Below are 72,089 nucleotides of genomic sequence, written 5' to 3' on the forward strand. Positions count from 1 at the left end.
TTGAAGTAAGTCCTACATTGTATAGGAGCATCATAGGAAGTTTGCTCTACCTTACAGCCAGTAGACCTGACATTGCTTTCAGTGTGGGCGTATGTGCCAGGTACCAAGCTAATCCGAAAGAATCTCATCTGACTGCTGCCAAGAGAATCATTCGATATGTGAATGGTACTGCAAACTATGGTCTGTGGTATTCAAAAGACTCAAATGATTGTCTTGCTGGGTATTCAGATGCTGATTGGGCTGGCAGTGTAGACGATCGGAAAAGCACTTCAGGCGGCTGTTTTTATCTTGGTAACAACCTTGTCTCGTGGATGAGCAAGAAGCAGAATTCAGTGTCTCTATCTACTGCAGAAGCAGAATACATGGCTGCTGGAAGTTGCTGCACTCAGCTTCTTTGGATGAAGAAATTACTTCATGACTATGGAATTCCTCAAGAAACGATGTGTGTCTTCTGTGACAACACCAGTGCCATCAATCTTTCCAAGAATCCTGTCCAGCATTCAAAGTCTAAACACATAGAGATACGCTATCATTTCATTCGGGATTTGGTAGAGGAAAGAGTTGTGTGTCTTGAGTTCATACACACCGACAATCAAAAGGTGGACATCTTCACCAAGCCTCTCAATGGTCCACGGTTTGAATCACTCCGTAAGACCATTGGTGTCGGTACAATTCCTTGATCCTCTTGTGTGTTGTGTGCTTCACATATTTATAATTTGATATGTTTGCTTGTGATGTGGCACACACTTCTTTGTTAGCCCTTTGTGCAACATGTTTATTGTTTGTTTGTCCTTCTGTTAATTTTGTTGGTTCTTTCTTTGATTGTTAAATCATTTTTCTTCTTTTATGTCAAAAATCCAAAAATCACATAAAAATAGAAAATCAAAAAGCTTGATTGACTTTGTTGAGCTTTTGTCTCAAAACTTGTTTTGCCTTGTACCTTTGTGCTAATGGCTTTGTGCATTTTCGAGCATTGCTTGTCTTTATGCACTTATATCACTGTGGGAAAAATCTTGAATTCTTTGTGATTGTTGTAAATAGATCTTCAAACTTGTCATGAATGATTAGTGAATGGTTTTGTTGATCTTGAGACTTGCATAGACTTGTGTCTATATATCTTCCCACTCTTTATTTTTTTTGTTTTGCCAAAAAGAGCTCACTACATGTAAATCTCCAAATGAAAAGAGATATTGAGCTGCAAAAGCCTGTCGCACATTCTAGTATTTGACTAGGAAAAAGGGTAAGCGACCTTATATTGAAGTGAATGTTTATTCAAAAAGCCAAAGGCTTATTCCTTAAAAGTGAAATATCATATATCACTCTCACAATGAGAGGTGATTGTCTCAAAAAGATCAAAAAGATCAATTGTTATGATTGAAAGTGGAGTCAAATGTAAAGCTCCAAATCACGTTATCAAGTTTATGTGGGAGGTCATATATACATATTTCTATAATTGTGATGGGTCACATGATCTAGTGCTAATTGTGTATGCCTTGGTTGAATTGATCATTGAAGCTTCACATTAGACGAAGGACTATCTCATTGTTGATATCCACACACAACACACAAGTTTATGTTCAATAAATGCCATATTCATTTGTGTGATTGTACTTGATGAAATGTGTTTTCACATGCTCAATCTTTGTTAATTCAAGCACAAAAAGATTTTTGAGTGTTTTAGGTGTTTTTGGAAAGTATTTTGCTTGAAAAATCTGAAAATTTCAAAAATCCAGTTTTGCCCTATTTTGGCGGCTCAGTCGCGGGTATGTCAAGTCGCGAGATCCAGTCGCACCTTCGCTGGTCATTTTTGGCGACTTGTTCGCGAGTGGAAGGTCCAGTCGCAAGGTTCACTCAGAGATTTTCGCGGCTCAGCTCGCGACTTACTCGCGGGTAGACCTTCCAGTCGTGAAAAACACTTAGAAAATTTTTTCAAAATTTTGTTCTTGAGTGCTTTGGCGGCTTGAGCTGGCGACTGTATGGCGACTTAATCCAGTCGCGAAAATCGCGTGTTTGGCAGAAACAGGAGCAGTTTTTAAACCTTTTTGTTTTTCCCTCGATCTTTTTGTGACTCTTCATTGTCTTCCTCATTTGCTCTTTCCCTTTCTCATCGTGCCTCCATTTTCGATCTCCATTGTTTGCCTCTTCTCAGCTCACAATCGTCGACTATCAGGTATGGTTTTTCTGTCTTGAACTCTATTTTACTTGTTGTTATGGTTTTCCCTCTGGATTGTTCTCATTTGATTGTGATTTTGTGATGAGTTTTGTGCTCAACTATTACTTTGTGTCCATGTCTAGCCTTTGGAAGCTTGTGTTTCTGTTTTTGAGCTAGTTTATTTTGGGTGTTTTTGTTCTTCATCATGTGCTTAGCTAGGATTGGCTAATTTTTGTCTGATCTGCTGTTGATGTCGTGTTTCACTATGATCCTGTGTGATATCCTGTTGATGTGTTGATTGAATGTGGGTCCTTTTACAGCTGATTATGTGGTTCCATTTGGACTCCCTCTTCTGTGTAGTTCAATTTGAGACATTTGTGTCCCTCATTGCTATTTTCTGACCATTTTCATCCAGCTATTAGGGTTTCTTCATTGTCCCTATATTTCCACTAACCCACTGCTAATAACGTTTGTTGGATCGTGTCCTGTCATTTCCCTTATTCATAATGCAGACTAGACATGTCACCATTCAAAAAGGCTGCTGTAAAAGGAGGTAGTTCCAAAGGGAAGGAACCAGTAATAGATGTTGATGATTTCTCACCTCCACCAAAAGGGACTCGCTCTTCATCAAAGAGATTCGATCCCGACAAGTTCAGATCATATGCAGCCTATCAGTCTTATGAGAATTTCTTTCTTCATGCCAAACCATTACTAGAGAGAGCTTTGGATCAGCCATCACTTCATGACACTGACATTCCAAAATGGTTTGCTCACAAGGATTGGAATTACCTTCTCTCTGATCCGGATGACGCATATGAAGAGTTGGTAAAAGAATTTTATGCCAACGCAATTGTGGAAGGAGATGAACTTAAGTGCTGGGTTCGGAAAAAGAGCTTTTCTGTCTCTCCTGCATATCTGGCAGAAATTCTTCACATCAACAGACCTATTTTCCGACATTCGCCGGTTTACGATGATCTCTGTCCTGATGAGGAGCTTCTTAAAGAAAGTCTTGGTCAAGATTTGGAGTTCTCGCCCAATGGTAAATCCATCAGTGTTTCATCTCTCTCTCCAAAGCTGAGAGTGCTTACAATTGTAATGTTTCACAATTTGTACCCTTTGTCAAGCACTGGGTATATGAACCTTGGACGGGTTTTGTTTCTTCATGATCTGATCTCTGATGTGGAAATAGACATCTGTGCTCATATCTTTCATGTTCTGCGCAAAACGGTTCTTCGACATGAGTCTCGGATATGCGTTCCTTTTTGCAGTCTCATTTCCCGGATCTTGAAGCTCAAGGGAATTTATCCAATGGCTGATGAATCCCCTATGTCCAAACCAAGTACAATCAACATGCGTACATTCAATGCAAGCATTGGACATAGTCGGAAGAGAGCCAAACCAGAAACTTCTGCATCTCACAATGACTCTCAGTTTAGCACTCTCTCCCTGGATGAGAAACTTGATCGCATTGTCTCCTCTGTCCACGAGTTGAATACAAAGATGTCTGGACTCACAGCTTCTCTACACCATCAAAACACTCGGTGGGATATGAAGTTTACTTCTCTTCAAACTCAACTGGATCAAATTCAGAGAAAGCTGGAAGAGGATGACTAGCCTATTCCATGACAAAAAGGGGGAGAGATAGGCATGATCAAAGGGGGAGTGTCTTTATCTAAGGGGGAGTGTCTTTACATTCTTCTTCTCTTTAAGTTGATATATTGTGTTTTGTAAACTGTTATTCAGGATGTTTTGTGTTTTGTACCCATGTGCTTATGTAAGCTTTTAGGGTTTATGTCTTTTGCATAGTTTGTAGGCTTTATGGTTTGTACCTTACCTAGTGCAGCCTTTATGCTATGTTGAAATCAGTACTTTAATCTAAATGTTATGCATTTTGGTTTATGTACTGTCACTCTTGTGCCCTTGTAGGATTGTTCCTAGATGCATATGCCTTGTGTGATATGCATTGGTTGAGTGTTGTGCATACAAGTGTCTTGCCTTGTGCTTGTTAACTTGTATGTTCTCGTGTTCATTCCAAGTGTGAATGAGCACTGTGATCACTACCTTGTGGTGTTCACTTGGTTGATCAAGCCATGGTTTGTTTCATAACTCCATCTTTGCTTGATCACTTATTGCCTGTTTCATATGCATTGTATAATTTTCTGCTTACAATGATCATGGTGTATTGTTGTGTTTCAGGAGTATTATGTTCATATGATTCAAGTGCTTCACAGCTTCTAGAGTTAGGTGTGAGTGAGTTTTTGTTCAACTGTTCCCAACTCACATGTTAAGTCTAGAGTCTGTTTTAGGGTTTTGTCACGGAATAGCCAAAGGGGGAGATTGTAAGGTTGAATTTATTCAACCATCTTATTGGCTTTATTCCGTGCCAAATTTGCTTGTAATTCAGCATTTAGTAACCCTGTATTTAGATGGGTTTGATGTAAGGGTAGTGAGTGAGATAGTGTGAAATTTGCTCAAGAGTGTGCAAGAAAACAGAGTGTCGCGGCTGGGTCTCGCGGGTGACTCGCGGCTTCAAGCCGCTAGAAGCAACCTCACGTGCCAAGCATGCTGGAAGGTGAATAGTCTGCTAGCTGGAGCACTACAGGACAAAACAGGACAACTGGCCATACGGTTATCTCGCGACTGGATCTCGCGACTTAGTCAAGCCGCGAGGTCAAGCCGCGAGCCACCCCTGTTTTGTAGAATTCTGACGTTTCACATTCCTCTCCACTCCAGTATAAATACCCCTATTACCCACGATTGAAAGAGAGCTTCCAGAGAGAATTTTGAGAGAGAAACCCTAAAGAAAAACCAGATTGTTTCACCCATAATCTCTACCTTAGAATCTCTTCAAATTCCTCAACTCTCTTCCTCTCCATTGTTAAATCCTTGAGAGGCATTATACCAAACCAGGTTCTCACCATCATCATCATTGTGAGTCTGTTGTTTGGATTTCTGGGAAGCAGTTAGGAAGGAACCAATCTTCATTGGTTGATGCTACGGTCTAGTAGCGGAATCCGGAAAGCTAGAAAAGAAAAAGGTTCGGCGCAACCTCTTTGGAGCAAGAAGCTTGGAGGGCTTAGGTGCACTGGGTAGATTAGGCTTGGAGGGTCTATTGCTGTCCTTGTATCCCAACTATATTTTCTAGTGGATTGATTACCGCTTGGAGGGCGGCGGAGAGGTTTTTTGCCGAGGACTTCGGTTTCCTCTTCGATAACACATCGCGTGTTGTCTTTGTGTTTGCATCTTCCTTCCTCTATCTTTGCCTTTAAATTATCTGCTGTGGATTTTATTTTGTTATGGCTTAGATAGTATTTAATCAATTTCGTATGATAGCTTATGTTAAGTTTCCGCACACTAGTTGTTTGACATATTGCTTGAATTGATTAAGTTGTTATTTGGGGGTCTAAACGTTCAAAGGTGTTTTTACACGTTATTGGACTTTCAAAAAGAGTTTGTAAGTTTTTCACTTTGTCAGTCTTGTAAATGTCTCAAATATACTACAATTGTATATGGATAGGCCATGTCATTAGTTATAGGCTCTGGGTGTTACCCTGTTGTTATGTCAAATTTGGACAATCAGTGAGTACAAATATGGAGTTTGAGCACTTGCTAATTTGATACTACTGTCCTCAGATTCAGTTGTGGTGAATGAAACTTCTCTAGGCATATTTTGTGTTTCACTTGATCACAATTTTTTTTAACGTTCATATTTGAATGGTATCTTGCATAAATGCTATATATACTCATATTTGAATGGTATCATTAATGTTTTCTCCTATTTATAAACATTTCATGCATTCATGAAAATATCCCAACCTAACTATAATGAAATGAATATTTGAAATAAATTTTCTAACTACCACAATTGGGAAGAAAAAAATTTGTGTATGACAAAAACAAAAAGATATTCACAAGTAAGTTTTGATTTATCTGTTTTTATCAACATAAATTAATTTGATTTGGATATATTTTTCCAATAATTTAATTTCCACCTAGTTTTTAATAGATGAAGATGAAGCTCACACAATCATTGCTTTCAAAGTGTAATTATTGTGATCTCTTCGCATTAAGCCTTAAGTCAAAAGTCATTGGCTGCATATGTGACTTACCAATACAAAGATTACTTTTATTTTTATTTTATTTTTTGGTTTTCTTCTCCTACTGTCTTTTCTCATTTTCAATTTTCTAAACTCATTTGCATCATAACTATAGGTGCTATGGTTAATAATCAGTTTCAGTTGGCTGCTTCAGTGTAGACATCTGCGAAGATAAATTTTCAGCACATTTCTGGTGCTGTTATGATATACTAAAGGTTTGCTTCTGCCCATATTTTATTTTATTTGTAATTCTTCGTTGAATTTTGATAGCTTTTGGACATATAATTTGGGTAATATCTACGTAGATGGAGTTGATCTTTGGTAGTGATGTATCTAAAATTAAAGACGTTCATTGTTTGACCTTTTCTGATTCTTTTGAGTACAAATATATAGATAATAATAATCATGGCAGGACTTAACCATTGAAATTCTGAAATATGCAAGGAAGCGTCTGAATAACTGATTTTATAAATTTAGAGGCTTTTCTGTAGCACAAAATCATGGAGTCATGCAAATAGTATATCTCAGCAGATGTTGATGCTGCTGAAATTTATAAGAACTCTAACTGGCTAGCCATACATTAAAAATCATTAATTTTTGGTTTGTTAATATCACCTTTTGGTTTAGCCAGGAAATTTAAAAATTCTTGCAACAGTGGTTTTTTTGGCAGAGTAAGGAGAAAATGCTTTGACATGATTCATAGTGGCATATGCATATAAGTTTCTAACATAGGCAAAACAAGTTACAGTTATATAAGTCTCATTATATATGCCATAGTTACAACTTATTATATAAAACTTTTCATGTTCTTTAATATGAATTATTTCTTAATTTCAGGTGCAAACAGTAAACAAGCCGTGTGAAAATTTCATTCAGACTGGGCATCAAAAACTGACATTCGCTACCACATTGAAGCTGAACCATAATTTACTCTTATTTCCCATACAAAGAGAAATATTTTGCAACTTCATGTCACTAACTAGTATGCTGATGGAATGATTTTTATTTTGTTTGGGAGGTCTGAATTTTCTCTGGATATTTAGTTGTCTTTTGTTGTTAAAGTACATGATTTTATGTCAAGGATGGACCTAGTAGGGGGATCGGACCCTCCCCCGGCCCAAACTTTTTTTTGTTTTCGTAGGTATATTTTATGTTATTAATAGTTGGGCCCCTCCCTTCCACAACCTTGGCCCCTGTTAGCCAGCCCTGCCCAGACAACCTATAGGACCCTTTTCAACTTTTTAACGCAAGGGAGAGCAAGGTGATCAAAGAGAGGAGATTGGAGAGGGAAGAGAGTAGAGAGTAGAGACATGAAGCAGAGGGAAGAGAGAGAGTGTGTGAGGGAATATAAATCAATATATAAAAAAATAGAGGGTCCACCTAGGTGAATAAAAAAATAATAAAAATTTTTCCAACACGCCACAATGCGGTTTTATTTATAGAACCACACTGTTGTGTGTTGGAAAAAAATTTGAGATTTGAAACACCCATGGAACAATGATTTTGGTGTTTGTTTCCCAAATACTAAAAATTTGGCATTTGGCATTTGCCATTCTTTTCTAGAGCATTCACAATTGGCCATGCAAATGGCATATGTAAGCAAATTTTAGCATTAAAGTACTAAAAAGGCCCCAGCATTTGGCCTTGTATTGGTCTAGTATCCTAAAAAAATAATAATATTTTTTTATGTTGGGATGGGGGAGAAAGGAGAGAGAGAGATTGAATTATATTATTTTATTAGGTAGTATATATTATTTTAATGAGTGGAATAGGAAAATAAAAATTGAGATGTTGAGGGTGTTGTAAGATAGTATGATGTAATTAATAAAGTAGCTTTTTGAAATGGTAAAATAGAATAAAATAGGAATTCAAGATGTGAATGCCCTAATAGGAACAATTGATACTTGAGCTCTTTTCTTTTGAATATTAACCAAGTCTAGCAATAAATTATCATCATCAGCCAACAATTCTTTTGGACCCGAGTTCCACTATCGAAATCAACAACTTCTACACTTGTTTTAGCACTCTCACAGACTAGTTGCCCTATCTTTAACGCACAAATCTACTAGATCATCCCAATTTGCAATTACTTTCCAATGAAAACTTCTAGCTTTTTCATGGGACTATCAAGCATGAAAACAAAAGACTATGATAGTTCTTTTTTTTTTTTTTTTGGGGGGGGGGGGGTATTAGGGATCATATATAAGCGAACTAACTAGTAGCACTCAAAGCTGCAACATTACAAAGTCTTACAAAGTTTTGTACAAATTTGACGAAGGCAAATCCAGGAATGCCATTTTATTATTAAACATAATGCAATTACATAATAATATAAACATTGTTTAATGCCCACAAATTAATACAAAAGCAATATGAAAATCCACTTTCTACTTTAGCATGAGTTTGAAATTATTCCCCTGAGTTTGCTCTAATTTATGCAGTAACTTGAGTATTGGTGTATCGTTTTTGTTTTAACATAAGTCTGTAATTGTTATGTACTATTTATTTTCATGAGCATCCATCACATCTAATAGAGGCAGCTAATTTAAGGGATCTTGCCCCTTTTAGCTGCTTCAGCCTCTCCTCTTTCTTTTATATATACATCTTCTGCATTGTAGGTACACTGAGAAAAATTTGAGAGACCGAGAGCAAATAGAAATAGAAATGGATAAGAAATTAGATGTTCACAATATCGCAAAAATACTTATCATAAATATGATTAAAAAACTTAAGTACTAAATTACAACCTCTACAATATATATATATATATATACACATATATAAGACTATCTTTAATCATTTAATGTTCAAAACATTATAACAGATAACGCTGCAAAAATTTGGGATTGATTCACCTATCAAGAAAATTTCAAGATAGTTTTAAATTAAAATTCTATTTGAGCACACCACTGGAAATATAGTTTGACCATACTTGCTACTCTAAATAATTCAAGTCAAGACGTTTGATTTTCCCCCATCATCACCCAAGTAGATTAACTACGATTTTAAGAATATAATTACATACAAAACCTAGAAAAGCCCAAAATTGAAAAGGATGAAATCAATCTAAAAGCATTAGCACTATCATGCAATATCCAAGACAACCACTTGTAATAAGCACTATGAGAAGCAAATATACAACAAAAGATCATTAAATAGAACAACTCATCATCATCAAGAATATACCTTCTTTTCTTGTTACAAAAGACACATGGAAACTGAAAATTTAAACATTTTATACTAAGACAATACAAAAACAATAATAATAATAATAATAATAATTACTTGCAAGAAAAAAAAAAAAAAAAAAACCTAAAATCATGGAGTCTTTCATAGAAATTTCAAAATCTAATCTTGAAATTTTTTGCTCATTCAACAAAATTTTATATAGACCATTTAGAAAAAAGATTTAAAAAAAAAAACTTGTATTTCTTTACCAACCATGCACTCAAGTAGAAAAAAAGTGTTTTTTTTTTTTTTTTACTCCAAGAATTTATTATTCAAAACATGTTTTAACTGTCCAAAAGAATAACAAAATAAAATTATGGCAGACCAAGAGAGATTATAGGCGTCTTTGTTTTTCGTAGAAGCAAATATAGGCGACTTCGACAAAAAAATAATTAATAATTATAATATTATGATATTCAAATCTTGTAGTATTAATCCATTAAATGCATCAAGCTACAATAGTAAATAGTCTCACAAAATTCTACACCAAAGTAAAATGCAGAGCAACAAACAAAGAAAAACAAGATAAAGAATACGTGAGTTTTGTCTAAATTGTTCAATATCCATTTACATTCCAAATATTATACCTAAATGCAAACCATTAATTTGAGGTATCATAATTTGTGCGAGGGTATGAAGGAACATATTAAAGTTGAAATCAAGAAGATCTTTCTTAATGTTTGTGATTAAGCCCAAGTTATTACCCCTTAAGCCCCCATCTGCTTTTCTATGACAGAAAGCATTAGCAAACTAAAGTCCACAACATTCTAATAAACTAATGGTAATTTCACGACAGATGGGACCCCCCTTTTTCTGGTATTACAGTAAGTATTAGAAAACTATAGGCCACAACATTCGAATAACCTAAACATAATTTTACAATAGATGATTAAAAATGAAATGCATAGATACTCCTTATATTGGCTAATTGCAAACAAATCCAGGATTGTATGATGAATTAAAACAAATATATGATAATGATTACAAAAACATAATGAACACAAAATGATCATGATGTATCGACTTTCATACTCAAGGAATCGCCCAACAGTAAAAATTTAATTCATGTAAAATTAAGTCTTAACAGTTGCAAGTTTGCAATCATTATTAATGCAAACAAAACCCACTATCATAGAGGGTCCCATATGCTAAATTGCTACACATGGAAAAACTAATGTAATTTTTTTTCTAAAAACAATAAAAAATAAAAATAAAAACCTCAACAAAACAACTATAAACTTGAATCACACCAGATCTTAAACCTATCTGACAAATGTTTTGAATTCACTTTTGACCAATGACCCAAGTAATTGAGCATCATGGTATTATAGACTTAATAATTATTAAGTTTTTAATAATTATTACAATTACATGAATTTGGTATTTGTTTTCATATTTTGTAAACACTTATGCTTAACTACTTTTACAACTTATCACATTGAGTTAGTCTAGGACAAGTGTTATATGTTCTAAGAAAATAGCCGCATACTTGGGTATGTCTATTCTTAACAAATGACAAATGAATGTAATTATAATAATTAGTATCTTTGTAGTAACAAATCTTGGTGTAGGTAAAATTCCGTAAATATTGTATCGCAATGGACAAAAGTTGGATGGAGAAGCGGAGGGGTACAAGGGAATATTTTGAAGGTGTAAACCAATTCGTGGAATTTGCTGCTCCATCCGCGCGCAATGGGAAGATCTTATGTCCTTGTGTGAAATGTGTGAATTTGCTTATACAACCATTAAATGTGGCACGTGAGCATTTTTGGGCTTCGGGGACGCTTAAAAATTACAAAGTTTGGAAATTTCATGGTGAATCGGTGGCTACTACGCCAGCTACAGAATGTGGGAGCTCTCATGTGCAAGAAACCCAAAATCCATATGGTGATTTCCATGGGATGTTGCACGATTTGTGCCCCTCGTATGAAATTCCACCCGAACCAATGGAAGAAGGTCCAACTACGCAACGTCCAGGTGAAGGTCCGAATGATGACGCCAAGAAGTTTTACAAGATGGTAGATGATGTAGACAAACCTTTATATGAAGGTTGTACAAAATTTAGCATTTTCTCAGCCATTGTCGTGTTGTTCTAGTTGAAGACTCTGTGTGGTTGGACAAATAAGTCATTTACTCTGTTGCTTCAAGTCCTGATGGATATGCTTCCTTCAGATGTTAAGTTGCCAAAGGACCATTATGAGGCTAAGAAGATAGTTCGAGATTTGGGTTTGGGTTATGAGAAGATTCATGCTTGTCCCAATGATTGTATGCTGTTTTGGAAGCAAAATGTTAACCTCGAGGCGTGTCCTTGTTGTAAAGCTTCAAGGTGGAAAACAAATGAGGCATCTGTTGCTAGTAAGCATGCTTCATCCAATAAGGGGAAGAAGAAAGCTGCGAAGATCCTACGGTGGTTCCCCTTAAAGCCAAGATTGTAGCGACTATTTCTTTCACTCGATCTGGCTAGTTCTATGAAATGGCATGTTAATGGTCGTACTGATGATGGGGTAATGTGGCATCCTACTGACTCAGATGCATGGAAAATGTTTAACAGTAAGCATTTACACTTCTCATCTGACCCTCGTAATGTCAGACTTGGATTAGCTGCAGATGGGTTCAACCCCTTCGGAATTATGAGTACTAGTCACAGTACATGGCCTGTCATGTTGGTACCGTACAATCTACCACCTTGGTTGTGCATGAAACGGTCATCTTTGATTCTATCATTAGTTATTCCTGTTCCTACCTCACTAGGGATTGCTATAGATGTGTACTTGGAACCGTTAGTAGAAGAACTAAGGGAGTTATGGGATGTTGGAGTACAAGCATACGATGCATCTTCAAAAGAAGAATTCCAATTGCGTGCAGCATTGATGTGGACCATAAATGATTTTCCTGCATACGCAGATTTGTCGGGTTGGAGTACCAAAGGTGAGTTAGCGTATCCTTCTTGTGTCGTGAAAACCGAGTCTCGATATTTGAGAAATGGTCACAAATTCTGTTACATAGGACATCGACGATGGTTGGATGTTGACCATGATTTCTACAAAGATGGTATGTCATTTGATGGATCTAATGATACTCGATTGGCTCCTGAACCAACAGTCACATCTGACATTATTGTGGAAACTGAACATTTACTTAGACGTTGTCTGGGTAGGAAATGTTAACTTGGTTACAAAAAAAGGAAGAGAAGGGAGGCAGACCAGAGTGGTTGGAAGAAAAGGAGTATATTTTTTACCTTACCTTATTGGCAGGATCACAAGTTGCGACACAATCTTGATGTGATGCATACAGAGAAGAATGTGATGGACAATATACTAAGCACACTGTTGAACTTGAAGGATAAAACAAAGGATAATTACAAGGCACGCCTTGACTTGGCGGACATGGGGATAAGGAGTGAACTGCACCTACAACGAAAAAGTGATGATCAGTATACCATACTGGCCGCATGTTTTCATATGACTTCATTGGAGATAGATGGTTTCTTGCAAGTTTTGAAGGACGTAACAGTGCCCGATGTGTACGCTTCCAATATCTCACGCCGTGTGAATATGAAAGAACGCAAGATTTCTGGTTTGAAGAGTCATGATAATCACATATTGATGCAGCAACTTTTTCCCATAGCATTACGTGGGTCTTTGCCATCTCATGTTACTAGGCCTTTGATAAAGTTAGCTTGCTTCTTTAGAGAAATTTGTTCCAAAACCCTTATGGTTTCAGATATTGTGTCTAGTGAGGCAGAGATTGCAGTGACATTGTGTGAATTGGAAAAGATATTTCCTCCATCCTTCTTTACAATGATGGTACATTTGGTCATGCACTTAGCTGCTGAAGCTAAGATTGGTGGTCCAGTGCACTACCGTTGGATGTATCCCATTGAGAGGTAAGATGTGTGTAATATTATTGATCAACTTCCAGTTTCATGTGCGTGTTCGAATTACCATTGCCAATCATTAATCTTATCATTCCTTTATAGGTACCTCTCACGTCTTAAGTCTTACGTACGAAATAGAGCTGCATCGGAAGGGTCTATTGCTGAAGGATACATAGTAGAGGAGTGCTTAACATTTTGTTCATGGTATATGGAAGAAGTTGAAACTATATTCAATCGACCCTCCAGGATGATTGAGGAGGCAACGGGGGTGGTTTCGATCATGACAATAAATAATAAAGAGTGGACCCAAGCCCATCGCTACGTTTTATTCAATTCCGAAAACATCAACCGCTTTCGTGAGTAAGTATTACATATACAAATATAATTGCACGTCAATCCAATGTACATAAGGTCTATTAACCCTAATACAATTGCCTGCACAGGATGCACAAAAGATTGATAGAGGATGAACTTCGAAAAGGCCACAATTGTAACGTTTCTGATGCCATTATATATAAACACCACATGGAGAAGTTTTGTACTTGGTTTAGGGGTCACATACGTATGACATTTTCAACTTATTAAACTTGTAACACTGTCTCAACTATGATTAATTGTACTGATATGAATTATTTTATTTTGGCCAACTGATGTTAGGTGATGTCACTCATTGGTGCTGATAAGGAAAGGGAGGGAGTTAGTGATACCTTTGTTGCATTGTCCAAATGGCCGTATATTTATGAAAAGCGGTTCAAGCATTATGTAATAAATGGCTTAAAATTTAGGAGTGTAAATGATGAGGCAAACAGGAAAACGCAGAATAGTGGAGTTAGTGTCGCTATTGATGGGGGCAATACTTACTATGGTATTTTAAGTGATATAATCGAGTTGAATTATTCTGACAATATCAAACATATGTTATTTAAGTGTAAATGGGTTCATGACCAACATAGGAGAGGATATAGGACCGATGAATTTGGGTTTCCTATGGTAAACTTTACACACTTCATACATGGTGGGGATAAAATGATGGATGAACCATATGTCTTGGCATCTCAAGCTCCACAAGTTTTTTATGTGGAAGATAAAAGGCACAAGGATTGGTATGCTGTTGTCAAAACTAAAGCTAGGGACATGTTTGATGCTGGTGTTGGTCCCCAACGTGAGGAGGATGACACATATAGTTTTTCTGAAAATGTTCTCTACAATATAAGTACTAATGAGGTTGTGAGTGACCATCGTCGTTGGGCTCGAGATGATCTAAAGGGAATGACAATTGATGCCTCCATCATTGCTGAAAGAGATCTTCATGGAGTAAACAATGAAGATGAGTTTATTGACGATGAGTCTGACAATGAAGATGACAACAAGGATGAGTACACCGAGGATGAGTAGTGTAATAGTTTAGTGGTGTATTATGTGTTTGGATGTTACAGTTGTTAATGAAAACATATTCATTCATGAATTAGTTGGAATGCCTCTGTGTAGTATTTGTTGAATTTGTTAATTCCTCTTAATATTGTTAATTCCTTTAATTTTTACTTATTATGTATCCAATTCCTTCCCCTCTTCGCTATTGGATTTGAAATTCATTTCTTATGAACCTGGATATATATGATCGTGTGGTGTTAGAGTTTCATTTCGTTGTGGTTGTAGTGTTTGCCAAAGAGAAGCTCTTAAACTTGGATATATGTCTGTATATATTGTTAGATATTAAAATGAGTTATTTTACCCAGTCTGTTTCACTTACATTTTATGCAATTGATTGTTGTCTATAATTAACAGTTTTTTTGTTTTGTAAAGTTGTTGGACGCAAGAATGGGTAAGAAACGCAGATTGCCATTTGTAGAAGTCGGCGAAGGACCCTCAAGTTCACGACAGAGGGGGGAGGAGCTGCAAGCCGCCCATACTAGTGATGCTGGGTCACAACCCCCAGGTAGTTTACATATCTTGAAATGTAACATTTGATATTTATGTTCTGTTGTAACTAATTTTTCAATCGTTTGCTGCAGGAATGGAAAAGGACCATCCATTGACAGTTGTGCAAGTTGGCCAAGTTTCATCACGCTCACGATACATCATGCAGGAGGAGTTAAGGGCCGCCTATGATGCTGAGCACGCAAGATGGGAGGAAGGAGATGATGATGATGATGAGACACAGCCGCCTTCTGCAGGTAGTTATTCGTACAGTGTAGATTATTCTTAGGGTAACACTTTTATGTTTGCTGTTAATGACTAAACACTCTAACCACCTATATCTTTATTTTTATGGTTATATGGTTTCAATTTTTTAGCAGTTTTGACTTGATACATACTTTAATTATTCAAGTAAAATGAAATTTACTAATTGAATTAATTAAAATTCACACAATGATCCAAAAATTTAAAATGTATAAATAAGATTACAAATTTTCTCTCTCTTTTGGTTCACTAAAGTTCCTTTTTTTTTTTTTAATAAAAAATAATTCAATAGTTGGGGCATGAGAGGGAGGATTTGAACCTTAAATGTTGCCATTGGAAACATAAAGAAGTGCCAACTAGTTAAATCATTAAATTATTGTCACGATTCACAATGTCTTAAAAAAAAATATTTGGGCTTGTAACATTAATTTAGGCCAAGAGAGAATTAACATTGAAAATTAAACCAAATATATCTCAAGTTATCGAGGAAGAATCTATAAAAACTTGATATATATATTACATGTTGATCTACATCTTAGATGTAGAGTGAAGAACATCATGACTGATATTGAACTCAACTAAAAAAAAAAAAAAAAAAACTAATACTACTGGATATTATTATTTTCTGCTATTATATAATCTAAATATAGAGCATACCAAGTAATGGAGCAAGAACCATAATGGACGCGACGCAAAAGCATTTATCACAGTATCACATGCCATGCCTCATAGCATAGTCCTTTGATAAAAGGTTCTCATATTGGTCAAATATGGCTGTTTTAGCCCTTAAATATGTCTTCTTTAAGTTGTATGCCTTTTGATTTTATTTAATCACAGCGCACTCTTCATGTTTTCTCTTGATATCGTTCTCCCAAAAAGATTTTTGATTCATCAAGTCTTTCATATACTGATCTTTTTTATTTTGTGCTTTCTTTATAGCTTCTCAATTCTTATTTTTTCTCTCTTCAATTTTTGCAAATGTTGCAGACATGCTCTCCATAATGATGGCAACTGAAATTACCAATTTACAACGTAACATAAATCTTATTTTAGTAAACATACAATAACAACAATAACAATTAAGTTAATGAATCATATAGAAGGAAAAGAAAGAATCAAATTACACATATGTACCTTGAAATTAATGACTCAAGTCAATAAAAACCATAAAGTAAATAAATAAATAAAATTAGAACTATAATTGGTCATCCCTAATGTGAATTTACACATTAGGGATAGATTGAGAATTATTTTGAATTGATTGAAAATCATGAATTTTGTAAGATCAAGTCTAATATGTTGTCTGTTTCATTCTTAATTTGTGGCCTACTTGTTGGACTACATAAAAACACATTAGGGATGACCAATAATAGTTCTAATTTGTTTTTAATATCAATAATAGCAATAATACTAGAAGTTCAAACCATAAGCATAAAATACTACAAAATATCTCATTATTACTAGACTATCACTTTAACCTCCGGTATCTTAGCACTTCAATGTAATGAATTTTTTACCGCACTAATACATAGTGTAAGTAATGAAGTTAACTAGAAGGAGTGTAATTGCACTAAATAAATCAGAACAAAACTCCATATTTGAATAAAACTTAAGAGACCAATGTAATTTTTAATTTTTTGTGTTCCTTTTGGTTTCAAATGACACCATAATAGATTAGCACTACAAGAGGATCGTTAGTTACTATAAGCAGCCTGTGTCTTTTTATTTTTTTTTCAATTTTTTTTTTTATAGGCATATAAGCAACCATGCTTGAGGTGAAAAAGGTCTATCTAATTCTTAATCCACCAAAAACAAATTAAGCAAACTACAATACTAAATCCTTCAATCTGGCAAGAATGTTACAAAGGAGACAATGCATCAGTATCTTAACCATTGAAACTGAGCCAGAAAACATTGACTCAATCACTTGCATTTGCAAATTTCACATGTGCTAATGGATCAAAAATTAGAACTGCTTATCAAATGACTAATAAGGTCTAAATAGATATTTGAATTGCTGCACATTTTCTTTGCACAAAGCCACAAACCATCAACCATCATTGGATAGTGAGAAAATTAAACAAAGCATCTACTTTCTTTAATTAATAGACCTAATAATGTCAAAAACATGAAAATGTATGTATACATGCGTTTGACCGTTTTCTCAATTGAAATATAAACAACAATTGAGAAAACTAATAATTTTATTTTTCATTTTATCATAAAAAATTTCTGAAAATATATTTTAAACTACTGCTCTTACTGCATTTTAATTAACTTTTCCCTTCTGTTTCTAAGAAAAAAAAAAAAAAAAACTTTTCCCTTGTAAAAATGTGTAGTTCGCACAGTATAGAAATCAGTTTTTAATTTTATGATGGATATATTTAGATCTAAACAAAAGAACACGATTAATGTTGGGGAGACATTACCTTATGTAATGGTAAAGTCACGGGGTGGTCACAGGGGCGACACCAAGTGAAGATTAGGGGGTTGAAAACTTTAAATAAACCATCTGAGCTGGCCAAAAAAGAAAAAGAAAAAAAGAATAAGAGCTAAATAAAAAAAAAAAAAATTATGTATAATATTTTTAAAATATTTTTTTGACCCTTTAAAATAAAATTTTGAACTCCTGATCCCAAATTTTTTTAAGTCCAATAGATAAAATGAGCTTAAATATGATTATCTAGACAATATCTTAGCATTTTTAAACATTAAAAAGAAAAAGCCCAACAAAAACCAATTTGATCTAAAATCTAGGGAAAAAAAATAGTAAGCCCAACATCAAAAGTAGAAAATTTGTTGACCTTAAACTTCAAGAAATTTTTCTGTATGGTTCTCTGCTTTTGAATTTCTTCTTTCCTTCTTTGTATTCTGCTTTCATGTCTTGGTATTTAGCTTATGCTTCTGCTCCTTTTATCTTTCATTTTTTTTTATGCTCTGTTGATGCTGTTTTCAAATGGGTTTTCTGGTTGGTTTGTATGAAGGGATTTTTCTTGGTATCTGATGGAGTTTTCAGTGTTGGGTTTACAGTGACTATTTTTGGGTCTTCCTGAGAATTGTTAAGGGTTTGACAGTGGGGTTTTGGCTGTAGTTCTAGTGGGATTTTTCTTGGCTTATTCTAGGATATTTGCAGTGAGAGTTTTGGAGGATTTGCTAGGTTATTTTCAGTGGGGCTTGAGAGTGTCAATTTTGGGGTTGATTTTATGGGTTAAAACAGGGATATTTATGGTTCTATTTGGGTTTGCAAGGGCATTGTTTTTGGGTATTTTTGGTGGTGTTCTTGGCTAGGAATTTGGGTGTTTCTCTATAAAGTTTGTAGGGGTTTAGAGTTGGGTTTTTGGTTGGATTTCTATATGATTGAGGGACTCTTGCAGGTTTTGTTTGTGAGAAGTTTTTTTTGTGTATTTTCTGGGTTTCGATAGTTTTTGTAGTGTGTCTAGGAGTTTGGGTGTTTCTCTGTGGAGAGGGTAGAGACGTGTGTGAAAAATATTGAGGAAACTTGATTTGCATGGGAGGCCTTATTTTATAGTAAAAGATGGTGAGGTCGCGTGGGATGGGAGATCGCTTTTTCTTTGGCATTTGGCCAGCTTGCAATTTGTTGAGGGTATGGAAAATATTTGGTTGTGCATGGAACCAAATTGGCTGTGCAAACTTGGGGGTAAGGAAAAAAATTTGTTAAATCTTCTCCTAGATGGGTTCTAGAAGAAGTAAGATTTAGGGAAATGATCCAATTAAGTACGACCACTTGGCATAATTAGGGACCAAATCGATTTCAAATGTGCATTCTTTAAGCAATTAATAAAAAGCAAAGCCTAAAATGGTGATGACCCGAATTTTTTTTTTTTTTTTTTTTGAGAAACGGTGATGACCCGATTTAATAGAATTGGACTTGTTTCTTGGAAAAGTAAATGAATTTCTAAGGAACACAAACTCCAATAAAATTGGACTCAATAAATATAGTGGCACACATTTCATGCAAAATCAAGTAATACTAAGAAGGGAAATGGTAACGAGTGTCCTTAAGTAAATTTTACTAAACTTCTTTGGAGTTTGGGTTAATATCAACTAAGTTCAACACTTTTAAAAACAACTAATTCGGTCCCTAAAGGATATTTTTATTCCTAACTCTATTTAGCACAGTTACTTTTATCTCATATTCTATTCACTCTTCTCTTTCTCAATTTAGACCCTTTCTTCACTCTTTTTTCTCATATTTTCTTTTCTCCAGTAAATATTTATTACATACTAAGATATTTAAGTTCTATTCACTGTGGATATGTAACGTCCTTGTAAGGTTGAATTTATTCAACCATCTAATTGGCTTTATTCCGTACCAAATTTGCTTGTAATTCAGCATTTAGTAACCCTGTATTTAGGTGGGTTTGATGTAAGGGTAGTGAGTGAGATAGAGTGAAGTTTGCTCAAGAGTGTGCAAGAAAACAGAGACTCGCGGCTTGGCCTCGCTGGTGACTCGCGGCTGCAAGCCGCCAAACGCAGCACATGTGCCAAGCATGCCAGAAGGTGAACAGTCATGCTAGTTGGAGCACTACATGACAAAACAGGACAACTGGCTATATGGTTATCTCGCGACTGGATCTCGTGACTTAGTCAAGCCGCGAGCCACCCCTGTTTTGTAAAACCTGACGTTTCACATTCCTCTCCCACTCCAGTATAAATACCCCTTTTACCCATGATTGTAAGAGAGCTTCCAGAGAGAATTTTGAGAGAGAAAACCTAAAGAAAAACAAGATTGATTCACCAATAATTTATACATTAGAGTCTCTTCAAATTCCTCAACTCTCTTCCTCTCCATTGTCAAATCCTTGAGAGGCATCTTACCAAACCTGGTTCTCACCATTATCATTACTGTGAGAGAGCTGTTTGGATTTCTAGGAAGCAGTTAGGAAGGAACCAATATTCATTGGTTGATGCTAGAAAAGAAAAAGGTTCGGGGCAACCTCGTTGGAGCAAGAAGCTTGGAGGGCTTAGGTGCACTGGGTAGATTAGGCTTGGAGGGTCTATTGCTGTCCATGTATCCCAACTATATTTTCTAGCGGATTGTTTACCGCTTGGAGGGCGGCGGAGAGGTTTTACGCTGAGGGCTTCGGTTTCCTCTTCGATAACACATCGCGTGTTGTCTTTGTGTTTGCATCCTCCTTCCTCTCTATCTTTGCCTTTTCATTATCTGCTGTGGATTGTGATTTTAATTTGGCTTATATAGTTTTACCAATTTCATATTATAGCTTATGTTAAGTTTTCGCACACTTGTTGTTTGACATAATGCTTGAATTGGTTAAGTTGTAATTTGGGGGTCTAAACGTTCAAGGGTGTGTATACACATATTTGAACTTTCATTTGGTATTAGAGCGGGTACACTGTTATTGGTTTCATTACCATTGTGTGATCCTTGACTCCCTTTTGAGATGGATCGGTCTCAATCCCTAAATGCACCTCCATATTTTGATGGTAGTAATTATGCTTTTTGGAAGGTTCGCATGAAAGCTTTTCTGTGTTCCATTGATGAATCTGTTTGGGATACTGTTGAGATTGGTTGGACCAGACCTGAGGCAGCCAAATCCACATGGGATAAGGCAGCACTTGCTGCATCTAATGCTAACAGTAAAGCACTTAATGCTATTTTCTGTGGTGTGTCTCCAGATGAATTTCACAGGATTTCTCATATTACCATTGCCAAAGAAGCATGGGAGATATTGGAAACCACTTATGAAGGCACGAAGAAAGTGAAAGACACCAAGTTGCAAATGTTGACCCCTCGGTTTGAGGAGCTCAAAATGAGTGAGGATGAGTCCTTTGACTCTTTCTATGGAAAGCTATATGAGGTGGTTGTCAGCAAGTTCAACTTGGGGGAGAAAATGGAGGATTCTAAAATTGTAAGGAAGATCCTTCGATCTTTGCCGGAGAGTTTTCGTGCTAAAGTAACAGCGATTGAAGAGAGCAAGGACCTTGATGACATCAAAGTCCAGGAGCTGGTTGGTTCTCTTCAGACTTATGAGATGTCGCTGCCCAATCAACGGAAGAGTAAATCTCTTGCTCTTAAGACCATTAATGAGAAGGTGGAAGATCAAGACTCATCGGGAGAAGATGTAGTTGACAAAGATGTTGCATACCTTGTCAAAAATTTCAAAAAGTTCTTGAAATTCAAAAATAATGGCAAATTTGATGATAAAAGAAAATTCCAAAGTTCTGGAAGGGAGAAAAGGGAATTCAAAAAGAAAGATGGAAAAGAATCCCAACCTACACAAGGTGTCACTTGTTTCGAATGTAACGGGCATGGACACTTTAAAAAGGAATGTCCGAATTATTTGAAATCGAAAGGCAAAGTGTATGCCACGACATTGAGTGACTCAGATTCATCTGACTCAGAATCCGAAGAAAGTTGTGATGGAGAGGGGAACTATTCAGCTTTTATGACAATTGCTCATGTTGAGTCTTCAGATGAGTTGAATCTGCTTGTACGAGACCTTGGAGAACATAGTGATGATGAATCACTGGGAATTGTTGAAGAATCAGATGCTGAAGAAGATAAAAGCACAGCAAATCTTCAAGAAAATTATAACTCACTCCTGGAGAAGTCGGGTGAGTACACAAGGGTGGCCAAGGCTGCTGTGAGAAAAATGAAGAAGGCAGAGGAGGATTACAAAAGTCTCCTAATCCGATATAAGGAGGCCAAATGTGAGATAGAAATACTGAATGGAGAGCTATCCGAACCTTACACAAAAGTAAGATTTCTTGAGTAAGAGGTTGTGCAAGCAAATGCTAAAATAGAGAGGGTCACCACCAAGAAGCTAGATGATGTTATTTCATCTCAAAAGAGCTTTTCAGACAAATCTGGATTGGGATATACCGGAGGAAGTAGCTCATCTGGAAATGTCACTAAAGAAGTGAAGTTTGTAAAGGCCAAAGATCCTGTTGTAGTTGACCTTACTGATGAGAAGCTCAAGATGGAGGAGAAGAAGAATGTGGTGAACCAACGGTTGTTGAATCCCCGTAATCAATCTGTGGGCAGGTCTGAATCTCATGCCAAGTCACGCCCACGACCACAAAGAGGTCCTAGAGCAACTTATGTGTGTCATTATTACGAACTTCAAGGGCATACTCGACCAAATTGCCAAAAGCTGAGAGCAAAGAATAGTGCAACTCCTCAAAGGTCAGGAGGACCTAGAAATGATAGAAGAAATTGGGCAGGTGATCAATCTAGAGATCAGAATGGTGATCCCGGAATGATGAACGTGATGAAGATGATTGGTGCATTCACCAACTGCTTGGAAAGCTTCTCACGAAGGTTTGAAAGCCCTAACTCTCGTACCCAATCCTATAAGGAAATCACCCCAAACGCAAGTGACGTGTGGGTGAAAAAGGGTACTCATGCATAAGCATTACAACATGTCCATGCATTAATACTTCCTATGCTTTGTGACGATGTTTGTTTGTTTGCTTGGTGTTTTTGCTGTTGGTTGTTTGTTTGTCTACTTGTGCATACGTTTAATTTATTTCGTTTTTGATCAATCTTTTTTCTTCTAGTATCAAAAATCCAAAAATCACATAAAAATTAAAAAATCAAAAAGTTTGATTGACATTGTTGAGCTTTTATCTCAAAACTTGTTTTGCCTTATACCTTTGTGCTAATGGCTTTGTGCATTTTCGAGCATTGCTTGTTTCTTTGCACTCATATCACTGTGGGAGAAATCTTGAAATCTATGTGATTGTTGTAAATAGATCTTCAAACTTGTCATGAATGATTAGTGAATGGTTATGTTGATCTTGAGACATGCATAGACTTGTGTCTATATATCTTCCCACTATTTATTTTTGTTTTTGCTGAAAAGAGCTCACCAAATGTAAATCTCCAAATGAAAAGAGATATTGAGCTGCAAAGGCCTGTCGTACATTCTAGTATTCGACTAGGAAAAAGGGTAAGCGACCTTATATTAAATAAAATGTTTATTCTAAAAGCCAAAGGCTTGTTCATTAAAGTGCAATATTAAATATCACTTTCACAATGAGAGGTGATTGCCTCAAAAGATCAAAATGATCAAATGTTATGTTTGAAAGTGGAGTAAAATGTAAATCTCCAAGATATGTTATCAAGTTTTGTGGGAGGTCATATATACATATTTCTATAATTGAGATGGGTCACATGATCTAGTGCTAATTGTGTATGTCTTGGTTGAATTGATCATTGAAGCTTCACATTAGACTAAGGACTATCTCATTGTTGATGTCCACACACAACACACAAGTTTATGTTCAATAAATGCCATATTCATTTGTGTGATTATATTTGATGAAATGTGTTTTCACGTGCTCAATCTTTGTTAATTCAAGCACAAAAAGATTTTTGAGTGTTTTAGGTGTTTTTGGAAAGTATTTTGTTTGAAAATTTTGAAAATTTCAAAAATCCAGTTTTGCCCTGTTTTGGCGGCTCAGTCGCGGGTATGTCAAGTCGCGAGCCTCAGTCGCGTCTTCACGGGTCATTTTTGGCGACTTGTTCGCGAGTGGAAGGTCCAGTCGCGAGGGTTACTCAGAGATTTTCGCGGCTCAGCTTGCGACTCACTCGTGGATAGACCTTCCAGTCGCGAAAAACACTTAGAAAAATTTTTCAAACTTTTGTCTTTGTGTGTTTTGGCGGCTTGAACTGGCGACTTTGTGGCAACTCAATCAAGTCGCGAAAAACGCGTGTTTGGCAAAAATAGGGGCAGTTTTTAAATCTTTTTCAGTTTTTCCTTCGAACTTTTGTGACTATTCATCTTCTCTCTAAACTATCTCCTTCCCAAACACTCCGTGCTCCCATTTCCAAACTCCATTGTTGCTCATTTTCAGCTTAAAATCTTCAAGTAACAGGTATGGGTTTTCATTCTTGAACTCCTTTCTACTTGATTTTGTGTTTTTTTTTTTCTCCCTTGATTTTTCGCATTTGTTTTTGTTTTGAAATGGGTTTGTGTTGCGGCTATTGCTCTATGTTCTTGCTAAGCTTGTGGTTGCTGCTGCTTGAGTGTGAAATTAGTTTAGTTGTTGTTTTTGGTCTTCATCTTGTGCTTAGCTAAATTTTTTTTGGTTACTCATTTTATCTAATCTTGTGCTGATGAGTTGTTTCAAAATGTTCCTATTGTGGACGTGTAGTTTACTGTGTTGAATGTGCAGTTTACTGTGTGTAATGTGCATGTTCTATTGTGTGAATCTTTTGGGAGCATCTATGAGTTTCACTATGCTGATTATGAGGCATGACAATTTCATTCCATTGTATGTCTCATTGACATATATTTGTCTTTAGGATGTCTTCTATCTCTGCTGTTTATCCCCTGCATTCTCCCTGTTGTTCTTATGTTTCCTCTTTTAGGCTTGTTTATCCATGTGGAGATTCTAAGTAGCATAATGTTTAAATGTTCCAGTGTATCTGTGTGGTTGCAATTTCTTTGTTAATTACATGGTACTGACTAGTTCTACACATGTATTGTTCTATGCTGTTGTGGCCTCTTTTGATTGTTCACAGATGGCTCCCTCACCTCCGAAGAAGAAAACTCCTGCAAAGAAGGCTGACAAAAGATTGAAAATGGATTCTAAACTGTTTAGGTCAGTTCAACACTTTGAGAGATACAAGGATATCTTCTTGAAAGCAGGAATTATTCAAGAAAGATTTGTAGATTTGGAGGATTTAAGAAAATCCTTTATCCCCAGCTGTTTTGAAGGGAGAGGATGGGAAAAGCTTCTAAGTGATCTCCCTGTAGTGTGTGAACTCCTGATTAGGGAGTTTTATTCAAATGCTGTGATAAGGGAGAATGAGTTAAGATGCTGGGTTAGAGGTAAAGAATTCATTTTGGATGCACATGTCATTGATGATGTGCTAGGGCTTGAAGGATTAGATGATCAGGAATTTATCAATTACAAGGATAGGATTGTTTCTATTGAAACAGTTCAGCAAAGGATAGGTGGGCAGAGAGAAGGGAAATGTCTAAATACCACAGCTTTTCCAGTGGACATGAGGTGTCTAACAATAATCATGATGTTTAACCTCTATCCCATAAAGAAGTTGACTACAATCAACTGTGCAAGAGCAATTTTTCTGATGGATCTCAAAGAAAAGAATTTCATTGACATAAGTTCCCACATATATGACACCATTGTAGATGAGACAAGAACAACCTCTAGGCCAAAATTGATCTTTCCTAGTCTACTAATGAGGATCTTTAGAAAGAAGGGTGTTCCAATTTCTCAAGACATCAGTCCCATGTCCACACCCTCAGCAATTAACAAGCTTACTTGCAAAAGGATAAGTGTTAGGCTTCTAGGAGAAGAAGATGAAGTTGATGAAGGAGAGGGTGTCTCAATGGAGACTGAGGCAGAGGCAGTAGGGCATGCATCAACCTCAACACCAAGAAGGAGTGGCAAAAGGACTAGAACATCAACTTCTTCAGATACACCTCCAGATGCTTTCCAAATCATTCTGGAAAGACTTGATGGGATCAGAGGAGTCCAGATTGAGCACTCTGAGAGGATGAGAGCCATGCAGGACCAGATTGATATTTTGTCTGCAAAACTTGATAGCTTCACCACCCAGCATGGACAGTGACCCTTTGGCCATTCCGGTCAAAAAGGGAGAGATGTTTCTTTCTGTTGTTGATGACATTGTTGATGAGAAGCAGAAAAGCAGCTTTTAAGGGGGAGTAATGTAAGGGTAGTGTGTGAGAGATAAATTTTCGCCAAGGGTGTGTATACACATATTTGAACTTTCAGTCCTTGTCATCAGAGAAAACAAAAGAAGAAGAAGAGGGGGTCAAGTCAGATTTTTAGTTTGCACGTGCCCCCCACCTAACCCCACTCCCCATCACTCATTTTCACCCACCTCTCTTCTCTCTTTTGGCTGGCTGTCTCTTTTCTTTCTTTCATTTTCTTTCTTTTCTCTTTACTTAAACACACACACACACACACTCACTTCCACACTCACCCACCGGCCTCCACTCCAAAGCACACCATCTCACCATCATTTTTTCGACAAGATCACCAGAAAAATACTTAGGAACCCCAAAGCATCTTCATCATTTTATTTGAGGTAAAAGTTATAATCTCTTTTGATGGGTATTATGTTCTTGTTTAAGGTTATTTTACCCAAGCTGTAATAATGATATTCATAAGTTAGGATTTACGAGCTTTGGAAATGATATTCAACCACGTGACATGTACATGACACTGACAGTAATGGTGTTTTCAATATTATAGGTAATATCATTGAATTATATGCAAATCATATGATTAAGAGCATCTTTACCAACTTACATATATTGTTTGGATAAAAACAGTTTTTTATTTTTGAAAGGGATAAAAACAGGTTTTAGATAGAGACATCGACTTATTTGTTATTATCAGTTTCTTTAAGTATCAAAATGTCCACATTTACAAAGATCACATATATCATGTTAGTTGAGCACTTGAGCTATATACAGTGACTTCTCTCTAATTGTGAACTTTGAAATTTCATTCCTAATAATGGTTTACTATATGCAGAAGATTTGGTCCAAGAAACCGCACCATCCAGTGATGGGCATGCAGAAGATTCGGGCCAAGAAACCGCACCATCCAATAATTTAAATAAAAAATGTGGAATAATGCTAATGTAGCGAATATGGTCTCTTCCAGTGAACAAGAAACTTGTATGTGGGTTAAATGGGAGCGGCCAACCGGTTAGGGAAAGCGGGCAAACATTCAAAAGGTGGTTGGGCACCTTATGCATCTGCCACACCTATTGCCCACTTATGCCAAGATATTGGACGCATGTCGACCGTAAATGCAAAGAAGAAGCCTGGATAGAGATAGAGGTTGTATCAAATTAAGCTACTTTTAATTGTTATGTATAGTCGTGTATGTGCTAAATGGCATTTTCAGTAGGGTGAATTATTGCACTATGCTAACTCAATTTTTGCATTTCAGAAAAAGTGGATCATTGACCCAGAAATTATCAGACCAGCTAATCAAATGAACTGGGCAATGCACTTACTAGGGGAGTTGAGGAGGAACCGAAGGAGTAAGTTAAAAAAGAAACGCTACCCAAAAGATGCGTTAAAAGAAGATGTCATTAAAAACATACCATCTTGGGCTGACGAGCAGGACTACCACGCACTAGTTGACTATTGGTTTGATTCTAAAATGAAGGTTGCGCTATTTTCTTGCTCTATTATCTTTTAGTGGTAATATACATATGATGGGGTATTTGGATATACCGAGTACAATGTTTTAACTGATTTTTTTGTTTTAATTTGTTGGCGGGAATGTGTTCGTAGACATTAATTGATACGAACAAGAGAAGTCGTGCGTTTCAGAAGGATATAGCGAGGACAGGGCCTATAAGTTTTGCCCAAACTGCTGACAATATGGTAAGAAATGCATTATACAACAACAAGCCAAGTTTTAATGCTCTACTATTTTAATTGAACTTGTGACATATTGGTATCAATAAATTCTAGTTGTATTTATTTATTTATTTTGTTGTTGAAAGAACATGGTCAATTCGAATTCATGGAAATTAAAATAGATTTTGTCGACGTGAGTTTAGCATTGAGGAAGGGCTTGCATGGAGATGATAGTAATGGTGGCAATGCCCAACGTTGTCGTAGGGTCCAAACTAAGCAATCCACAATTTCATTATTGCAATAATATAAACTTCTTGGTTTAGAAATAATCAATATTAAAAAATCACAACAAAATTTCCGTACATATTGTTTGGTTAAATTAAAATTATTATGTGTGATGAATCTAAAGAGTTTGAAGAAACTAGTTTACTGATGGAGAGCACAGTGTTGGGGTAAGGAAGACTTGGCTTTTTTGCATGTTTATGACTGTTAATAGACATTTCTTGTGATGTTTCCTGTTTTTGATTAGTGATTTCATTAATATTTATGTTTGCCACTTTGTTAGCAAGAGTTTGGTTTGGTATATAGCAATTGGTTGTTCTTTAAATTTGCTTTCCTTTGTTACCTTGTTTGTGAAAAACTAAATAGGTTGAAAGTGGACATCTCCAATACAATTGGGATGCATATATGCAGGGGGTTGTAGTTGCATTTAAAATATGGCTATAAAGTAATTGTAAAAATATTTAGGGGGTTGTAGCCACGTTTAAAACGTGGTTATAGACAAATTCTAAAAATAGTTAGGGGGTTATAGCCGCGTTTTAAACGTGGCTATAGGTAACAGATATAACCACATTTAAGAAACGTGGCTATAGTTGTGGCCTATAGCCGCATTTTAAACGCGACGAAAATGTCTTCAAAGCTGTCAACAAGGGTGCTATGGCCGCACTTTTTCAAACGTTGCCTATGAAATGGCTATTTTATTAAATCAAAGGGCAAGAGTGTTGGTACCAAAAACCGCTTGATACAAAGCATTCACATGAAGAAAACAACTCGTCTTTTTGAACGTAATAAACTACATGTTGAAGGAATTTGTTTTACATTTATATTGCATGTTATGTTCCAAATTCCATTTGCTATGTTTGGTTGTTGATTGTCGCTTCATATCACCAACATAAATTTTCACTATTGTAATGAGACTGTTGAATATGATGTAGGCAAAAGAAAGCGGCCAAGTAGTGGAGCGTGCAGATTTTTTCATAAAAGCGTACTGCACGAAAGATGGGACTCCTATTAGTGATGAAGTGCGACATAAGATTGTAAGCCCTATATCATAACCTATTTATTTTCTATTTTGTGCGTGAAATGTTTATAGCAAATAATATGTTATTTGGTTCTTGTATGAAAACATGATAAAATGAAAGAAATTTTAAACAACGGGGGCAAACTAGAAGGAGACCGTCACGATGGAATTCTCTAGGCAAATGATGATGCGTTCGCTCAAGTGATGGGCAAAGAATGTTCTAGACATGTCCATGGGGTCGGTTTTGGACCAACCCCAACAGGAAGAAGTGGGTCCAACCTTCCATGTTTGCTTGGGCCGTCGTCCACTGAAACGGCCCAACAGATGACTGCATTGGAAAATTCGTTGAGGGACCAACTTGCCGACTCAGAGTAGAGGCATCAAGACCAAATGGCCTCATTGCATGCACAACATAAGGAGGAAATTGCCGAAGCACTGGCCGAAGCAAAGCGAGAGTCAGATGCACGGCATGAGCAGCAATTGACCAAAGCAATGCGCGAATCAAAAACACGGCATGAGCAGCAGCTGGCCGAAACAAAGTGGGAAATGGCCGAAGCAAAGCGCAAAATGGATGAAATAATGAGCTTCTTACAAAAGAGCGTGCTAGCCAGTTTAAGTTTAAGCAATTTGTCAGGTAATACAAATTTTGCCTTTAATTTAATGAAACTTGCGTGTTTATTGCAATGCATTGTTATGTGCTACTAATACAATGTATGTAATATATTCAGGATAGCGCTACATCATAGTGAGGACTCTTCGTGGACTCTTCGTGTATAATTGTTTGCATATTCGTGGATATTCGGAATATTGTAATATTGTAACTTCGTGGATATTCAAAATATTGTAAACATGATTGTAATATTGTGTCAAATGGACTTTACACTTTTTCTCTCCATTTAGTTGCTGTATTGAAAGACATATTCCATAAAGATTGATCATTTTCCTGTATTCTTTAGAGATATTGATTTGTGATAGGTTTGAGAAAATTCTTGCTTGATATTTTGTTGAAATTCTGGGTTGTTATGTTGAATGCAACAAGTTGTAATTTTTTGTATGTTTGACAGGTTTGTAAAACTCATCTGCCCAGAAAAAGGAAACAAAAAGGAAAAAAAAAATAAATAAATAACTATAGCCACGTTTTTAAAATGCGGCTATAGAAAAATTCGTAATAGGAAATCGAGGGTCTTAGGCCGCACTTAAAACGCGGCCTAAGGTTGTAATCTTGGGCCACGTTTTAAACGTAGCTACAGATTTAAACTGAAGCCGCGTTTTAAACGTGGCCTAAGACCAGAACCTTGGGCCGCGTTTTAAGCACGGCCTAAAACCAGAACCTTAGGCCACGGTTAAAATGCGACTTAAAGAAGTGTCAGAGGCCATCACCATGGGAGGTATGGCCGCACTTCTTAAACGCGGCCTAACGTTTTGGCATTGGGCCTCATTTTAAACGTGGCCTAAAGTTCAACCTTGGGCTGCGTTTTAAATGCGGCCTAAGGGTGCAGTCTTGGGCCGCGTTTTAGGCCGCGTTTAAAACGCGGCCCAAGACTGCACCCTTAGGCCGCGTTTTAAACGGGGCTATAGGACCTGGGCTGGAGCCGCGGTTAAAAAGTGCGGCTATAGGATCGTCAGTCCTATAGTCACGGGTTTTTGGCAACATTAGAAACCACGGCCTAAAAAGACGCGGCTATAGGCTATAGCCACGTTTTTTTGACATATAGCCGCGTTTTAAAAACGCGGCCAGAGGGCCTTTTTTTTTGTAGTGTCCTCATATATTCTCCATGTTTGCAAAATTTCAAAGTGATCAAAGATTAATAATCATGTCATCATTCAATTATTTAAATTCAAGTTTTTGTTATTTAAAATAATGCATAAATGATGAGTTTACTAAGTGGTAAATATCATCCAATTGGCATGAATGTAGAACATATAAAACATGCAATTGTGGGATTTTCAAAATATGAATTTTATAACAAGTTATTAGGTGGTGTAACATGGCTTAGAGTTACACCAGCTTAAATCCAAAACAATATCGAACAATGTTTCATAATATATCTATTGTTATCTACTTTTATATCTCTTCACTATTTATTGCAGAAACTAGGTAGAAATTTTCTTATCATTTCAAATTTTAGGCAAATTTGTAATTTTTTACGATTCTAAAAAATTCCACTATATTGATCCAATTAGAGAAAAGTCTTATGGTTTGCCTGGGCATAAACCAACCATGTTAACCAGTGGCTTATTAAACAAAACAAAATAAGATTAGACTCTGAATTAAAAACTTTATTAATGAAACAGAAACCAGAAGCTACATTTGGCAGCTGCCATAAACAGAATTGTTGAGTGACCTTTTGGCTAATACATGAGCTGCATTATTAGCTTCCCTATACACCCAATTAAAGGACATCCCAACACTAGACTTAGCAGCTTGCCTAGCTGACTCTACAAAATTAATTATAAGCCTCCAAGGTGACTGATCTGCTCCATCTTTGATGGCTTCAATTCAGCTCTTAGAATCACTTTCTATGATAATTTGAGAGCTAGACATGTCATCTGCTAATAACATGATACAATACATACAAAAATTACAAAATCAACTTAACACTAGCTTTCCTATAAACAAAACGTAAAAGCCTTAACACATATTAGTTGCTATTCCTAATCAAATGAGTTCAAAATTCATCTATGTTAAAAATCAAATCAAGCAGAACCTGAATTTAGTCAATTGACCCATCACCTATTGAATGTACACATGGGTTAGATATTGTAAGGTTGAATTTAATCAACCATCTTGTTGGCTTTATTCCGTGCCAAATTTGCTTGTAATTCAGCATTTAAAAACCCTATATTTAGGTGGGAATCATATAAGGGTAGTGTGTGAGAGAGTTTGAAGAAAAAACTCAAAAGTGTGCACTTAGTAGGGCCTCGCAACTGGATCTTGCGACTAGCTCGCGGCATGCAAGTCACCAAAGCTAGCACACGTGTGAAGCATGTAGAGGAGCTGAAGAGTCATGCCAGATGGAGCACTACAGGACAAAACTTCTAGTCTAGCCAGGCAGTTATCTCGTGACTCAAACTCGCAAGGTCAAGTCACTAGACCACGCTGTTTGGGAAAAACTAACCTTTCGCATTCCAAACACACACCAATATAAATACCCCTTATACCCACGTATTGTAGAGAGCTTCTAGTGAGAATTTTGAGAGAGAAACCCTAGAGAAAAACAAGATTGACTCATCCACAATCTTCATCCTTTGATTCTCCAAATTTCTCTACTCTCACCCTCTCCATTGTTACATCCTTGAGAGGTACATTAGCCAAAACCTTTTCTCACCATACCCATATCTGTGAGGAGGCTGTTTGGTGCATGGGAAGCAGTTAAGAAGGGACCAATTGATATTGGTTGATGCTATGGGCTATAGCGGGATCCGGTAAGCTAGAGAAGACAAAAGTTCGGCGTAACCTCATTGGAGCAAGAAGCTTGAAGGGCTTAGGTACACTGGGTAGATTAGGCTTGGAGGGTCTTCTGTTGTACATGTATCCCAACTTCATTCTCTAGTGGATTATTGACCGCTTGGAGGGAGGTGGAGAGGTTTTATGTCGAGAACTTCGGTTTCCTCTTCAATAACACATCGCTGTATTGTCTTTGTGTTTCCATCTCTTTTCCCTTAATCTTTGCCATTTAATTTCTGCTGTGGTTGTGATTTTATTTGGTTTAAATTGTTTTATCAATTCTGTTTTAAGTTTATGTTCATATTCCGCATATATATTGTTTGATAATAAGCTTGAATTGGTAATTTGTAATTTGGGGGTCTAAACGTTCAAGGTGTTTTACACACTATTTGAACATTCAGTTATATTGGCACTTGAAAGCTAAACCATATTCTTATTTAGCAACTAGTCAATAAAATACAGCCATTTACTGTAATCAGTTTCATTTTAAAATAAAAAATAAAAATCAGGTAGATTATTAATATGGAATGCATGAAAACTAGAACTCCATGTTAAACAGTTTAATTATGCATACTTTTCGTTGGACGTGGAGAATAAATTAAAATGAAAATTAATTATAAAAAAAAAATTAATCTGTCTGGTTTCTTTCTTTTTCTTACTTTGGTTTTTCTTTCCTACCACCTTGCCTTCTATCCCTTTTCTTACTTGGGTTCCCTTTCTTTCATTTTTCTTTTTAAATAATTTTATACATTTTTATGGGTGTCAATTGGCTCAATTGATCAATTTTTTTTGTTGCTGAACAAACGAGAACGGAGATAAGTAGGGAAACAACGCTGGATTTTGTTGTTCCAAGTTCCGACGCCATCCCCTACATACATATCCCACATATTTATTACATAAATACTTCTATATATTTTTAATTATACGGTAGCAATCCTTAGTAGGTAATTTCGTATCTATTTTAATTTTGTCTAGATGGAATGTTTTCTGCATAATTCTTACCATGTGCACAAATATAATATATCTATATCTATATATATATATATATATATATTTTTTTTTTTCTGTTTAGTTAAGTTATTAATAATAATAATAATAATAATAATGACAAGGACAACAATTAATTGTCGAAAGAATTAAAAACTAAATGGCTTTAGGTTTTAAGGAAAGGTCGATATAGACTAAAGGTCGAACCGTAATGACTTAATAATTAATTAATAAAACAAATTAGTAATCTTGACTAAAGCAATATCTAAAAATGTTCCAAAATATATCTCTATGTTGACTAATGATTTTTTTTTTTTTTACAATTTAATATAAAAAGTAGGTAGATTGTTAGGGTTATATTTTGTTGTAATTGGCCAATCTTTTGACAAAATACACTTACTTGTATTTGGAAAGATCTAAGATGGGTTTAGTACTTAAAGAAATATGCTGTTCAAGTCAAGTATTAAAGACATGAAGATTGGTCCAAGAAATAAGTGAAGAAAAATTGTTCATTAAGTTTCGACAGATAGCTTGATAGATGCCTGCTATCGAGACTTAATGTGAAATCAAGACTTAATGTGAAGCTCGATAGATAGCTCGACAATAACTTGATCTATCAAGAATTACGATTTCAAAATTTCTAGATCTGAAATTCGGCCCAGTCTTGAATTTGTTTGGATTTCTTTTCTGACAGCCTTAAACATATATAAGGCTTATTTTAAAGGTTGTCACACATGGATACAGAAACCAAAAGACTTATATTCTCTGTGTAAAGTTACTGTGTTTGTACATCATAAGGTTTTGTAACCGAGTGCTTCCAGATCTTCATTGGTAATGAAGTGAATAACTTTGCAGCCAACAACATCTGTTTAAGTTGTTGAAGTTAGTCACTTACTTGGGATCTGTGCAAAGAGTTAGTCATAAATTGGAGGTTTGTGTATTAAGGGAAAGAAGGCTATTACAAGATCAAGTCCAATTGGGTATTAGAGTGAAGTTTCAACTGTAAGTTGGTATTTTAGGATAGGCCAAGGGTAGTTGGTAAGATTCTTTATACTTATAACCGCTTGATTTTTAATTCAAAAGAAAGAAGGCTACTACATGATCAAGTCCAATTGGGTATTTGAGTGAAGGTTCAATTATAAGTTGATATTTTGGGATAAGCTAAGTGTAGTTGATAAGATTCCTTATACTTGTAACCGCTTGGTTGTTGATTAGTAGATTCTTGAGAGTGGTAACCATAAAATCACCTGGTGGGGGTGTTTGCCTTGTGAGGTTTTCCCCATTTGTCAACAAATTACCGGGTTTAATTTATTTTCCGCTGTGCTTAGTATTTTTTGTTATTTGTTGGTACTTTCACGATTTGCATGCAATTGAACCTAATTAGGGTGAGTTTGGTTCGACTTTCAAAAGTTGGACTTTTTGAAAAAGTTGAGTTTTCAAAAAGTGCATAATGAAAAGTGCTTTTTGAAAAAGCTGAGTGTTTGGTAAAAACTGTTAAAAAGTGCTTTTTCAAAAAGCTGAGTGTTTGGTAAAAACTGTTAAAAAATGCTTTTTGAAAAAGCTGAGTGTTTGGCTAGCACTATAAAAGTTGCAGTTTGAGGGATAAATTACCAAAAAGGACAATGTATATATAAGGAGTTTATTTCATACTTAAATCAACTATTTCATATACTTACTAAAAAAAAAAAATTAATAATAATATATATAATCGGTATTATTTTAATAATGTTTAGGTGATTTTTCTTTTTTAGTTTCATAATTATTTGTTATTACCATTAATGACTTCTTATCAATATTATTAAATCTAAATAATTTTCATCATCATGAAGCACAAAATGAAAATGTAAAAAGATAAAATATACACCAATAATCCAAGATTAAATTGTACTACATAAAAATGTAAAAAAATATGATAAAATACATACCAATAACCCAAGTTTAAATTGTACTACATGATATTAAAAAAAAAAAAAAAAAAAAAAAAAAACAACAACAACAACAACAACTACTAATTATTATCCTCCCAAATGGAATTAGCAATGGAATCACGAAGAACCACCATCGCAGGGTCTGTTAAAGTTCCTGAATTCCTGGCTTGAATTTGTTCCACACAAATGTTACAAAAGGTAGTTGTCCACGTTGGATTAATATCCCAGTCTGCTCTAGCCTTTTTTACCTCAGAGTTGGAAGTAGTCTTTTTACCCATCTATAAAGTTAACCAACCATAAGAAATGCAAAAAATAGAATTCAAGCCGGGAATGCAAAAAATAGAATTCAAGCCAGGAATGCAAAAAATAGAATTATAATCATCCATGTAGCAGCTTGGACTAGCTGCCAGTGCAGTGTGCAGCCCAAGCTGCACACAGTGCAGCAGCTAGTGCTGCACTGGCTGCTGCACTGTGTGCAGCTTGGGCTGCACACTGCACTGGTGCAGCAGCTAGACTAGCTGCTGCACTGTGTGTAGCCCAAGCTGCACTAGCTGCTGCACTGTGTGCAGCTTGGGCTGCACTGGTGTGGCAGCTAGTGCTAGCAACCCTTCGTGGAGACCTGAATTGGCTCTAGTAGAATATTCCCCCAAAAAAGCTAATGATCATCCAGAAGGACCAGAACCACCTAATGAAGGTAATATTTAAAATATAAAAAAAAATTATCCCTTGCCTATTTTCTTGTATTTTTATTCCTTTCTCTTTATTCCTTGCGCGTTCAGGGTGTTTTTTAAAACGCAACTTTTGACTCAAAGTTGCGTTTTGTAATAACCAAACACAATTTTTGGGCCAGCGTTTTGCAAAACGCAACTTTTAGGCTCTAAAAGTTGAACCAAACGGGTACTTAATCAATTTGGGTAATTGAATTAATTAATTGGGGTCAAGTTATCTTAACCCAACATAGATATTTTCTTATTATTTCTAATATATATATATATATATATATTGAATCTATGATTTTGTACAAAGCTGAGAAAAAAAATCCTCTCTCTCTCTCCTACCAAATTTTTGAAACATAATTTTCTTGAAAGATGCCAAGTTATACCCGTTCATTTAATTACCATAATATACACGTACCATATTTTACTAACTATGCCGCCAACTAATTAAGGACTTGGTTTTAATCATGGTGCTATTTCCTTGGGGGGACTGGGGGAGGTGCTGCTGGCGAAGGTCTTGAAGGAACTTGCGGTGGAAATCCAGACTTTATTTGGACAGTAATAGCTGTCCAGCTACTGTTTTTTTCCGCCAAATATTTCAATAAAATCTCTCATTTCATAAATAAAAAAATAATAGTAAAGAAAGCAACTCACTGATTCATAGGACAAAGTTGCCGGGTACGGCAACAGTTAATATTGCAGAGGAGAGAAACAAAAACAGTTAATATTGCGGTGGAAAGTAGATTATCAGAATTGTAATGGATGCCTTGAGCTTCGTTTTTTTTGGGCTTCTAGGGAGTAAGTTACACTTCCCTATTGTTCTCTATCTCTCTATGTACATATAATATATACTCTAAGAAGGGTAAGCTATACCTATAGGTTCCATTAAAATATGACCTTTTTGATTTTGTAGTCATTCCCGCCATCCCCATCTACATATCCCATATGTTTATTACACAAGTACTTCTATACATTTTTAATAATTATAACTAATCCGTAGGTGGTAAGTTAGTATCTATTTTAATTTTCTTTAGCTGGTTTGTTTTGTTATTTTGTTATTTTGTTATTTTTTTTTTTTCAGAATTCATATTATTTGCACAAATCATATACTATATAATAAAAATTGAGCTTAGAAACCATGATGGTATGAAATGCCTACACCAAATTGCAATTTTTTAGATAGAAACAAATAACTTATTTGTTCTTAATTACTCCTTATGAACAACTATTAGTGTTTTTCTATAAAATAAATAAATAACTATTGTTAATCTTTTAACAAAACATGTAACCTATGATCATATCAACTTCATTGCTTTTTTTGTTTTTTGGTATTTTTCCAGTTTTAATCATTTTTTTTTTTTTGGTTTTACCCTATTTTTTTTTTTTTTTGATTATTTTTAAAAAAAGAGATGGTTCAAGTGAGCTCAATTTTACATTTGGTTGATAATATTTTGATAGACACAATAGTATTTTGATAGACCCAGTGGACCGAATTGGACCAAATTAAAACAAATGACTAAATTGGATCGAAGTAAATTGAAGTTGACCAAATGAACTGAAATAAACCCAATAGACTAAAATGGACCGAATTAGACCAAAACCGTACAATGTACAAAACTACTATTAATATGATATATTTTTTTCTATATTATTAAGGGGTATATTATTAGAAAAAAGATTGAATCATGATGAATTAATAATATACCCCTTAAAGCAAATTGTTTAACCTAATATATTAGTAAAGTAGTTACTTAGGTTAATTATTCAAATCTAGGTTAAACAATAATAAATCATATCATGCTAGCAACAGAAAATAAAGAACACTACGATATGATGACTTAGGAAAACCAATAAAACCAACAGTTTTAAGGTAAAAACCAAGATAGAATTTGAACTAGCTATTCTCAAGGTAAAAAAAATCCGCGATAGAGAATCGAAATTTTTACAATCAGATTTAACCCTAAATCTATTGCTACCTCCAGTAGTAACTTACTGACATGACCACGTGCAAGCTCCGAATCCATGGACTCCTCTCTTGGATTTGCAGCACACAAGCATCCACACTTGTCACTTTGAGATCCTTCTCAAAAGTTTCAAATCACGGCTTGTCGATCTATGCAGCAACTAGATTCCACCAACACTTCATTGTAGATCTTGTTTTGATAGATGCTTGTAGAGTTAGAAGGTACAGAACCTCTTAGATCTCACAGGAGTAACTCACAAGTCTTCCAAGAGTCTTCAAAATGTGGCTAGGGTTTTCCTTTTATACGTAGGAGTGTTGGACTGAAACCCTAAACATTTTTGTGGGCTTGAGCCTATTTAAAATTTCATAAAAATTATTTTTCTACGATTTTCGATCGATCGTGCTTCACAATTTGATCAGTCGAGCTTCATAGAAAAATAATTCTTTTTCCTATAGTTTGTACATTTTTGAGTTTTGACTTGTACAACTTCGAGCAATGTCTAGCACCTATTCTAGACATGTTTTTGTTTTTGGTTTGCCAACACATACAAGTTGAAATTCTAAACATTTAATCCTAAATCTTTAGAACCTAACAAAGATCAATCACGACTATTGGCTAGACATTCATGACAAGCTTTAAGATCTATTTACAACAATGAAACATAGATTTCTAGATTTCACTCTCATTCAATATAAATGCATACATAATAAGCTAAGCTCGTAAATACACTACGCCATTAGTACGAAGGTACTAGGCCAAACTCTACATGTAATATGACACAACACAAGTGATCAAACTTTTTGGATTTTTCACTTTTTATGTGGTTTTGGATTTTTAATCACATAAAACAAAAGCAATAAACTAAGATCAACAACAAACAAGCTTTTAAGTAAAAAGCAATAAAAAGAAACATGCTAGGAGGGTAGCATGATATCAAGAAGTATTTGAATGGTATCATGCATGATACTGTCCCTAAAATATTAGAAATATTAATGCATGGACATGGTAGATGAATCATGCATGAGTATCCTTCTTCACCCACACCGCATGGGTGTTTTGGGTGAGGTCCTTAGAAGGAGGGGTACGACCAAAATAACTCTTAAACTTTAGGGTGAAGCTAGCTTGGCACGATGAAATGTTCTTAAGCATTTCCATGACATCTCCAATGAGTTGTCCTCCATTTTCTTCCTTAGCTTGCCTTCCTCTTGGCATTCCTCTTTCATTTCCTTGATCATGCTGAAGATCGGCTCTTTTGAGAACATGAAGCTTGAAGCAATTTGGTCTTGTATGCCCACGAATACCACAATGATGGCAAAAATACTTCACATGAGATCCCGTTTAATTCTTAGGCAATGACTTTCATTTTGCCTTAGATTTTGCCACAATGGCCTTCTTCTCAACAATAGGAGTCCTAACCTTGGTCTTCTCCACAACTTTGCCGATACAAATTTCATCTTCCTTCTTGGTTCTTCACTTGAACTTCCTTCACCGATGTAACCAAATCCAGTTTTGTCTGAAAAGGCTTTTAAGATGAAAGTACGGTGTCAAGCTTCTTGGTTGTGATGTGCTCTACCTTAACATTAGCTTGAATCACCTCTAGTTCGAGAAATGTGGTCTTTGAATAAGCATTTAGCAACTTCTCTTTCAAATTATCGACTTCACATTTGGCATCCTTAAGTTGCACAAGAGTGAATTTGTTGTCTTCTTCAATTCTCTTCATCTTCTTGACCGCACCCTTTGCTACTTTAGCATACTAGCCACAATCCTAAAGCCTATCACCTTCATCAAGGTACTCATCACCATATGTATTTAGTGACAATTGTGACGAAAGGTTTCGTCACCATAGCCCACTTTTGTTATAGTGCAGGCACACGACCAACAAAAACAACGTATGTCTTACCCTTTAGGTGGTCAATAGGATAAACAGTTTAAAAACCAAAATTGGCCTTATGACAAACATATTTAGCATAGGAAATTATTTGACATACCATTCAATCAAATGTGTAAGCAAGAAGATGATATTTTCCAAAAAACATTCCACAGTACAAGACAGTGTAAACCCATTCAACATCATCTTAGCAAAGTCTCCACAATAATTGTTGTTAAATCATCCAAATTCACATAAATATTATAACAAGCCCAAATCAAGAACAATTCTAAATTCAGTTTACCAAGATATTCACATGCTGCCCATATACATTCACAAACACTTACTGTAGATAACATTATGCACATATATTTTATATACAAATAAATATATAAAAAATGATAAATATATATATATATATATATATTTATATCAGAGAGGGTATACCTTTGGGTTTTAGTGGTGGATTTGAGGGATGGGTTTAAGGTCACGATGTCGAGAGAGGAACAGATGGGTTTGAGTAAGACGAGGGAGTTGAGGTTGGTCAAGGAGAGAAGAAAAGTCAAGGAAGAAAAGAGAAAAGAGAGGAAGAAAAAGAAATAGAGTACTTACCGGCGGGGGGGGGGGGGGGGGGGGGGGGGGGGGGAATGAGACGACACAATCTAACTGGATTTGGGTTTGGGTGGTTGGAGATTGTGACTTTCCCAAGCTGCTCTCTCTCTCTTTTCAGGTTTTCAGTCCGTTAAACTAGGTTTGAAGGTAAATGGAATGTATAAATGATTTTATGGGTGAAGAGGCAAAATTTTACAGTCAAAGGAAATGGTTTTCAGTTTTACCAAGTTTTACATGTGCACCCAAATACATATCAGGGTGTAAAATATTCCCTAATTTCATTCTCACCTGAAACAAACACAACCTTAATGGGTGTAATTTGCATTTTTACCTAATTTTAATAATGGGTCAAAGAATTTTTTATTAGAAAAAATAATTAAAGTTCAAGAGATTTAATTACGTGAGGCACATATGAAAATAATTTCATTTCAAAATTATTCATGCATGATGTGACTGAAACCATGTGTAACTAGTTACATGATTGGATCTATTAAATAAAATATTTGATTTGTTACAAATTTAATATCCTAAGAATAAATTATTCAAATTGAAAATTTTGACCAAATTAGCTCTCATGCAAAATTCAGAAATAACATTTGTAAATAAAAAATTACCAAGTCATTAAAACTGCTTACGTTGGATGCAAGAAAACCCCTAATTTTTCATGTGATTATGAACAAAAATTCCTGCGATAGATTTTATTATTATTATTATTATTATATTTTTTTTTTTATCTATCTACACGAATTTTTTATATTCTTTATTGGCGGCTCATTTGAGTTAGGGAAGTGCTATAAACTCGTATTGACTTTTATTTCCTTTCTTTTTTTTTTTTTCTTTTTTTTTTTTTAAATTATGTCATGAATCAGGTAAAATATCATTGATAACCTCAGTTGATTTGAACGTGTACTTCTTCCACAAATTTTAATCGGAATAATCATGGAAACTACAGCGTCATTCTTCTTAGAATTCATAATACACACACAGATATATATATATAGAGAGAGAGAGAGAGAGAGAGAGAGAGACATAGGATGGAATTCTTCACTAATATCGAATTTATCAAAAGAATAAAAAAAGTCTCATGCATGATGTGGCTGAAACCATGTGTAATTACATGATTGGATCTATTAAATAAAATATTTGATTTGTTAATAATTTAATATCCAAAAAATAAATTATTCAAATTGAAAATTTGGACTAAATTAGCACTCGGTCAAAATCCAAAAATAACATTTATATATAATATATAAACATGCGTTTTCAAGGATATCTCTTCATTGATTATATATAAACATCCATTTTCAGTTAGTTTTTTTTTTTTTTTTTTTTTTTTTTTTTTTTCCTTCTTCTTCAAATTTGTCACACCATATAAATGAATCCACAAGATATTTCAGAATTGCTATGTGTAGAATTCTAGCTTAGTTGAATACTATAACTAGAGCGATTTGCTTGTAACCTATAGCAAAGGGAATCGTTTAGACCCTTTAAATTAAGGAAAAAAAGTGCTCAAAAGTTCAAATAATTATGGTTTTAAACAAAAATATTCACATACACAAGTTTCAAATTAATATAAATAGGAACACTATTTAACCCAAAAAATTAAGTATATGAATATAGGATCCTGTTGTCCAAATGATATTATTTTAATTGCTAACTTTTATTATTATTATTTAATGTGATACTTCACTCACATTGAAGTCTCATTCAAATATGTCATGAGTCTTGTAACTTAAATTAATTAGCACCTTCAGTTGTTTCTAACTGAGATGTTTTAAATTCAATTCTCCACCTCTTTGTAAGTATCAAGTTTATCAAAAGAATAAAAAAGTCCCATGCATGATGTGATTGAAACCATGTGTAATTACATGATTGGATCTATTAAATAAAATATTTGATTTGTTACAAATTTATTATCCAGAGAATAAATTATTCAAATCGAAAATTTGGACCAAATTAGCACTCAGTCAAAATCCAAAAATAACATTTATAAAGAAAAAAAATTATCAAGTCACTAAAACTGCTTGCGTTGGATTGGATGAAAGGAAAAACCCTAATATGTCATGTGATTTTAAATTTTTTTTGTCTACACGATTTTTTCGTATACTTTATAGGCGGCTCATTTGAGTTAGGGTAGTGCTAAAACTTCTATAAACTCGTATCGACTCTTATTCCATCTTCTTTCTTTTTTTTTAACCTTTTTATGTCATGAATCAGGTAAAATATCATTGATAACCTCAGTTGATTTGAACGTGTAGTTCTTCCACAAATTTTAATCGGAATAATCGTGGAAACTACAACGCCGCTCTTCTTAGAATTCATATAAAGAGAGAGACATAGGATGGAATTCTTAACTACAAAATGGATAGAACTTTGAGTTTTTAAGTCAAGCATTGATATTAGTCTTGAAAAAATTATGTATTTTTACACATGTTTAAGAGATAGTAAAAAGGGCTACCTCTGATTTAGTGTGAACCTACATGATGTATTACTCAGGCCAAAATGACCAAATATCACTGTTGGCCAAAACTTTTATCAATCTACCACTGTTTTGGAAATACTTAGGAAAATATCATTCTTTTGGAACTTTAGTTTGTGAAACTCGAGTTTCAAGAAGTTGAGTTCCAAAAAAAAGCCATCGTGGCACCCACTGAGGTGGATTTTTTTAAATTAAAAAATGCCACATGGAACTCGAGTTTTGTAAAATCGAGTTCCTTGTAAACAAAACTCAAGCTCTTTAATAGTGTCAAAGCTGCCACTAATGGATGTTTAAATGCTTATTGGAGAGATATGGTGAAAAAAATAATCATTTTGGAGATATAGGGTGGATAAAAATCATATGCAAATGCAAAGAAAACCTCTTTGAAAAAGAAAAAGAGAATATATATGCATAGGGAGAAAAAGTGAAAAATAAAATGGATTTAAGCTCAAAACTCTTTGATTGACTTGTGTCAGAGGCGGAAGAGTTCCTTCCAACAAATGAGATTTGTGTTGGGTTGGGGGCCTAGACCAAAACTCAACGATGGGCTTGAAGCACGGCCCAAAGGTTATCGGTAAAGATTTGGAGAATACGCCTTGTTTTATGCCTTGGGCTTAGGTTGGGACTAACAAGGATTATGGGATGGCCCAAAAAACATTTCCTACAACAGACACGTCAGCACAATAAAAAAGCATACTGCAATAAACAAATAGCCCAGCAGTAAAATATTCCAGCAATAAAACATTCCAATGGTAAAATATTCCAACGGTAACGTATTACAGCAGTAAAACATTCTAGTAGTAAAATAAGACAGAACAAAATGAACCTCCAGCCGTTAATTATTTCATAGATTAAGGAGAGTGTCTACATCACCAAAATCATCATCCATAGGTTCCAATGAGAAAAAGTCCTCTAGTACAAGAACATGAGGGAAAAACTATTTTGGTAACAATTACATTATAACCTTCAATAATAAATTTATAAACAAATACTATGGGTTCCATTATAACAAGTAATGGAGAAAGCTTAGTGTGAGATGAAAGGAGAGAGAGAGAGATTCCAACTAGAGTAGCAAGATCATTATAATGCCAAGGTATGCTTATGGATACAATATATGTAGTGGGTGGTAAGGGTCATTTTGGGTAGTATGAGTGGTGAGAGAGAGAGTACTTAGTAAAGTTGCTGGGGTTTTCTACTGATGATGGATAAGAGCTTATAAGTAGAGGTGTGAGGGGTATCTGTGAGATAGGGGCTGAAGAGCTTAGGATATGTTTGGTAACTGTTTTTTTTTCTCCTTATTTTCTATTTTCAAAAAAAAAAAATTCTATTTTTAAGACTTAAAAACTTGTTTGGCAACCCAAAATGGACAAAAAAAAAAAAAAAAAATTTTCAGAACGCAATTTGTGAAGAAAACTGAAAACATGCAAAAGGTTGTTTTCAATTTCTAATTTTCAAAAGTCAATGAAAACACGCATTTAATCTAATGAATCTGTCTCATTTAATGAGTTAGTATTACAATACAAATCCTAATAACAACATATTTTAGTATTTTCTATTTTTTTCTTCAAAAACTTTTTTTTTTTTTAATTTCAACTAACCAAACTTGTTTTTTATTTCAAAAATACAAGAAAATTGTTTTTTCTTTATATTTCCGAAAACAAGTTTTTGAAAATAGAAAACAAAAACTGTTACCAAACATAACCTTAGTTTCTAAGTTTAAAACTAAGAACTCAGAGGCTCAGAACCTCACTAAGAGCTTTAAGAAAATTAGAGAGAGAGGAAAATAGAGAAGTTTATGAGAAAGTTCTTCTCTATTGGTGTGTGTTGAAGTGTTGGTGGAGAGCTCTATTTATAGTTGAGTTTGAGGGGGTAATTAGCAAATAATCTCTGCTAAATCAGTCTCAATCTTCTGAATCCTTGGAAAATTGTTCCTAGGATTTGGCCAAGAGTGGTAGATTTAGCTTTAGAATGTTCTTATTGTTTTGGGTAATAGCAGCTGGAGTTCTGACTTAGTATTAAATCTTGATTGTCCTCTGCCAATGGGATTAGAGTATGTATTAGGCTAATGATCTTAGTTATCTGCCATCAGAATCAAAGCTCTCTAGGGCAAATTGTGTCACCCCAAGCCAGGTGTCAATCTTGGAGCCCTCTGCTAGAGATCCCCTTAGTGCCCTCCAAACCACATTTCCCTAAGGGTCTGTTTGGATACCACTTATTGCTGAAAACTAAAAACTAAAAAGTGAAAACACTATATCAAAATCATTTTTAAATGTGTGAATAGTGCCATGGGATTCAGTTTTAAAGTTTTTTTTACTATATTCCGTACTTGCGAGTCTTGTGAACAGTGCACGGGACCCACAGAAAAACGCCCAAGGCAGCTAAAAACACGTTTCACCATTTGGGTTCATGTACTTGGTTCATGAACCAAAAAGGACGAGTTTTTGGCATAATAATGAGCTATTTTCAAGCTACTCCAGAAGCTCCCATGGCTGCCCCTAATTCCTTAATCGATTGTGTTGGAGAAAAGGGAGAGAATGGTTAGCTGCAACTCCACAGCTTTGTATCTTGTCATCACAACTTTATGTCACATTAGTAATCATGAAAATCAGCTTGCCAAAGAAGGGTGTAGGCTTAGCTGGACACGTGTCCTCTTATACTCTGTTTTGACAGGTTGAAAATGATGGTAATGGGCCCCAGCTGTCAGCTTAGCTATGCTGAAACTTGACTGGTGGTTAGTCTAACCATTTCAGTTGGTCAAATGAACTTTGGTTGCTGGGATTAGCACATGGGCTGGGCTATCTTAGTTAGGCCTTGTTGTTGGGCTTCTTTGTGCTTGTTCATCCCTACAAAATGAATAGTCTTGCCATGGGTAACATACATGGGCTTTCATAGCTAGAGTTTCTTATGGAAAAATAAGTATAGTTCCATAATTTTTGTAGAAGAAGTAGTTCTAAAAGATGAGTAATGTATCATAAGTAGTTTATGCTTCCCATAAGTTAGGGACTCTAGTATATGAAAATATGTTTTTGTCAAGGAATAGTTTTGGGCTTTGAGCATAATGTAATTGTTTTTGCCAAATGGTATTTGGGCTTTAATAGAATAATTGTTTGCCTTATAGTTTTTGGGTTTTTTTTTTTTTTTTTTTTTTTTTTTTTTTTTTTTTTTTTTTTTTTTTTATAAAGGATGCCAAAATAATATTGGGTTTTTGTGAATAGTTGCCAAGATAATATTGGGCTTTAGTAAGTAGTTGCCAAAATAATATTAGGCTTTAGTAAGTAGTTGCCAAAATAATATTGGGCTTTTGTAAATAGTTGTCAAAATAATATTGGGCTTTTATAAATAGGTGCCAAAATAGTATTTGAGCTTTTATAAATAGGTGTTGAAATATTATTTGGGCTTTATAAATAGGTGCCAAAATATTATTTGGGCTTTTTGAGATTTTGTAATAATATTACCATGTAGCAACGGACTTAGTAAGAGTGCCATGTAGCAACGGGCTTTAGAGGTGCCTTGTAGCAATAGGCTTTTAGAGGTGCTGTGTAGCAACGGGCTTTTAGAGGTTCCATGTAGTAACAGGTTTTAGGGTGCCGTGTTGCAGTAGGCTTTAAGGTGCTATGTAGTAACGGGCTTTAGAGGTGCCGTGTAGCACTTCATGGATTTTCATTCTCATCTCTTGCCAACCTTGCAATTCTTAGATCTCAGCATGAATGAACTCTTTGGTACAATCCCTATTGAAATTAGTAAGATGTCCAAACTCACACACCTTGATCTGTTATCTAATAACTTATCTGGGGGAAATCCCACCATAGATTGGACTACTGACCAATCTTGAGGTGTTAGATTTAGCTGAAAATCAGTTAAACGACTCAATTACTCCAGAAATAGATCAGTTAAAGTCTCTCAATGCCCTTTCTTTGTATGCCAACCATCTTCATGTCTACATTCCTGCATCTTTAGGCAATTTGAGCAACCTGGTCTACTTGTTTTTCAATGATAATTTCTTTTCATGTTCCATTCCTTCTTCTTTAGGTAATCTAAGTAACTTAGTTTATTTGTACTCATATGATAATCAAATATATGGTTTTACTCCTAGGGAAATAGGAAACCTCTCCAAGTTAGTTGAACTTGACATGAACAACATTAGCCTAATAGGTCTCATTCCTTCTAGTATTAGAAGCTTAGAACATGGTTGCATATGTATGAAAATCAGCTCTCCAGCTCCATCCCCCTAGAAATAGGGAATCTAGAGTCTTTTCTCTTTAAGCTTTCAATGTAATAACCTCTCTAGCTCAATTTTCATATCATTAGGAGATTGAAATCCATGATAAGTCTTCAACTAGACAACAATTAGTTAAATGGTAATATTCCATTATCTTTGGGCAATTTGAGGGACATAGAAGTTTTATTACTCCGTAAAAACCAATTTCCTGGTCCCATCCCTCAAGAGATAGGAAATTTGATGAAGTTAGTGAAAGATTCTAAAGCAAACCTAGCAAAATATTTAGAACCCTAACCATAGCTAAACTAATGAATTAGTCCGAGTATAATTGAATAACCAATTTCCATACACCAAGAACTAAGCTACACAAAGCATGTCATATAGAGCAATACGAAAATAGGGTAAACTACTGTAGAGGGTTCTCCTTTTTTACGTTTCTTTTTTTTTTAAGAAGGAAGTCGGGCCTGGCACTCTGCAAAATGGGCTTCAAAGTACCATTTTGCCACTACCAAGTTGTGCGCAAACGCTGAGTCCAAGTCCAAGGGAAAGATGCTGCGAAGTGGGCTTATCCTTTGTTTCTGTTGCAGAAGGAACTTTTCTCCAGTTTCTGTCGCAGAAGGAACTTTTCTCCAATTTCTGCCGCAGGACTGACTTTTCTGCTATGCAGCAAAACTTTCTGCTATGCAATAAAGCTTCCTGCTGTGCAGTAAAGCTTCCTACTTTGCAGTAAAGCTTTCTGTTGTGCATTTGAAGTTGTCTGTTGTGCATTAAAGTTGTTTGCTGTGCTTTAAAGCCGTCTGTTGTGCTTTAAAGCCTTCTGCCGTGCAGTAAAGCCTTTTGCAATGTGAATGACTACTCTTTGTTTTTACCGCAAAAATACTTTTCTACTTCCTGCACATAAACAAATCTAAAACCCAAAGAAAATACCCATCAAACAAATTTTAGTTTAAATGGGTTAGCATATTCTCAAATATATACATACATATATGAGTATATATACTTATACATATTCACATATACATATATAAAATATATTTTGCAGAAAATGAGGAACAAGATATATGTATATATACTTATGGGGGGATAATGATTAGTTTGTGTCAAAAGTAAAACACTTAATAACAAATAAAGAAGAAAGCTTCTGCAGAAAAGCTTTAGCTAGTATAATAGCTAACATGGTAAATATAGTGAAAAGGTGCTACAGCAGAATAACTAGTACAAAAAGTAAAGATACCACAGCAGGACAACTGGTGCAGCAAACGTGATAAAAACGTGCTTCGGCAAAATGATTAAATACAGCAGATACAATTTATAATGAGATAAATTAAATATATTTGCAATCAAAATCAAATATTGAATCTTCCCATAAGATAAGTAAACCAAGAAGGAACCCAAACCCCAATTTGAACAACCTTGTCATAGGCTTCTGCCATCAAAGTTGTGCATTTTGGAGAATATGCCTAAATGGCTACTAGCTATTACTTTTGGGGACATCAAAAAGTGGGTTTGCTAAGAGGGAGGGAAAAGATGGTCTATTGATGCATACCTCTATTCCTGCCGTATTTTCTCTCTTTGTTTTACCACTTTCTTTCTTTCTCTCCGATCTTTTTTTACTTTTGGTTTCTTGCTACTCTCTTGTCGTGGGTTGTTCCCCCTTTTTGGTCTTTCCTTTTCTTGGGTCCTTCTCTCTAGGTGCTTACTACTCTCTTACCATGGGTTTCCCCCCTTAAGTGCTTCCCCCCCGTTGGGTCTCTCTCTTTCAGTGTTTTTCTCTCTTCCCTGGTTTTCCTTTCTCTTCTTCTTCTTTTTATTTTTTTTATTATTATTTTTTTTGCCATGGTTACCTCTTTCTTTTATAGCAAACTGATTCAGTGAGATTTCTTTCTTTTACCCCTAAGGTTTTACCAACTGTTTTTGGTTTGTTGTGGGCATCCCTTTAAGATTACCCACCCACCCATTGATTGGCCCTGCCATTGCTCAGTACATGTTTGCTGCACCACTACTCATTTTACGAAAAAATTTCATTTTGTTTGTTCCTGCTGTATTCCTCTACCTTTAGGTGACTAATCAATAAGGATTGGGCTACCTCACTACTTAGCTCTATGGCATGCATCAGATGGTCCCAACCATTCATTACTTCTTTTGGGTAAGATACTATCCCAGCAAGATATATTCCCAAAAGAAGTCACAGCAGGAAACCAAATATAGACCCCCTTTTCCCCCCACCACCAAACCACACCCTCTGAATCCCCTTGACCGTGGGCCCACCTCCTTTGTATTGGCTGGGTAAAAGTTAGTGGTGCCCCGGCCCTTTTGTGTTTGTCTCCCACGCCGTTTCTGTCGTAGCAGATTAGCTTTGTTTTGTTCTACTGCGTGGTTGTATTATTTCTTCACGTGTTTCTTGCTGTGTTTTGTCATTTCCTTTAGTTTGACTCTTCCTTCACGCGTTTCCTGCAGCTAACACTTCCTACCGTTCCTTGTTTCTTTCACCGTGCTTTCTCATATTAGTTTTCACACCTATCTTTTATACAAAAGGATTTGGGCCTTTGTGGGCCAAATAAAGTTGACTGGATCAAAAGGGTCTTGGGCCCAATTTGTCTTTATCTACCGAAACCATTCTGCCAGAGATCTGTATTCTGCGGCAAAACTGTATTCTGCGACAAATTTGCATTCTGCTGCAGATCGCTTTCCCTTGCGTTTCTTTCTTTGGACCTCTCTTGCTCTTTGGTCTTCTTGGTGGGCCTTTGGGCCTTGCTTTTCATTGGGCTTTCTTGCTCATAGGCTTTTGGATATGAATTTGCAAAAATAGGCATCAACATTCAGCCCCCTGAGCATATGGATTGCTCCTGCAATTCGTATGCGAAAACTCATGCAGTTTTCTTTCGTGGGTTGTTTCTCAACTCACATGCGAATGCTTCTCTTCTTTTCTTTGCGGGCCTGCTATTTCAATCTTGACTCTCCTTAGACAAGTCGTTCTCTTTCTTTTTGCAAATTTATGACCCTCCAAGGGTAGCCAAAAAGTTGCTGTTCATGAAGGTGGTGGTTTTGTTATTGTCACTCCAAAGCGAGTTTGCTGAAAACTTTGCCTCTCTTTAGCTTGATTGTTTCTGCTGATTGTCTGCATGTTATTATTTGACTTATGCCTGCTAAGCCTCTTTGGGCCTGCTGTATGCTTTCCTTTTGCTAAATTCCATTAGCCTAGTACTATCATTGGGCTTGTACTATGTTGTTTCGGGCTTCCTTAGCTTATTTCATTGCTGTTGGGCTCCTTTGTCCCATTTTATTCTTTTGGGCATCCTCATCACATTTCATTACTTTCGGGCTCCTTTGTCCCATTCGGGCTCCTTTGTCCCATTTTACTCTTTTGGGCATCCTCGGCCCATTTCATCGTTTTTGGGCTCCTTTGTCCCATTTTATTCTTTTGGGCATCCTTGGCCCATTCCAATTCTTTACTCCCATGGGCTTTTATTAACTTCATTGGGCTTCCCCGGCCCAATTACCTTATCCTCATCCTTGGGGCTCATGGGCTTTCCATCAACCCCTTACTTTCTTTGCTTGCATTACTTCGGGCCTATCGTAGTCCATTCTCACTTTTCTGCATCATATACTGCCTATGGGTTTACTACTTCTCTCTTTCCGAGCTCCTTTACACCCATTTGCTTCCTCAAGGCCTATTTGTTTATTTCATGGGCCTGTGATCCATTATTCCTGCCGCTTGGATTTAATAGTTTTTCTTTCCACTTACTAACTCTTTTCTGCCCATGTTGTTGGGCTTCTTCTTGCTATTGGGTCCCCTTGCCAAAGTGGGCATCAATACTACCCTCATTCAAAGGGATTGTCAAAGATGATGATGTGTGCATCCTTCTCTTCTTCACCATTCCCTTGCTTGTTTCTTGGTTTGCTTCTTGGAAATTTCTTGTGATCTTGGACTTCTACAATGTTACTCATTTCTTTATGTCTGCGGCAATTTGCATACTTATTTCTTCACGTTTCTGCAGTAACACGTACTCATTTCTTCGCTTTTGGGGGACAAATACTCATTTTTTCTACTTCCGCAAAATATGTAGACACTTTTTGTTGCAATACATGCACTTATTTCTTTGCGTTAATGCAACTCTTACTCTGCTTTTGCTAGAGCAGCATCTATATTGTAGGAAGTGAAGGTTGTGGCAGATTCAGCAGTAAAAGAATTAGGTTTGATTGCTTCAGCTAACTTACTTTCTCCACGTATTCCTTAGTATCATCTCTTCATTCTTTCATAAGTGTAGTTGCTCTCTAAGAATGGTCAGAAGACACAAATGTCGTGGAATCCTTCCTTGTTGGGTTCTTCTTCATTATGATGTTTTACATTTTCTCATCTCTACAGAATGCTTAAAATTGTCTCTTTGGATTCTTTAATTCTTCTTTCTGCCAACTTCGCGAACAACACTTTTGTGAAGCAAGGATCCTTCTTATGATCTTCATTTCTCTTTTCTTTTAGCCACTTAAGGTTGCTTCACTTCGGGCTTCATTCATTCTCTAAAAATTGAGAAAGTGTTGTCTTCTACTATCTTCGCATCTAAGCTGACGACTGAAAAGAGTTTCATCAAAATAGTTTCGCCACATTACTTTCTTCAAGTAGTTCACAAGAGGAAAGCTTCCTCTAAGTGTGTAGATCAAAGGGTGGCTTCGCTCCCTTTTCTTGTGCCTTCTTCTTCTCTTTGCATTCACATATCTTCATTTCTTTTGCTCAAAACAAAGCGTAGAGCTAACATTGCAAGCCCTCATCATAGTAGAGTACTCTTTCATTTGTTGATAATACTTTCTGCCGTGTCGAAGAACACACGTATTCTTTACCAGGATGAAGTTTCTGCGGAGAAGGATGTTGGGTCTTGTAGAAAGGCAAGTTTCTTTCAGTGATGATGTATTTATGGAAGGCCTCCTTATTCAGAGCGACTACTAACATGGGAAAATGTATTGTTGCAATTGTAGAGGGCCTTTTAGCCCCCAATATCATCAATACTCTTGTACCTTTGTTGTTTGCATTGCGGGCTGTTTCTAATTCTGCCATAAATTCTGGTTCTACTGCAAAATTGATCTTCTCGCAGAAGTGACTGAGTTTGCCACTCATCTTAAGGATCCTACAAGTGGTGCCACTATAGATATTTTTCCAAGGGGAAATGAGGATGCTTTCATGAGAAGTCTTCACTTTCTAAACACTTTCTTTGTCATTCTGCCATAGTAACTATTGATTCCTTCATGTTTACTTTTTTCTTCTTTAACATATTCTTCTTGTCATTCTGCCATAGCCGCTGTTGGTGAGGATATCACTACCTCTTTGATGAAAAGGCATAGATGTTGTGAACTAAATCTCTTAACTTTGTTGTAGTCTTCCGCTGATCTTATTTCTCCCAATTCTTCTTTCTCATGTTGCTAAGCTTAGCAGTGTCTTTTCAATTCTTGTGGAAGGTGGTCTGCCACTGAATGCGTTGCTAGAGAGATGTTTGGACTTCATCATTGATTTCCACCTTTTGTTTTTGTTGTGAGTTCCTTTGTTGCTTAGCTTTTCTATGGAGCACTCTTGAAGCCTTAAAGTCTCACGAAGAGCATTTATTTTCTGCTGTAGTGCTTGTTGGTTCACCTTTACATATGTTTCTGCCGGAGTGCTTGTAGGCCTTCTCTTCTTTCTTCCTTTCTTTGCTTCTTTGATATTTGCCACAACAAGGGTGGTAGAATTTCTTCTCATGGATTCATTGCTGCATAGATTTACCATGGTAGGTTGCAACAAATTGCATGGGTGTTGCACTAGGCCATATCATGAAGTTTGAAGTTGCTACAGATCAAGTGGCGGATAAATGTATACTTGCTCAAATGCCACAATCAATACTTATTTCACAGTGGGTAATGTTGCTGCTACATATTGACACTCTAAGCACTTTGTAGAAGGCTTTCTAAATCTGCTGCAGAATGGGCCTTAGCCCCCCAGCATATGAGATAACTAGATGAGTCATTAGCTTTTTGTAGAAGGCTTTTCATATTTTCTGTAGAATGAGACAGCCCCCGGTATGTGAGAATGAGTCCTTAGCTTTCTGCAGAAGGCTTTTTGTATTTGCTGCAGAATAATGCAGCCCCCAGTATGTGAGAATGAGTCCTTAGCTTTCTGCAGAAGGCTTTTTGTATTTGCTGCAGAATAATGCAGCCCCCAGCGTTAAGTCCTTAGCTTTCTGCAAAAGCCTTCCCAGATTTGCCGCAAAATGAGACTTAGCCCCCCAGCATGTGAGACAATTGGATGGGTTTCATGTCGCTTTCTCTTGGTGTTGATGCTCTATCATGTGGTTCATGCATTCTTCCGTAAAAAAATTAGATGCCATGGATCTACAAGTTGCCATATTAAGAAATTCTTCATTGCTAGAGAATTTGGGAAAGAGTTACTTCCCACGTATGCTTTGGCTTCATTCCACCGCAAGCATAATTGCTACCCAAGTATCTTCTACTACATATGATTGTGGCCATAACTTTTCTGCAGATTCTTTCCAAAGACTTGTGATCATGGCTCCTTTGCGGGTTTGATTGAGTGTAGCCCCCATTATGGGCTTTTGCCAAGAACTCAACTATGGTTCCTTTGCTGGCTTCTAGCCAAGAATTCATAACCACGACCCTTTTGTTGGCTTTTGCTACTAAGACCCATATTCCTTGGATTTCTTCTTTGTTTTCTTTGAGTATGGGCATATTTAGATGGAGCTTGCTACGTCTCTTGCTTCATGGTTGGCTAGTAATAGCCAAGAGTCAGCGGCTTCTAATGTAGAATTTTCCCATGACGTACCCACATTTTTTTGGGACATCATGCTTATTTATTCTTGTGGCAGAATGCCCTTGCAGTAGAATGCCTTCAATAAAAAACCACATAATAGTTTTCTACAGCAATAAGAGAAGCAACTCTATTCACGGCAGAATGTGTGTAAGCAATTGTTCTTGCTATTTCCCTCTTGTACACAAGCTAAAAGAAGGAGCTTTGAGTTTGTCACTGTTGCAAAGTTCTTCTAGGATGAGACATGGGTATTAATGAGCTTCATGACTTGAAAGGTGATGGTGGAGTTGCACAGTACAAGTGATCTGATACATTCTTTCTTAGAAATATCATAAATATCATGATCATTAATGCCACACTAGGCATAAATCCTCTGAGTTGCTTCAAAGAAAACTTATCAACTCTTCAAGGTTGTTGAATCGGTTTGCTAGACCCGCTAATGGTGGGCTAGTAGTAACCCATTTGTAGCAGGCATCTGTACAACTTTTTCTCCCTTTGGTGTTCCCCACACTCTCCTACGTGTACTTCTTTTATCATCTCTCTTGCTTCCTCGGGACCCAAACATCGTAATGGGTCCTATCATACCCTTTTTTGAAAAGGACTCCATTATGCAAAAAGTAACATGTTGCCAGCCTCCTATGCTTGTATCTTTCACTGTGCCTTTGTGGCAGAATGCCTTCTGTCAAGTACTATGTGATTAGACTTCTCTAGTCTTCGCTGATGAACACAGCGTAACTTTCTTCTCTATCTGTTGCAAGCTGGCAAGTTCCACATTGGGTTTGGACTTGATCTGCGTCTTTACCCATACTTGGCCAATCGAAACCTACCCTTTGAAGTCTGTGGTAAAGATTGACTTCTCTACAAGATCCACAAGTCCTATTATGCACTTCCTTCAACTTTCTTTGGGCTTCTTCTCACCCCACACATCTCAATAGGACCCCACCTGGCATTTTGTGGTACAATTCCCCTTTTACCAAGGCTTAGTCCTTCAACGCCTTCAATTCCATCATGTCTTCTTCTTCCATCAAAGCTTCCTTTATAGGAATCCTCCAATCTTCTGGGCCATTATCCTATACAGGGCTAGATTAGGTTCCTTTAGGGAGAAGCTCCCTTTGGTCTGGCAGACCACCAGGTTTGAATCACCCATCACCTTTAAGTGTTTGATCCCCATTTCAAGGGTTATGGCTAACCCAGTTAGACAGGCCTCATATTTTGCCATATTGTTTGAACAATGGAATTCTAATTTGAATGATAGTGCCAGGACCTTGTCTTCTTCATGATACAAAACTACACCCACTCCTCCTGATTAGGTAGTAGAAGACCCATCAAACTTAATCACCTATTACTCTCTAACTTCTTCTGCCATAGCCACCTCTCCTGGGACTTCATCATCCAGTGGGAATTCTTCTTCTCCTGGGAATTACTCCAGCAAATTTGCTATAGCTTAGCTCTTTACTGCTTTGGGCGTTCTCGTTTTCAAGTCATATTGTGACAATTGTAGCAACCACTGGGATATTCTGCCGATGAACAATTTGCATTCTTGGGATTTTGCTACAAAATATTCTGCCAATGAACATTCTGCATTTTAGGGATTCTGCTGTGAAATATTCTGCTAATGAACATTTTGGAATTCAGCAGATTCTGCTGTAAATAATCTGCAGAGAGATCTACATTCTGGCTTCTGAAATCTTCTGCTTTAAAATATTCTGCGAACAAACATTCTACACTTCTGAAATTTAGTAGATTCTGCTGTGAACAGTCTGCTGAAGGAACTGTACTTTCTACTAAGAAATTTCTGCGGAGGGACATTTTGTACTTTTGGAAAAGTTTGCTAAAGGATACTTCGCGGAGGGAATAGTGATTTGCAATAGTATAGTAATGATAAAAATTTTCGTTTGGCTGCTATAGCTTCATTTTTTTTTTTTTTTTTTTTTTTTTTTTTTTTTTTTTTTTTCCGTTTCTAGCTTTTGGTTCTTGAGGGGAAGTAGAGCTAGAATCATTAGCATGGAAAAAATGATTGAAACCTTGTAAGGGAATGAAGGGATTTTTCTCTTCTAAATGCTGAACCCGAAGGTGGAGATGGAGAGAGTTTAGAAAGCTTCTAGTATTTCCCTAAAAGAAATGAGAGCAAAAAGGTGATAAGTTGCTTAGAAAGCTTTTAGGAGAGCTGCATGTATGAATAAGTGGCTTGCCACATGTCTCACATGCATGATAAGGAGAACAAGTAGTATCTAAAGGATAGGACCAAATATCGTAAAGGCCATCTATTGTAGAGTTCTCAGGATATTTTTTTGTTGTAGAACTCTATGGTGTTGTAGTGATATTTTGCTTATGATACTGCTCTATTTTAACATTACTGTGTTTTGCTACAGAATTTTTCTACGGTACTGTCTTGCTGTAACGTTGCTGTATTCTGCCACAAAATTCTACTATGGCATTGTCCTGCTGTAATGTTGTTGCAATATTCTGCCATAGAATTCCACAACATTGTTTTACTGTAATGTTGCCGTGATATTCTGCCATTGAATTTTGCTATAGGACTGCTATGATGTTTTGGATACTTTCCTAAGAATATAGCTTGGAAGGTTTAAGAACATCTGCATGTCTTGCTTTGGCAAGGACTTGGAAACATGTTTGCAAGGGAGAAATATCTCATTCTCCCCATCTTGATCCCAACTCCCTAGTGAAGTCACCAAAAATGTAGAGGGTTCTCTTTTTTTACGTTTCTTTTTTTTTTAAGAAGGAAGTTGGGCCTGGCGCTTCACAGAATGGGCTTCAAAGTACCATTTTGCCACTGCCAGGTTGTGCGCAAACTCTAAGTCCAAGTCCAGGGGAAAGATGCTGCGAAGTGGGCTTATCCTCTGTTTCTGCCATAGAAAGAACTTTTCTCCAGTTTTTGTCGCAAAAGGAACTTTTCTCCAATTTTTGCCACAGGACTGACTTTTTTGCTATGCAATAAAGCTTCCTGCTGTGTAGTAAAGCTTTTTGTTGTGCATTTGAAGTTGTCCACTGTACATTAAAGCTGTCTGTTGTGCTTAAAAGCTATCTGCTGTGCTTTAAAGCCTTCTGCCGTGTAGTAAAGCCTTTTGCAATGTGAATGACTACTTTTCATTTTTACTGTAGAAATAGTTTTCTACTTCCTGCACATAAACAAATCTAAAACCCAAAAGAAAATACCCATGAAACAAATGTTAGTTTAAATGGGTTAGCATATTCTCAAATATATACATACATATATGAGTATATATACTTATACGTATTCACATATATATATAAAATATATTTTGTAGAAAATGAGGAACAAGATATATGTATATATACTTATGGCAGGATAATGATTAGTTTGTGTCAAAAGTAAAACGCGTAATAACAAATAAAGAAGAAAGCTTCAGCAGAAAAGCTTTAGCTAGTATAATAGCTAACACGGTAAATATAGTGAAAAGGTGCTACAGTAGAATAACTAATACAAAAAGTAAAGATACCATAGCAGGACAACTGATGCAGCAAACGTAATAAAAACGTGCTTCGGCAGAATGATAAAATATAGCAGATATTATTTATAATGAGATAAATCAAATATATTTACAATCAAAATCAAGTATTGAATCTTCCCATAGGATTAGTAAACCAAGAAGGAACCCAAACCCCAACTTGAACAACCTTGTCATAGGCTTTTGTCATCAAAGTTGTGCATTTTGGAGAATAGGCCTAAATGGCAACTATTTATTACTTTTGGGGACATCAAAGAGTGGGTTTGCTAAGAGGGAGGGAAAAGATGGTCTATTGACGCATGCCCTTATTCCTACCATATTTTCTCTCTTTGTTTTACCACTTTCTTTCTTTCTCACCGTTCTTTTTTAACTTTTGGTTTCTTATTACTCTCTTGCCGTGGGTTGTTCCCCCTTTTTGTTCTTTCATTTTCCTGGATCCTTTTCTCTAGGTGCTTACTACTCTCTTACCATGGGTTTCTCCCTTTAAGTTCTTCCCCTCCCCTTTCCCCGTTGTGCCTTTCTCTTTCGATGTTTTTCTCTCTTCCCTGTTTTTCCTTTTTTTTTTTTTTTTTTTTTTTTTTTTTTTTTTTTTTTTTTCTGCCATGGTTACCTCTTCCTTTTATAGCAAACTGATTCAATGAGATTTCTCCCTTTTACCCCTAGGGCTTCACCAATTGTTTTTGGTTTGTTGTGGGCATCCCTTTCAAGATTACCCACCCACCCATTGGTTACCCTTGCCATTGCTCAGTATATGTATGCTGCACCACTGCTCATTTCACGACAAAATTCCATTTTGTTTATTCCTGCTGTATACCTCTACCTCTAGGTGACTAACCAATAAGGATTGGGCTACCTCACTACCTAGCTCTATGGCATGCATCGGATGGTCCCAACCATTCATTACTTCTTTTGGGTAAGATACCATTATAGCAAGATATATTCCCAAAAGAAGTCACGGCAGGAAACCAAATATAGACCCCATTTTCCCCTCACCACCAAACCACACCCTCTGAATCCCCTTGACCGTGGGCCCACCTCCCTTGTATTGGCTGGGTATAGGTTAGTGGTGTCTCGGCCCTTCTGTGTTTGTCTCCCACGCCATTTCTATCGTAGTAGATTAGTTTTGTTTTGTTCTGCTGCGTGGCTATATTATTTCTTCACACGTTTCCTGCTGTATTTTGTCATTTCCTTTAGTTTGACTCTTCTTTCACGCATTTCCTGCAGCTAACACTTCCTGTTGTTCCTTGTTTCTTTCACCATGCTTTTTCATATTAGTTTTCACACCTATCTATTATACAAAAGGATTTGGGCCTTTGTGGGCCAAATAATGTTGGATTAAAAGGGTCTTGGACCCAATTTGTCTTTATCTGCTGAAACCATTCTGCTAGAGAACTGTATTCTGCGGCAGATCTGTATTTTGCAGTAAATCTGTATTCTGCGGCAGATTTGTGTTCTGCTGCAAATCTCTTTCCCTTGCATTTCTTTCTTTGGACCTCTCTTGCTCTTTGGTCTTCTTGGTGGGCCTTTGGGCCTTGCTTTTCATTGGGCTTTCTTGCTCATGGGTTTTTGGATATGGATTTGCAAAAATGGGCATCAACAACTACAAACAAACCACAACTAAACACCAAAAATTGTTTAGGAGGAGGAAAACCCGAACCCCCCCCCCCCCCGACCACCCGTTGGAAATCTCCACTACACAAGATAGTTGTTGTACAATAGATCATTATGAACTATCCAAGCCCATAAGCCTAAGTATACTTGAGCCCTCTAAGCTCCAGCTAGCAATTGACTTCACCGAGTCCTTTCTCTTTCTACCTTACTAGAGAACCTCGATTGAAGCATTAATGGAAAGCCCACCAATATGAATTGGATTTTAAAAGTGATTTCTCAAGTTTCTAAGAACCTTCACTCAACTCACAGGGTTTATGTGTGGATGAGATGAAGGAATACAAAATCTTAATCAATGATTAAAAGAGATAGGAAAAAGATGATAGAGTTATTTTTCCTCAAAACTAAAAGATCTCTCTTTTCTTACAAGGGTTGGCCTCTTGGATATTGAACTTATGTTCTAGGGTTTGTTAAGACCCTTATCTGAAAGGCCTAGCCATGCATAGAAGTTGTGAGGGTGTGTGCTAGCATAATCGCAGTGGCCAGAAATGTACAGAGAGCAGAGTACAGTGACCGCTTGCAACTCACGCGCTTGACGCGGCTTGGCTGTTTGCAAGATGATCATAACTTGCTTAGTCATCACTCTAATTTTGAAACTTTGCCCCATGTCACTCACGGGCAAAGAAGGTTGCCTGAGGTCACGAGATGATTTCAAATGCAGCTTTCCAAACAGCAGATGAGGCTCAAGTACTTCTACCCCAAATATAATTAAGTCCTAGAAAGATACATTAAATTTGAAAATAAATACATACAAATTTGTCACAGAATAAAGCCAATTAACATAGACTTCTCAATTAGTAGTGCTACAACTAGATACAAACCTTCAAAACATTCCTACCTTCAACAACCAACTTATAGGTCCAATATCCAAAACCTTGAGAAATTGTACAAGCTTATTTAGAGTCCGCCTTGAAAGAAACCAACTCTTTGGAAATGTATCTAAAGATTTCGGTGTCTATAGAAAGTTGCGATATATGGACCTAAGTTACAATTGATTTTATGGTAAAATCTCACACAATTGGAGTCAGTGCCCACAACTAACCACCTTACGGATTGTTGGGAACAATATTACTGGTAGCATACTACTTGAAATGGGAGATTCAACTCAACTACAATTACTTGATCTTTCTTATAATTGATTAGTTGGGAAGCTTCCAAAGTAATTTGGAAAGCTGACTTCTTTGTTGAAGTTGATGTTGAATGGAAATCAATTTTCATGGGATATACCTCTAGTGCTTGGATCATTAACAAAACTTGAGTATCTAGATCTATCTGCCAACAATCACTAACTCAATCCCCAGATATATAGGGAACCTTTTGAAGCTAAACTACTTGAATATGAGCAACAACAAGTTTAGTCAAGGCATTCCAGTTGATTTGTCTAATTTAGCACACTTGTCCCAACTAGATTTGAGCTATAACTCGCTTAAGGGAGAGATATCTTTCGAAATTGGAAATTTATAAAGCTTGGAGCTACTGAACTTCTCCCACAATATCTCTATGGTTTAATTCCCACTGCTTTTGAAGAAATGCATGGCTTGTTGTATATCATATTGAATGTACACATGTGAGTGGAGATTCACATTGAATAATGATGAGAAAAATAAGTGGTTAATATAACATAGTTGAGCTCATACCTATAGGGCTTAGGCCTTTTGGGTTAAGTGATGTCCACAGTTGAGCTCATATTATATTAACTATTCAAGGAGTCTTCCCAAGGTGTTTATCTCCCCAACAAGAACATATCCTACAATGAATTGAAAGGACCTCTTCTCAATAGCAAATCATTTCATGATACTACAACAGAAGCCTAAGAAGGAAATAAAGGATTGCAAACTTGTGTGGAAGAAAAACATATTCCAAAAGAGGGACATAAAGTCATTTTGTTAATCATTTTCCCTCTTTTAGGAACACTTCTACTTGCATTGGCATTCATTGGAATAATCTTCTTCTTTTTACAAATAAAAAGGAACAATCGACATGCAAACTGAACAAATAACATGCATAATTAAAAGGTCTTTTCGATATCAACTTTTGATGGAAGAGCAATGTACAAGGAAATCCTTGAAACAACCAAGGGTTTTGATTCTATGTTTTGCATTGGAAAGGGATGGCATGGAACCATTTATAAAGCAAGTCTAATATCAAGAAACATAGTGGCAGTGAAGAAATTCCATTTTTAAAGTTGAATTGGACTTCACTTGCTGGCACATATGGATATGTTGCACTAGGTAATATACTCCATTTTTTTAACTAATGTTGAACATAGAGCATATGAACATATTGGCATGATATTCTATTTGTTTACAAAGCTTGCTTATACAAATAAAGATAATTGAGAAATGCGATATCTATAGCTTCGAAGCTTTTGCTATTGAAGATGTAAGGTCGAATTTATTCAATCATGTGTTGGCTTTATTCCATGCCAAATTTGCTTGTAATTTAGCAATTAGATACCCTGTATTTAGGTGGGAATCATGTAAGGGTAGTGTGTGAGAAAGTGAAGAAAATTCAAGATGTGTGCACTCAAGAAGAGTCTCGCGACTAGATCTCGCGATTCGCAAGTCACTAAAGGTGGCACACGTGTGAAGCATACGGGGGAGCTGAAGGGTCACGACAGCTGGAGTACTACAGGAGAAAAATTCTAGTCTGGCCAGGCAGTTAGCTCGCGACTCAAATTCACGACTCATTCCAATCGCGAGGTAGAGTCACCAGAATGTCCTGTTTGGTTGAAACATGACTTTTCGCATTCCTCATACACCCTACTATAAATACCCTTATACCCACGAAATGTAGAGAGTTTTCAGAGAGAATTTTGAGAAAGAAACCCTAGAGAAAAATAGGATTGACTCATCCACAATCTTCATCCTTTGATTCTCCAAATTCCTCTACTCTCACCCTCTCTATTGACATATCCTTGAGAGGTACATTTAGCCAAATCCTTATCTCACCATACTCATATCAGTGAGGAAGTATTTTGGTGCTTGGGAAGCAGTTCAAAAGGGACCAATTCATTTTGGTTGATGCAATGGGCGATTGCAGGATCTGGTAAGCTAGAGAAGACAAGATTCAGCGTAACCCTATTGGAGCAAGAAGCTTAGAGGGCTTAGGTGCACTGAGTAGATAAGGCTTGGAGGGTCTTTTGCTATTCATATATCCCAACTTTATTCTCTAGTGGATTATTGACTGCTTGGAGGGCGGCGGAGAGGTTTTTCGTCGAGTACTTCGGTTTTCTCTTTGATAACACATTGCCGTGTTATCTTTGTGTTTGCATCCTTCTTTTCTTACTCTTTACCATTTAATTACTACTGTGTTTATGATTAATTATGGATTATAGAGTTTTATCTATTTGGGTTTAGCTTATATTCATATTCCGCACATATATTGTTTATTTATAAGCTTGTATTGGTAATTTTAATTTGAGGGTCTAAATGTTCATTGGTGTTTTACACATTAATTGAACTTTCAATTGGTATCAGAGTGGGTGCACTTGTTGTGGTTTCATTACCTGAGTGCGATCCTTGACCCCTTTTGAGATGGATTGATCCTAATCTCATAATGCTCTTCCATATTTTGATGGAAGTAACTATGCATTTTGGAAAGTCCGTATGAGGACATTTCTATGTTTTATTGATGAGACTGTTTGGGATGCTGTAGATATTGGATAGACTAGGCCGGAGGCCGCCAAATCCGAATGGGATAAGGCTGCCCTTGCAACAGTTAATGCTAATAGCAAGGCTTTAAATGCTATTTTCTATGGTGTTTCTCCTAATGAATTTCACAGGATTTCTCATGTTACAATTGCCAAGGAGGCGTGGCAAATTTTGGAAACAACTTATGAGGGAACCAAAAAGGTGAAGGACACTAAGCTACAAATGCTTACCACACGCTTCGAAGAGCTGAAGATGAGTGAAGACGAGTCATTTGACTCATTTTATGGGAAGCTGAATGAGGTGGTAATTGGGAAATTTAACTTGGGAGAAAAGATAGAGGACTCCAAGATTGTGAGAAAAATTCTACGATCATTACCAGAGAGCTTTTGTGCAAAGGTTACTGCCATAGAAGAGAGCAAGGACCTTGATGAGATCAAAGTTCAAGAACTTATTGGCTCACTTCAAACCTATAAGCTATCTCTACCATCACAAAGGAAGAGCAAATCTCTTGCTCTAAAGACAATCAATGAGAGAGTGGAAGCTCAAAACTCATCGGATGAGGATGAGGTTGAAAAAGATGTGGTATATCTTGTTAAGAACTTCTGAAAGTTCTTGAAGTTCAAAAAGAATAGAAAGTTTGTTGAGAAGGGAAAATTCCCAAATTCCTGGAAGGAGAAAAAGGATTTCAAAAAGAAAGATGGGAAGGATTCTCAATCCTCTCAAGGAATCATGTGCTATGAATGCAATAATCATGGACATCTCAAGAAGGAGTGTCCTAACTATTTGAAAGGGAAGGGTAAAGTGTATGCCACTTCTCTTAGTGACACAGACTCCTTTAATTCAGACTCGGAAGAAAGCTGTGACGGAGAAGGAAACTACTCCGCATTTATGACCATTGCTCCTGTACAATCTTCGAATGATTTAAGTGCGTTAATGGAAGTGCTTGGTGAGCACACTAAAGTGGAGTCAATTGGGATAGTAGAGGAATCCAATGATGAGGAAGATGAAAGAACAGTGGGACTGTAAGAAACCTACAATTCCCTCCTTGAGAAGATCGGTGAATATACAAAAGTGGCTAAAGCAGCCATTAAGAAAATGAAGAGAGCAGAGCAAGACTACAAAAGTCTTCTAGTGCGGTACAAGGAGTCTAAGTGTGAAGTTAAGATGCTGAATGGAGAGCTAATCGAAGCTTATTCAAAGATCAAATTTCTTGAGCTTGAGGTGATTCAAGCTAATGCTAAAGTAGAGCGGGTTTCCTCCAAGGAGCTTGATGAAGTGCTTGCTCATCAAAAACCTTACTCCAACAAAAGCGGATTGGGATATACCGGAGAGAGCAGTTCGAGTGCAAATATGTCCAAGGAAATGAAGTTTGTGAAAGCTAAGGAACCAATGGTAGCAATCATTGCTGTTGAGAAAGTGGAGGCTGAGAAGAAGCAAAATGTGACTGACCAATGGTTTTTGACAAAGCCTCCTACCAAATCAGTGGTCAAACCTAAGACGAAAGGAAAATCACTTCCAAAGTCATAAAGAGGTCTGAGAACTCAACATTTCTGCTATCATTGTGGAATTCAAGGACATACCAAACCTAATTGCCATAAGCTTTAAGCATTAAAGAATGTAAGTGCTCAAACGTCAAGAGGACCAAGAAATGGCAAAGGGAACTGGACTGCTGAGCAATCAAAAAGTCAAGAAGGTGATCCCGGAGTGAGGGATATGATGAAGATGATTGATGCATTTACCACCTGTTTTACAAGCTTCACCAGAAGGTTTGAAAGTCACAACAATAGTACCCAATCCTTTAGGGATATCGCCCCAAACACACGTGTCGTGTGTGTGAAGAAAGATACACATGCATAAGTATTACAAACAAGATTCATGCATAAGTATTACAAACAAGATTCATGCAAAGAAACAAACATGTTTTTGAACTAATTGGAATAGTCAAACAAGATCAAAGCACAAGAAATACTAGAAACGTGCATAAATATTGAAGGCTTATGATCGATTTAGGTTCGGTTGATGATCCTAGTACGTATGATGTCCAAAGAGTTTTGTGGTTCAACTAAACCTTATTGATATTTTCAATGAAGACGGCCGAAGATCCAATTCTCCTTCCCATTGTAACTCAAATTTATCCAAGAAATAAAGAGCATAAAATATCAAAATAATGAGAAATCAATAATTATCTCATAATAAAATGTTTTAAACTTAAATCTTTTAATGAATTTATTCATCAAATAGTAAGTAATATTTAATTAACACAAAATTTAGTGGGGAGAAATGACATTATGAAATCTATTTATTGGACTTCCAAAATATAAATATTATAAAAGTCATAGACGTGTGAGAAATCGCATAGAAGTACATGAGATTCGCAAACTTGATCTTAAATCGAATTACATATACATAAGTACTTATTGCCACCAACAGTTCCCCTACAACCGCTATTATATATTAATGTGGAGTATCGCCTTTTGGCCCAGCACCGTGTCCTGGAGATTAATGCTCTGAAGGCCCAGTGGGGGCCTTCACTTTCATCTGGAAGATATTTGCTCTCCAGCTACTGTTTTTCTCTGCAAAATAACAAAGAAAATACATATATAAGCTCTACGTATGTGTTAATAATTAAGGAGATATGTTTGCATTAAGGAATTTTCAGACTCATGTTCAAACACATACACGTACACATGTAGAAAACGACTTACTGATTCCTAGTACGGGTTCGGCTTCGGCACCCACGGTTGCGGATGAGAGAATTAAAAACAGAAGCATGGAAATTATGATAACCCTAATGGACGCCTTAACATCCATTTTGCAGTTAGAATATTAGTTAAGAATTCCATCCTATGCCTCTCTCTATATAGAGTATTATGAATTCTAAGAAGAACGGCGCTGTAGTTTCCACGATTATTCCAATTCAAATTTGTGGAAGAACTACACGTTCAAATCAACTGAGGTTATCAATGATATTTTACCTGATTCATGACATAAAAAAGTTAAGAAAAGAAAAAAGAAAAAAAAAAAAGGAATAAAAGTCAATACGAGTTTATAGAAGTTTTAGCACTTCCCGAACTCAAATGAGCCGTCCATAAAGAATACAAAAAATTCGTGTAGACAAAAAAAATTTAAAAATCACCGGATTTTTTTGTTCATAATCACTTGAAATATTAGGGTTTTTTCTTGCATCCAATCCAACGCAAGCAGTTTTAGTGACTTGGTATTTTTTATTATTTTTAAATGTTATTTTTGGATTTATTTTTATTAAAAATAGAAATTCTACTTTAGCCTAATTTAAGTGTATGTATATATTATTTGACTGAGTAATAATTTGATCCAAATTTGAATGAGATTTTAATTTGAGTAAAGTTTCACATTGAATAATAATAATAAAAGTGAGTAGTTAAAACTAGCATATGAGCACGAGCTCACGCATGTGCTCAAAGGCTCTTCTATTTTTTGGGTAAAAATTAATAATTTTCATTTATTATAATTTGAGATTTCTATTTTTTCCAATCACAAAAAAATAAAAAATAAAAAGAATATGTGGGGTGAGTTTTGTAGATTGGAGGAGTTTTAAAATTAACAAAAGAGTGATCCTGTTTTGTAGAGAGTTAAAGAGTAGAAGTAGGAATTTAAATTAATATAAAAGTAGGAGATATTAGAAGCAGGAAGACATTTCAACCTAGAAGTAGGAATTTATTATTTTTGTCAATTTACTATTTTAACCAAATTTTTAAGTTTTAGGTAGGGGTATTTTTTACAGTAAAAAAGTAATAATTAACTTTCTTTTGCTAATTTACTATTTTAACCCAATTTTTAAGTTGTTGGTTAATTAATTTAGGGGTATTTTTTACAGGAAAAAAAACAATAACTAACTTTCTGAATCCTTTTAATAGATAATATAATTTGGACAAAAAGGTCCTAAAAATTCATCAACTTAATATTTTTGGTGATCTCTAAAACACAATAACAATAAATTATGTGATCTCACTTGAGAAAAATTTAAGTTTGCTCAAGTGATATGACTATTCGCTTGAGCAGAACTGAATTTCGCTTAAGTGAAATTCTCAAAACATATCTTCTTTGATTCGTGTTCTTTTTCTATTCTTCCACTTCCAAGATAGGATATTCTCATATATCCTACTTTCTCGAATCAAACTAAAAAATTTCCCTCAAATTCCTTTCAATTTAGTTTGAAATTAAGCCAATGGCCCTCAATATTAAATGAAGAGAAACTCAATATCACAGATTGAGTAATAGTAAACACAAGTCAACAATCACGGCTAAGTAATAGGAAATACAAGTCAACAATCACGGCTGAACATAGAAAAGAAAATATCTGAGAAAGTGAGAGAAAGTCTGAGAAAGGGAGAGAAAGTCAGAGATAGAAGAAAGAGAGAAAAGGTGAATCTAGAAACTTGTATTGATAATACTGAATTACATAAAGATCAGTAAGGCTCATAGAGCCCTTTATATACAACGGATTAATTAAGTTCACCACCCACATTATGCGGTTCTAACTCCTAGAAATGGGGAAGTTTGTTAAAACTGTTAAGCTAAACAATCAGCTAAATCTTGTGCCTAATCCAACGTCCCAAACGCACCGTTTTACTTAAAGCAAAACAAGCCTCAGTATTAAGTGAAACAGTGCGTTTACTATTTTGTTTCTTCATGTTTGGGCTTCTTCTTCGCAGACACAATGGGCTTGGGCTTCTTCTTAACAAACGCAGGACTATGCTCAACATTAAATACATCACCTTCATTTATACATACATTTGGTTTGGAATATCAAGAAACGAGTTAGATCAACCTTCTTAACCATTGAATCATAAAGCATCTCAAATTAAGATCTAATCAGGGAATTTCTAATGTTTTGTTGTTGTAAAGAATTATATTCATTTTCATACGTATCGATAAAAATAATAATTTTTTTTCGCTCTTTCATGATGGTGTGTAATTGATAAGTACAAAATTTGTGTGTACTGTCCCACGTTATAGTGAGGGTGTTCATATGAACACCTTCACCTTGAAAAATAAATAAATTTAGATATATTATTTGAAATATTTTTCATTTGTCCATCATAAATTAAAAATAGCACCATAAATTTTTTTTAGTTATTTTATTTAAGGAATTGAACCCAACAAAATTAAAACTTGGCATCCTTTAACAATATTATTGGCCCTTAAAAAAACAGGTCCAACAACAAGTTTTATTTATCTAAAATTTGGAAATAAAACAAATAAAAAGAAGAAGCAAGCCCAATAACAAAAATTAATAGTTTGCTAATATTAAATCTTAGGTCTGGAGGTTTTTATTTTTTTTTCATCATCAAAAAAAAAATATATATATATATATGTGTGTGTGTGTGTGGTGGATTTTCACTGAGTTAAAAATGGAACGAATTTTTTATTTATGAAACAAATCAAAATGTGTATAGTAGATTGAAGAAATTCAATCCACATCGTGATTCAAATAAAATCCGACTTTTTAATGGGAGTTGGATATAATTTTTCAGATTTTGGTTAATTTTTATTTGTTTTCTTTTAGTGGTTATGTTTGTTTGTTTAGACTCCTGTAAACCAAATTTGTTTAACCTAATGAATTAACCAAGTTGATACTTGGGTTTATTATTCAGATCTAGGTTAAACAGTAATAAATCATATCATGCATAGCAGAAAAATAAATAACACAACGATATGATTACTCAAGAAAACCAATGAAACCAATTGTTTCAAAGTAAAAACTTGAGGAGGATTTAACCTAACTATCTTCAAGATAAACAAATCCACTATGATAGAATGAAAGTTTACAATAGATTTAAACCCTAAATATAAAGCTACTTCATGTAGAACTTACTAAGATGACCACGTGCAGCTTCGACTCCACAAACTCTTCTATCTAAACTTGGTTTGCACAAACACCCATGTTTGTGACTTTGAGATACCATTCAAAGGTTTAGCAACACAAACTCTCCAGATTGTGACTACAAGACCACCCTTGAAGGTTTAAATCATAAGCTATGTATGATTTTGTTATAACAACTTCTAATTTATCGGTTCTAATAATATGTAGATGGAATTTTGGTAGTGACTTTGAAAAGAGAAGGCACAACACCTTTTAGATCTCACAAGAGCACCTTTAAAGTCTCAATAAAATGTGCCTTAGGATTTCCTTTAAATACTTAGTGAAATAGTTTTGAAACCCTAATCATTTAATGGGCTTAATGAGCAGTGAGCCAAAATTAAAATCTGCAGGATTCGCATCTCAATTAGTCGAGCCTTGATCTCAATCGGTCGAACTTGCAGCTTCCTTTTTTCTTGTATTTTGACTTGCAACACCTTGTGCATTGTCCAATATATACTATAGATATATTTAGACAGTTTGTGCTCATGGCTTGCAAATTGTTCTAAACTTTTAGAACCTAACAATCTATCCTTTTGACAATCCGTGATAAAACTCACATAGAAAATGAAATGCTCAAATACGAGAACAACTCTATTACAATAAATTGCCCAAATACATCACAAATCCCTATCTAAGACTCCTAACCTAAAAGTTGCAAGAAGAGGCAGAAGGTTTTGATTAGAATGTACCTGTCTTTCTTGAAACACTCAAAAGAGCACATTAACACATGTGTGAAAATAAAGACAGATAAACAACAAATAACAAATTACAATAACGACAAATAACAAACATGTAAACTAACACTCCCCCTAAGTAAGATACATAATAAAAAGAAAATTTATTTTCTTCCACTTTTCAAAAACAATTTCATCTTCCCCTAAATAAAAACAGTTAAAATCCTTTTAAATAGGATTTCCCAAATTTCATCTATTTCCCTTTTTGTCACGTATTGACAAAGACAACCAAATTAGAAGGTAGACAATAAACATACACAACAAAAGGATAAGAGAAAATAGATAACCAAGGGAACTAAAAAGGTTTTAGCTCTATAGAAAACAGAGACAACTGCCTCTATAAAGAGCAACAACTCCCCCTATAGACAACATAGGTTTAAAAAAAAAAAAAAAAAATCTCCCCCTATAAAAATAGTATAAAAAAAAATATAGTTTTGGGAAAAATAGTTTTTGGGAAAATTAAAGAGGTGGGGAAAACTAAAGCAACACAAACCTAACTTAAAAAATAAGTTGAGGATACATATGAAGAAATGTTAGGACATATGTGGATCATATTAAGAACATATGTCATTTAGAATTGACTAATCCTTTGACAAAACACACTTTACTTGTAATTGGGTAAATCTAGGATGTGTTTAATACTTCAAGGAACAAGAGTTCAAGTCCAAGTATTGAAGCCATGCAAATCTATCCAAGAATCAAGTGAAGAACTGTTGGGTTTTAAAACTCAACAGACTCGATAGATGTATCTATCGAGATTTAAAATGTGTAGCTCGACAACTGTATCTATCAAGAATTACGAAATGCAGTTTTTCAGATCTGATTTCACACATATCCATGTGTACGTGTTTAGGCTTTCTTTTCTCACAACCCTAAACATATATAAGGATTATTTTAAGGACCGTCATAAGGTTGTTGCACTTGTTGTTGCAAGCATATTTTGAATGGAGACATATGCCCTAGTTTATCTTTCTCTTGAAGAAGCTGTTGCATTTGTACGTCGTAGGATTTTGTAACCAAGGAGCTTCTTGATCTTCATCGTGTGGATGCACTAAAGAACTTTTCAACCAACATCCTTCTTAAGTTGGTGTGTTAGTCATGTATTTGGATTCATGCATCAATTGGTTAGTCACATATTGGAAGCCGTGCATGAAAGATTGTCACTACAGAACAAGTCCAATTGTGTATTGGGGTAAGGGTTCAATTGTAGGTTGGTATAAGGTACTGAGATTCCTTTACTTGTAACCGATTGTTTTGATAATAGTAGATTCTTGAGAGTGGTGACCTTAAATTCACTCGGTGGGGTTTTTGCCTAGGAGGTTTTCCCCATTCCTAAACAAATCATCATGTCAAATTTATTTTCCGCTGCATTTAGTTATTTGGTGATTTGTTTATGCTACCACGCGTTATTGCATGTTAATTGATATAATTAATTGGTTAATTACCATAAGGGGTCAATACATTCTTGGTCTATCAAGTGGTATTAGAGCATGTACACTCTGATTAGGGTTAATCTTTGTTGTGTGATCAATTGAACCTTGTTGTCATGGATAGAGGACAATTGTTAATTATACCTCCTTTATTTGAAGTACGCATGAGAGCTCTCTTGCAGTCATTAGATGAAAAAGTGTGGCAAGCTGTAGAGATAGGCTGGATCAAGCCAAAGGAAGTGCTTGCTGATTGGGATGATACAAAAATAAAGGTGGCTAACTTCAATAGCAGGGCATTGAATGCTTTATTCAGTGCAGTCACAAATGAGGAGTTCAAGAAGATATCCTCTACTGAAACTGCAAAGAAAGCATGGACCATCCTCTAGACAACTTATGAAGGAACCAAGGCTGTCAAGGATTCAAAGCATTAGAGGCTTACCACAAGCTTTGAAGAGATTAAGATGGAGGAGGACGAGTTGTTCAATGAGTTCTATGCCAAGCTCAAGGACACAGTGAACTTAGCCTTTAATTTTGGGGAAACCATTCTCGAACCCAAGATTGTTAGAAAGGTGCTCAGATCTCTACTTGAGAGATTTCATGCCAAGATCACTGCAATTGAGGAATCAAAGGACATTGACAAAATTCCTTTGACAGAGTTGGTTGGCAATCTGCAGACCTATGAGTTGGGTTTGACAAGGATTGAGAAATTGAGTAAGGGTAAGAGCATGGTGTTGAAGGCCTAGAGCAGTGACACAAATGAGTCTTCTGACGATGAAGATTCTAAAATTAAATCCTACATCATAAAGCAGTTCAAAAAGCTCTTGAAGAATACCATTGCGAAAGGATTTGACAAGGACTGAAAGCAATCCAATTCTTCACAATTTAAGAGCCAAGATATAGGGAAGAAGGATGCTAGGGATGGCGATCAGTACACTGTTTCTTCCGAACCAAAATGCTTCGGATGTCAAGGCTTTGGATACATGAAACAAGAGTGCCTAACGTAC

The 72,089-nt window shown here is 35.9% G+C and overlaps 1 protein-coding gene across 1 annotated transcript; it reads left to right on the forward strand.

Moving 5' to 3' along the window:
- The first annotated feature begins 11,945 nt into the window (after positions 1-11,945).
- Positions 11,946-14,749, forward strand: LOC115961395. Its single transcript, XM_031080382.1, has 4 exons — positions 11,946-12,630; positions 12,772-13,363; positions 13,457-13,622; positions 14,012-14,749. The coding sequence occupies exons 1-4, from the start codon at positions 11,946-11,948 to the stop codon at positions 14,747-14,749; spliced, it is 2,181 nt and encodes a 726-aa protein (XP_030936242.1).
- Positions 14,750-72,089: the final 57,340 nt, after the last annotated feature.

Source organism: Quercus lobata, chromosome 9 (assembly GCF_001633185.2).
Source record: "Quercus lobata isolate SW786 chromosome 9, ValleyOak3.0 Primary Assembly, whole genome shotgun sequence".
Lineage (NCBI taxonomy): Eukaryota > Viridiplantae > Streptophyta > Magnoliopsida > Fagales > Fagaceae > Quercus > Quercus lobata.

What these genes read in the sequence shown, in the direction of transcription:
- LOC115961395 (XM_031080382.1), top strand. Translation starts at nt 11,946, where the DNA reads ATGAAATGGCATGTTAATGGTCGTACTGATGATGGGGTAATGTGGCAT. An exon ending in TTTACTTAGACGTTGTCTGG is followed by an intron (nt 12,631 to 12,771) that starts GTAGGAAATGTT and finishes TGATGCATACAG; the next exon opens with AGAAGAATGTGATGGACAAT. An exon ending in TGGATGTATCCCATTGAGAG is followed by an intron (nt 13,364 to 13,456) that starts GTAAGATGTGTG and finishes ATTCCTTTATAG; the next exon opens with GTACCTCTCACGTCTTAAGT.